Below are 60,948 nucleotides of genomic sequence, written 5' to 3'. Positions count from 1 at the left end.
ATCAAATTTAATCCGAAAAGAAATATTGCAAACTAAATGAAAACTTCAAAATACCTCTAAATATTTATCAAACCCGTATCATTTTTGGTATCCAGTTGGATCATTCTTCAAAAAAATTTAAGATTTTTTTTTATCGTATTTTTTTTTAATGTTGAATAAGCTAGCCCTTGACCACACTCCCACCTGATGTTAAGTGATGATTAAGGGTACGCACTAGCCTAATAAATGCCTATTCACTCTACTCTTGAACAAACCGAAGCCGGCAACTTGTTCCAATTCTTTGCAATACACACAAGGGACGACAAATAAAAGTGAATAATGTTAACAAATAAAACAATATTTATTTCTAACATTTATTTATTCATGTTACAAAGACAATTAACAATTAAATATATTATAATAATTATGACACACATTTTTTTTAAGTTTGCAACACCAAAGTTAAATAGAGGTAAACCAATAAATATTATTTAAGAATGTCTTAGTATATAATGACTACTTAACATTTATTAAGTATAAGCAATAACAATTAAAAAAACAGGATACATTTTTTTTTAATTTTAAGTATTTACAAGTAGACAATGTTAAGTCTGCAACTTCATATGCCAGGAATTGGCAACCTTTTCTTTACTACAAGGCGCAGTGACTCAAAATTAGCACTAAGGTTTATAGGGAGTCAGAGATATCTTTTTTTTATAGCAATACTAAATAACCATATGTTGCCACCCCCTGCTCTTTGTCATAGAGTTAAATTGTCATTTTCTCAAGTCTGTGAATTACTCTGTTCTTCTTTATATTGATCATATCTAATCATATGTTTTAAAAGATATTTCATTTGTGCAAATTTCTTTCTGAGTCTCTTTTTCCCCTGCCACATGAGATTCAACTTTCTTTTCCGCATTTCAGCGAGCTCTTCCAGCCTACGGACTTTACATTTCAGTTGTACAACTTCCTCTGAATCATTTGGGTTTATCACCACTGTGTCAGAGTCGGATATAGTAGGTTCATAGTCTTGACATGCCTAAAATTAAGATGTAATTTGTTTGAACAATTAATATGCAATTTAAGAACAAAAGAGTGACTGTCTTATTGAGATTATCATCATTTATCACGTTAACCATACTTCGGAAAATAATTTATGTTACAACATTCAAACTTTATGGAGACTTTTGGTTAGCTGTGAGAGTATCTCTACTCAAATGAATGCACAGCAGGGTGAAAGTGCAGTTTGTATAATCTTTATGTTCCTTTTTGTAAATTTATGTTCGAACTTACTGATATATTAATAGAAGGTATGGCATCTTGTGAAAGTTTCCGTAATCCACTCTCTGTCAAGTAAAAATCTTTGGCGTCAAAATGTTCAGAGCATACTGTACTTGATGCAGACGACCTCCAGCCTAGTTCGCGATTGACAGCAATTTCCCATTTTTTTTTTCTCACTTTATCCCGCGGAAATCTATAGAAATTAAATTTTTACTAATTACTTAACATTTCAATTATAAAAATTCAATGATTGAAACGTTACTTGTGTATATTACATAAGGAATCAGTACAAAACATAATAAATAAGAATATTGTTAAACATCTTTACCTGTGAAATGTAATTCCGTCCTTATTTTTTGATATTTTCCCCGAACAATTTCTGCACCTAACAACGACACAGCTCACCATTTCCACAGAATTTATTTAACTGTTTATTTTTTTTTAATAAGCATTAATAATTTTGTGAAATCAAATACTTTCATTCTTTTATTTCATTTATTTTGAAATTAAAACACTAAAAGCTAAAACACAGATACAGAACATGACACTATATATTTTTAAGTATTTTGACGTTTCTTTGTATTGATTGGAAAGTTCCGTGGTATAGATTGTTGTGGTTTCGCCATTGTAGATGGGGTCGCGCCTTAACCTGCCGGAACCTGCTATAAAAACATAACATGTAAATGTTTGGACATCTTCTAAAAATGATCTCGCTGATGGTGGATATAAAATAGAAAATCTTTTGAATAACGTATTTAGAGCAGTACTTAACATTGGTTACAAAAGTTTGTAATAAGTCTACTCGATTATTCTAAAGAAGTACCTTTGAATAAAAGTAATGCTCACTATTTATTGGGAAATTAAATCCTTCGCTTTCAAAGTATCTTCGACCTTATTCGCCCCTGACGGTCAGCATTGGAGCGGGATAAGGCATACAAGGTATGTATGCTAACCCTTTGTAATCATAAAACACTAAAATGATATGTGTCCTATGCGTTCAAAATGAATATTATTATACCAAAAAAATAATTACATATCATTTGTCCTCGACAATACTATGATCGACAACTTCATTACTTTTTTATTTCGAGACACCTCTTCGACTCGAATACCACGCCCATATTTCGCCGCCCGTAGCCCGTTTCGACATATCTAAATTATTGGTTTCAAATATCATGCAATACCATTTTAAGAGAAACGCCTGTCGCATTTAGTGATGTCCCTTAAATATTATTTGATCTGTACGTTAATTTTTTTAATCACACTATTTCAATAAGTAGTGCTCAATTCATCTCCTCGCATAACTTAAACACACTGTGGCTAACAATTATCAATTATCATAACTTGGATTAGTTGCAAGTTAAAGGGTAGCGTCTCATTTGGTGTAACCTAAAAAATATGCTTTTATTTTTTATTTTTACTTAATAAATATGCTTATCGCAAATTTTCATATATTGACCATGTTCTTGTCGCCTTACTTCGGAACTCGTTCTTTAATTATCGTAGTCATAATAAAAACTAATTTGCCTGGTTTTGGCTTATTTATGGCAGCATAGTAAAATATCTAGACAACCCTATGGTATATCGCTCTAGAATATATATGAGAAAATTTAAAAATTAAGGAAACATTTAGTATTTCATTCATAATTAAACAGATATTCGTGTAGCTATTAGTCGATATTTCGCCAAATAAGGAGGCTATATAAATAACCAACAAAATATGTCCTCGCTCATTTTTAAACTCTCTATTAAACATCCTATATTAACAAAATGATAGCAAAGTTTCTAGAAAGCTTGGAAGATCCAAAAAAACCTCTTTTTGGTCCGAATTATTGGATGTTAAGGAAAATGGGTCTGATCCTACCTGATAATAAAATAGGAAAAGTCTTGTACATTTTCTTGCATTCTTTTGTCACTTTTTTCGTGTTCACACAATACTTGGAGTTATTTGTCATCAGGTCTAACTTGGATCTAGTGCTAACGAACTTGAAAATATCAATGTTGAGTATCGTTTGCGTCGTCAAAGCCAACACTTTCGTCTTCTGGCAGTGTAAGTGGAAACAGCTCATTGACTATATTACCGAAGCTGATAAATACGAGAGAGATAATAGAGATTCAATTAAAAAAAGAATTATCGCCAAATATACAAAATACTGTCGTAAAGTCGTTTATTTCTATTGGCTTCTGGTTTGTATGACCGTAATTACTGTGACTAATACTCCGCTATTGAAATATTTATCGTCATCGAAATATCGTGACGCTTTGACTAACGGCACGGAATCCTTTCCACACATCTTCAGTTCATGGGTACCGTATGATAAATATACTTCAACGGGTTATTGGTTCACCATTCTGTACCATGCGTTAATGTGTATTTATGGGGGTGGTATTATGGCAGCTTACGATACCAGTGTGATGGTTATCATGGTGTATTTCGGTGGGAAGCTTGATTTACTCCGGGAGCGATGCAGGCAGATTTTTGGAACCAATGGTCTGGGTGTGAGTAATGAAGAAGTAGGAGCGACTATGAAGGAACTTCACAGCATCCATGATCTTTTAATGAAGTAAGATTAAATATAAATCAACTAATTTTCCTTCTCTGCACACTATGCGTAAGTCAATCAAAGGTTATCACCTAACTTCTAATCCAAAGAGTATTTGTTTCAGGAACGCAAAGCTGTTCAACTCTTTACTGTCACCCGTAATGTTCCTCTACGTGATAATGTGCTCATCAGTACTTTGTTTTAGCGCTTTCCAACTAACTGTACGTACATTCTTAAACATTTCAACTTATATTTTTAGTTTTAATAACATTTTTACTTGAGAAGGTTTCTCTCGGGTTAGTTTGGCCTCACTTTCGCAAAATATACAGCAAATGATATGAATTTTAGTGTATATTTCTCTACTCTTTATCTTAGAGTGCTACGAACACAACACAGAAGGTACTTATGGCTGAATATTTGATATTCGGCATCATGCAGCTTTTTCTATTTTGCTGGCACAGCAATGACGTCATCGTAAAGGTAAGTACACATGTATATCGCTTTTTAACTTTAATACTGGCCTAAAAAGCGAAAGGGAAATCCTCAAGCGTTCACTGAGACTGTGCTAAATTAAATTAACAATTGCATCTCTAAACTTTTATGCGGCAAAAGAAAATGGCAGAAAGATGAAAGAGGATTTTTTAAAATGGTTTAAATCCGCAATCAAAGTTTAAATTCTTAGAATTTCCTTCCTATTCTAGAGCGGCAATGTTATGTTGGGTCCATACGAAAGTGAATGGTGGACGGCCGGCCCACGACAACGGAAGAATGTTATCCTCCTTGCTGGTCAATTGAGCCGAGTCCACACGTTTACAGCTGGGCCCTTTACAAACCTTACGCTGTCGACCTTTCTGACGGTATAGTAACCTGATCCTTAAAACTCATCTAAGAAATAGGACTATCCAAAGGTAATCCTTTAAACTAAATTATTTTCTTTTCAGATCCTTAAGGGAGCTTATAGTTACTATACATTGCTTAGAAAATAAAGATACGAATACTACTCCAAGCAGTCTAGTAAAATGGCCGAAAAAGTAGATGTCTGTAGTAAAATAAAGTGTAGAAACAAAAATTCACAGGTTTCTTATTTACATAGCGCCTGTTTCTTTTGTTTAGCAAAACATATCTTATTTAAACATAGTCTAGAGCCTAGCCTGGAGAACATAGGGGAGCTAAAAATTTCAAAAATCGACTATGTGGCAATGACGGGGATATTGATAATCATAAAGATTTTCGCCTCTCACTTCTCTAAATGTAACATGAAACTCACTATTGTGGAAGTGGAGTGGACAGTCTTATGATGGGTTTCTTCTTTTGTTTCACCGGTATAACACCAAATATACTTGATCTATAAAAAAAGCAATGACATTAGTAAGTTCAAGTTGAAAGTGTTCTAAGGGCAGTGGATTATTACAGTTAGACTGAGATAACTTATGGGAAAAAAATACCTCTTTTTGTAGAAAAAATTTATATCTGCAAACACATGCAATAAAAAAGTTTGTATAACAAGTATACTATCAAAAACTTAACATTTGAAAGAAATAATTAATGTAAATTCTTAAATTCTAATAGGAATATCAGATTGTTCAACTTTGCCTCAGACTCAGTCTGTTGTCCGAGAGTAAAAAAAAGTCTGCGTTCGTTTGACATTGTTCCTCTCTAATGGATGGAACGGATATACTTTATTTTTACTTCATTCTATACATTGAAGCTTTTATTAACAGACTTATGAAGCTGTAGGAACTCGAGCCCGAACTTAGATAAACAAATCGCGTGATCGTTTCCGTTTGTGTTTTAATTTGGTGATGGTTCGGATCGGTAAGCTGTAGAAAGTTCAATAAACTTGGGATGACAGGTCTGTATCGAGAAGGCCTGTTGGTGTTAGAAATGTCATTTGAGTTTTCGTATCGGTATTATTTTTAATGAACATTTTTGCCAGTTTTCTTAAGTAATTCAGTTTTTTTATCGCAATTATTATTAATATTGACATGGAAAATCAAAACCCACAAGAAAGAACAGCACCTATACAGTATGTTCGAGGTTCACGTGCATTTCGACAATTCAAAAATCCTCCACAACCTCATATGTGTATACAAGATTCAATAAGGGACACTTCGGAGAAGTTATATATCAATGTTTTGGGATGGCAGAAAATAGCGAATCCAAAACAGTATTCGGATCCTATACCATTATATGGTGGTATGCAGGTATGTAAAATATTCGTAATTAACTTAAAAGAAATTACGCGAAATATTTACGGTGCATAGCTCACTTTACGGTGTAAATAAAACTATTTATAATATTTAATATAAAAACAATCCTTATCTATAAAGAAAAAATAATAATATAAGTGCACTCGGGAGAAAAGTTTTAGAATTTGGTAGAGACAAAACCATTGTTTGTAAAATTTTACCAAATCTGTTAATTTTTTTAACTGTTACCTTCTAAGGAAAATAAATAGTACATCATAATATAGTAACATTTACATCTTACTTATATGATACAGGTGCATCAAGGGTGTGGCCCTAACAGCAACAGACCACCGCTCCTTGTGTTTGCTGTTATGGTAAATCCAGACATCTTGAAAGCTAATGGGAAGAATGCATCTAATCCTACAGTAATTATGATTTTTTTTGTATAAATTTTACTGTGCAGTAAATATACACTACACTACAATATAGACTGGTACAGCCATGAATCACAGGGTGGCATTTGAATACCAAGAACAATATTTTAAGGGACAATCTCAATCAAATCAATGGAATTTTTTTCTTTTCCCTATATTTCCATTTAAAGTTTATTTTATGTCATACCTTAATGATTACAGGACAGAGAAGCTTTGGTCAGCCTTCTTTGCGACTTTGTGGAAGCTATGAATCCTGGACTGATACTTGCTAGGAACCCTGTGATATTGAGGGACAGGGATCTTGCGGGAGAATTAAAAGATGTTTGGCTCGCTGTTCAGAACAAAAGAGAAAGGGAGAAAGGAATGAACCAAGATGTTATGTATAAGGTATAAAATTTAATTTAATTTAAGGACGGACCACAATTTTTGCATGATACAAAACACATCATACAATTTTCAGTGTAGATGTGGGAGTGGGATAGGGCCCAACCCTAGTGTGTGCATTCATCCACCAACAAAGATCCCATCTCACTGACCTTATGTTGTTAACACAAATTACGAGAGGTGTTGAGAACTTGGAATATATCACCTGTTGCCGAGTAAAACATAATTCAAAAAAAGTGATGCTGGCAGAGGGTATTGTGCCGCTAAAAAGAGTAAAACAGACTACATTTCATTTTAAGTGGTAACTGATACAATATTATGAAATTCCAGGTATACGATATTGACGGAATAGGCAGTGATGACATTAATGAAGACGATAAATCAAATTCCAGAAATAATAGGCAGCATGACAATGGATCACCAAATAGAAACCATCAAAACGATAAGAAAAACACAGTTAAATCCTCTAAACAGATTTTGCTTAACGCCGGACAGAAGTCAGAATTCGACTCCGGAATGAACAACTGTCAGCTAAATCAAAATCAATCACACAGAGACAATAAAACAGGCAACACTGACTCTGATACCACATATTGTACACCAGTTTACGGACAAATAGTTTCAAGTAGAGAGAACCACAATCAAATCAATGAAATTCAACAAAAGTTTGCGACTACCGAGCCAACTAAACCTTCAAGCTCATTCAGAAAAGATTGGAACCCAGGTCTCGGGAAGACTGAAGGTTGGAATGAATCAAAACGTAATATAATAAAACATACTGACGATTTAAAAAAGCAAAAGTGTTCAAAAACGGATAAAGCCAACAAACAAGTGAGTAATGGAAAGCATTACGATTTCTTTCCTGTGTTCGACAATAAAGCCAGCGATTTAGAATTGGACAAAGAAACAAATGTGGCAGGGGAATGTTTAAGTAAAAAGATGGATGAAGATAACAATTCTAAAATAATACTAGACCCAATGCAGAAATTAGTTCTGCATTCGACTGATAATATGTGATAATAAAACAAGTGCTCTCAGCTCATTTAGCTCATAATTTTAAAGCTTTTACGAGTTTTGTATGGCCGTTTTCAGATCGGTATGTATTTGCTTATGTTAGTAATTGTATGAATACATTGAACACTTAACCTAGTAGAGACTGACATCTTAGTATGAAATGGAACTTATTTATGACGTAAATAATATTTAGTCAAATTTAGCTAAATTAAATTTAAAACAAAATCTCTGTAATCTGCAAAATACAACTTCAAGAAACATCCAAAATGTATAATAATCCAACATAGCATGTAACTGGGCCTGTAATTATTTAATTCTGATGAAATATTAAAGATGATGTGTAGTCCTCTAGGGTTTAAGTGATCAATGTGAAGCAATGTGTAATGTAAAAGAGTGAATAATTACGACTAGTCAAATTAATCTGGACATAGTTAAAACAATAGAATTATTTTTGAATGTTGGTATTGTAGTGACAAGTCTCACGGGTGGTAATGATGATGGAGAGATAAACTAATATTGACCAAGTTAATCATGTTAAAACTTTTCGATTGTAACTTTGCGAAAGACATATTAAGAGCAATGCCACACGTGGGTTGCGGTGACGGAGTTGTCTGTATGTCTTACATATGAAAATTAAACACCTATAAATGATGCAACAAAATACTGGACTATTGTGTTGCAATTCTGTTGGCGTAACTCCCGTGTGGCATCACTCTAATTGTGTTTTATTTCACGATGTTTAAAATTTAAAGTGTGTTTTTTATGCAAAATAAATTGATGAATTTGTGTGTAGTGTGGATGAATATATTATATATGGTTGTGTATTTTTTCCTAATGTTTTATAGAGAGTCTGTGACCTGATATCGGGTCAGATCTCCTCTCTTTTGCATATGTTGAAAAATGTAGTATTGATAACTTTTGTATATTGCTATATTTTTCATTGTTGCCAATTTTAATTCAAATATAAAACGGATATGTTCATTGCTCATATAAAATTCTAAATTAGTAACAAAATGTTTAGTATTTTAAGAGCTTTGTGTACAATGGCTGCATTCTACAAAAAGGTGCTATTTATTTTATTTATTGTAGTCTCCAGTTTTTTTTTTCTTTTTTAAACATAATTTTACTGTCAATAAAATATAATTTATTAACTAAAAATCAAAACTATTATTACTATGAATGAGTATTAAAACATAACAAAGAATGCAGCCACATTACTGGAATGAGCAACTGTTCAATAATCGTGTTTGTAACGTTTTTAATTTAGATTTTTACTCCGATGTCACCTCAGCAAATTGTCTCAACACTGCCATGAGAGATGCTATAAACCTCATACTCATTTTAATTTTATTATTCTTATAAACATAGACAAGCCAGACATTTATTGGATGTTTGAAATCCAGATTCAGTCCCATGGTCCATGATTTGATAGAATTATGAAGGGAAAGAGGCATGAACTGTATAAATTTTTACTTTTTAAATGATGCATAAATAATGTAACATACGAATCTTATTGGTCTGAATAATATTTCTCGTTCAACAAAGAAAATGATTTATTGAATTTTTAACATTTTTACAAAAAGATTGTGGATCTTGTCTATGTATATTGTAACTAATCATGAAAAAAGTTTTATCTTAATATATGTAACCTATAAAGTGATAGTGTTATAAAATTTTTATAATGTTGAATAAAACCCGAGTCTTTTATATTTCTTTATGTTAATACTCTTTGTGCAATCTTTGTTCTTATTAAAAATATTTGCTAGAGCCACATATTAAAAGAATATGTAATAGACTACTTTAAATAGCAAACCTCGAATAAAAATGGAACAATTCTGAACTATTTTATTGATGTATAAGAGTTTTTAAGTTATTTACAACATTTGTTAAACAATTATTCCGTTAGTATTGCATTTATATTTTAAATAGTGTATATTTTTTGAGGTTATCCTTTTATTTTTAAACTCATGGTATTTTTTAATGAATAGTATTTTTTAAGTTTTAGATTTTACCGGTTTTGTATTCGCTATGATGCCTTTTATGCTATGTTTAATGTTCCTTTGCCGTTTAATACTTTAGTTTTAGACATTTAAGTAGATCTAGTTTGTACAACTTGATTACTTTTCTGTTTAAATTGTTCATATGGAAAAGTTGATGTTAGACCGAATCTTTTATAACTGTTAGTTGTAAATTTAGACAGTCTGTTAAATTTCATACATTGTACTATAAAATGAAAATTAATTATCGGATCTCTTGTTTACAGTATTTAAAATTACATGTAATTTACAAGACTGGTTTCTGTTGTTTTATTGCCAAGAAATAATGAACCATATGCGGTGACCATAATATGTAACTAGTAAAGTTGATTAAGACAGATGAAAAGAAATTTTAAAGTACGAAAATTTCATTAATTGTAAAATTAATTATAAACCCTAACATGATACTATAATTTACGTACAATTTATTATTAGTTGATTCTAGTAAATTTTGCAAGATTGTATCATTTTTATGACTTCAAGTTATAATTTGCATAAACCAGGTGCACTCCTATAAAATGTTTACTTTCAGAGTGGCAAAAAGTTTGTAACTCTAACTTAAAAAAAAAAAAAATTGGATTGCTGTTCCCGCCCTTTTTGATGTCAAAGTCAAAGCTAACGTTAGATCAAAGTCAAACGATTTTCAAGAAAATTACGTCGCATTGTTTTTACGCTTTTAAGAACTAATTGTAGAAAATATACAAACTTTAAACAATATCTATATAAAATTGATTGAAACAGAATCAAAATGTCTGGTCGTAGTGCCGAACGTAAGTAAATTGTGGTACTAATGCAAATTCTTTTTAACGATTTTTAGTATTTTTTAGTATTTTTTCTCCAATTATAAACAAATTAAATTATAACTAAACTGGAGTGTTGTGTTTCTTTTCATAATTTACAAATTATTGCATTGTTGCATTCTCCTTTTAAACTAAATATGTAATCAAGAATTATGGTGAATTAGTTAAATTATCAATAAATATTTCTGTTGTCTTAGATGCCAAAAAGCGCGCTAAATCAAAATCACGAAGCGCTCGTGCTGGTGTTAACTTTCCAGTAGGACGAATACACAGAATTCTTCGTAAGGGAAATTATGCAAAACGGATTGGGTGTGGGTCGGCAGTCTATTTATCAGCAGCATTGGAATATTTAGCAGCTGAAATATTGGAATTAGCTGGAAAAGCGGCAAGTGATAATGGCAAATCAAGGTAAAATTATTTACAGTACAGAACTAGTCTAATAAACAAATTAATTGCACTTATTGCTAGGACAAGCAATTCTAAAGTTTGTTCTGTAAGTAGAGTAATCAAACTAGTATTCATTTTGTTAACATTATATAACATAAAGGAGTTCCATGAATGTGGATTATAATATTTTCATATTATTGTTTTCTAGAATTTTACCGCGTCACATCCTCTTGGCAGTGAAGAATGATGATGAGTTAAACAAAATGTTGGAGGGAGTCACAATATCTCAAGGAGGAGTCTTACCAAGTATCCATCAACAGTTGCTACCGAAGAAAACTGCTAACAAATCAAAATCATCATCGGGCCCTTCACAGGAGTATTGAAAATAAGTAATTTACAGTTTTCTTTTAATTCCATAAAAGCAACCAATGTGATAAAAGTGTTATATCTCTTAAGGCATGTAATTCTTATTTATCACATGTGTTTATATGTGATCGGAATTTAAATTGATATTACTTTGATATTTTAAGTATTGTTTAAATTATTTTTAAATGCCAATTCCACGAAGTTTTTTGAAATATGTTTTGAAATCATGAAATATTTAAAAAAAAATAAAAGGTTATTTGGTAAAAAATATGATGGAAAATGCAGTATAGGCAAAAACCCTGAACACTATGTTTAATAATTTATTAAAATATCTTTCTTTACTCGGATTGGATTCCTACCATTCAAGGGCTACAATATTATATTTTAGGTTTTCAAAAAATAAAAGAACTTTTGACTATCTTTTGTCACTAAAGATCACAAAAGTGCCTTTTATTATAGAACTGTATTTAAAGTTGTTTGAGATTTAAATAGTTATTTAAGAAAATAATTTTGGTACAAAGATTCTGATTTAAATTAATTTGTTTAAACTTTCGTGTGACTTAATTAAGACATTATAATGAAAATATTTCTATATTAGCCATTCCTAATAAGAGTACTTATTGCTTGAAATTCTATTTTTGTACACCAACTAAGGTTCTTCTGCATATGTTACCCTTTTAAAAATATTTAACAGTTTGCAATATCTTGGGTACCCTTAACTGGAACATCTCTAAAAAATATTTTCATCTCTGTTTAAGGAAGGAAAAGAATAAAAGGATAACAAATCTATATTTTTTATATTATACATGTGTTTTGGTAGTTCAAAGATTCAGTGTTAAAGCGATAAGAGTTGAGTGTTTAATAAAATATAATTTTTGAAATAATTTACAGTTTACTTTTATTTTAATCTTTGTAGAACTACTTTTAGTTATTTAGGGTATAACAGTCCCTGAGACTCTCAGGTTTACTTGAGTGTTTGTCAAAATAAAAAAATTATTAAAAGCATAAAACGAATGTTTAAGGGATTGTATGTTTTTATAAGGTCGATTAAAGTGCTATACACTCAGAACCTGGTGGCCCCTAGGCACACATATGTTTAGTGTTGCCTAAGGCCATAAGCATGTCAGAGCATGCGACAAAGCCAATATTAGCCATTTTTTAGGCCCGAGGCCTGAGCCAATACAATACAACTTCAAAATAGTTATAAATGTTGGTATTTTATCAAACAAACTTACAAGTTATATATTTTCTAATATAAAAAATATAAAGAGAAATTCGACTCTATCTGGCAACCATAGTTGCTGTTATCTGTCATTGTCACTGTGTTTTGCACATCCATTGTGTTTGCTTGTCACACTGTTTTATTTTTTAATTTAGTTGTAAAATGTAAAAAGCTCTATATTAAAGATTATTCTATAAGCATATTTAATTTAAGATAAGAAGCATTTTTTATTAAAACAATAACTACGACAGCTTTTATTGCAAAATAGTATTTCTTCACCGGTTATTTTGATTTGAGGTTAACTTCGAATTGTGTTTGTGGCAATATGAATAACAACTGGAATGTAAATAATAGAGACCGTAAAGGATGGGGAGGATATAGGGGAAGGGGTCGGGGAAGGGGAGGGAGAGGCTCTTGGCCGAGAAATGAAAATTTTCGTGATCAACAAACGCCTTATGGAAATCAAAATCGAGGCTTCCGTGGGGGAAGAGGCAACTTTGGCACGCATAAAAAACCTTCCAGAGAAACCCCAGGTAAGAGGCTCTCAGAGGAAGAGATTGGTGTGACAGAATACATGAGTGATCATAAAGGCTTCAATGGAATTATTAAATGTAGGTAAGGTATTCATCTCTTTACACATACGTTTTTTAGGATTTTTATTTCAATTTTAAGTATAACATGATGTGATTGATAGTTTGGACCACTACCATTAGTTTCATACTCATCGCACCAATCCATTTAATATTTATCAAACAAGGCAAATTCTATATTAGGAAGTGACTTATTTTATTTATCTACATTTTAAAAAAAACTTGAAATCTTCCAGACTATCTATGCCAAATTTCAGAAAGATCTATCCAGCCATTCTGGAGATACTTTCAAACGAACATCCATCCATGCATCTATCCATCTAAACATTTGCATTTATAATATTAGTAAGATTAAAATTGCAGATATTCAGACTTTCAAGTATCTGAGATAAATGAGAGTGGAGAGATAGCAAAGCTCACAGATATGTCACCACCGGAGCCACCTACGGAGGAGATCATTGATGAGGATGAGGACTTGTTGCTGTCTAAATATAACCTAGAGATATTGCCTTTGGAGACTTGGGATCGTATTAACAGTCTCATTGTTAATCCACCAACAGATAAGAATGTTGAAGTGAGTTTTTTTGGCAACGGAAACCTATGATTACTAGAAAAATAGAAAGATGGATATAAATGTCTATTATATATTATTTCAGGTTGATGTGACGGGTATGTCCAAAGAGGAACGGACAAAAATACATGATTCAGTGAAGAAGGCATTTGGACCCAGCCTAGTTAGTAGTACCGTTACTATTGATGATAAAAAGATTGTAAGATTTGAAAAATTTAAAAAAGGAGGTGAGTTTCCACTAAAATTAGATACAATAACTTAAAATAAGTTTCACATTATGACAACTGATAATATATAAACTCCTTAGCACTTATTGCTTACGATTACTAAGTATATCCTATAGTTACTGGTATTTTTTTTTTCAGTGCGTAGAGACAACAGAGTGAAATGGGTATGGCCAGGGGAATATGTTCACTTTGTTCTACACAAAGAGAACTGCGACACAATGGAAGCTGCTATAAGGATTGCTGAGAGATTGAAATTGAAGTAGGTGTGAATTCCCATACAATGCTTTTACAACATTTTTATACAAGACTAGTTGTAGCCCGTGACTCCCTCTGCCCGGAATTAATAAAAAAGAGTAACCTATGTGTTCTTCCAGACTATGTGCTACATCTGTGCCAAATTTTATCAATATCTATTGTCCTGGAGATACCTTCAAACAAACATCCATCCATCCATCTGAACATTCGCATTTATAATATTAGCAAGATAAATTTGACTGTGTTAAGAATCATTCAGATTTTATTTTGCAAACCTGTGTTCAAAGTACATAATAACATTTCCAGCATAAAACCATCAATGCTAGGCTACGCTGGTACAAAGGATCGTCGTGCTAAGACAACGCAATGGTTTAGTCTCCGCAAAGTGGACCCGAGGAAGATAGTAGCGGCAACTAAAGATTTACGCGATTTGTACGTCGGAAACTTTACCTTCAAAAACTATAACTTAAGACTCGGCATGCTCAAGGGTAACAGGTATGTATTTATTTATAATATATTTTGCATTTAACAAATGATCCTATATGGGTTTGTTTTTTTTAGAGGAAAAGGACCCTAAAAATAGTGAATTTCACTTTTTTTAAATGATAATACAACAAAGTAAATTTTAAAAAACCTGCTAAGCTTCCTTTAATTCGTGGTAATAGATTTTGTTCTATAAATTAACATTTATTGCAAAACTACTCTTTTCGGAAATAACGGAAACAAACCGATGTCCCTATGTGTTATTCAATGCACATGGATTTAACTGTTCCAATTAAGGGTCTCTTCACATAGACCACATCACATCTTTATAAGTAAAATTAAACCTAATTAAATCTTGTGTCAATTGTATAAAGTCTTATTTTATTTACGGTAATAAATCTAATCTGTGGTCAGTCCTGTGTGTGTGGGCCCTAATAACTACTGTACTTTCTACTATCGTTCAGGTTCCGTATAGCGTTGCGGAACGTGACAGCATCAGACGAGGTGATAGATGAAGCGTGTGAGAGACTGCGCAAGCACGGCTTCATCAACTACTTCGGTCTGCAGCGCTTCGGCACACGAGTCGACATGCCTACATATGAGATTGGACGGAAACTGCTGCAGAGTAACTTCAGAGAGGTCAGTATGCAATATTAAAAAGCATAAATACTCTGTGTTATGAACTTTAAAAATATTCATTTTATATTTTAATATGCTGTCTATGTAAAATAATATAAATGTGTCATATTACATAGAACCTTTAAAATGTTTTGTAAATCCTACTAATATTATAAATGCGAATGTTTAGATAGATCGATGTTTGTTTGTTTGAAGGTCTATAAGCTAATTTTTAAGTTTTTTCTGTATTTCACGCGGATGTAGTCGCGTGCGACAGCTAGTAATAAAATAATTCATTTTTGGCCATAAAAGTATGAAACAAAAAAAAACAAATTTGTATATTGATCTATTGATATTTATTTAACAAACATATCTAAACATCTTATGATACCGTAAATATTTTAATTTAAAAAAAAAAACTTCTCTTTCAAAATTATATTTTATCTCCCTTCAAATTAATAAAGATTAGCGTTTTCTCAACAATTTTAGTTAGTATTTCTTAATAATCATGTATATATATATATGTTTATATTTGTTTGTTAGGCAGTAAACTCTATACTACAAGACAGAGCGAGTTCGCGTAGTATGGCGCGCGCAGCCGCGGGTGAGGCGCGGCTAGAACGCGCAATCAATAACAACCCTCGAGATCTCATCGGAGCGCTCGACCAGGTCAGTTGAACCACCAACACGTACATATACCTAGATGTAAGAGCTCTATTAATTTTGGACATTATTCAACACATTGGTTTTCTATATTATAAAGAGGAAAGATTTGATTGTTTGCACTGAAAAGGCTTCGAAATTACTGAACCGATTTAACAAATTCTTTCACTATTGGGAATCTGCACCATCCCCAGTTGCTATAGGTTACATATATATTTTTTAATTTCGTTATCTTTTTTAATTCAGGCAATAGATATGTTACTGATAAAATTCACCACCGTCAATCATATTGTTAAAACTGCTCTTAAATGTAAAACTGAGGATAGTATACATACAGAACCCTGAAAAAACATGAGAGTGTAAAGTCGTTTTTATGAGGGATAGGAATAAGGGAATATCTTATTCCTGTTTATTTAATTAAAAAAACAACTGAAATGGGTTAAACTTGAAGGGGAGAAGGAAGGAGAGGGAAATCTTAAAAAAAAAAACCTTTTTTTAAATCAATTTATTAAAATGGCATACATTAACACAGTTGCCGCGTAACCAGCGTATGATGTATCTCCACTCATATCAATCTCTGGTGTGGAACCGCTGCGTGTCGCGTCGTCTGCATCTGCTCGGACACCAGCCTGTTGTCGGAGACATCGTGCCCCTGCACAACCTGCAGCACAACGGTACGTATACACCGCCTTTTTTATATCATAAGGCGGCAAACGAGCAGCCACCTGATATCACTAAAATAGCAAAGTGACCATTGCCCATAGACATATGCAATTGCATATACGTTGCCTACCTTTAATCGACAGAGGAGAGGATGCACAGAAAGAAAATATTCTTCCTTCCCATGCAACCTCATATCCGGAAAGTTCAATTCCACTTCCCATTCTTTCCTTATAAGAAAAAAGGGTGAAAGAGGACTAAGTTAGGCCTCCGGGACGCACACTCATCAGACGAAACGCGGAATAGCTTCCACTTTACGCCTGTCTTCTGTGTGGTCGTGGTATTTCACCGGGCGAGCCGGGACAATTAGTGCGAAAATGTTAATGTGGACTACCGCTGTTAAACGGTTACTAAGGGAAGCCTTTAGGGTAGATTTGCTGTAAAAAATCTACACTGACTACCATATTTAGTCTTGAAATTGCCAATATGAGAATTATTTAGTGTATTTTAGTGAGGAATTGCACTAGAAACTGGTCAAGCAACTCTTAGTGTCCTAACGTAACTAAACAACTATTTAAATAACATTAAAAACATCTTTTTTGGTTATTAATTTTACAAATTTTGACAGAAGTAGAAGACGATGATGAGTCAGACGACGAAAAGGACACAACAGACGAGAGCGACTATTCTGTACAAGACACAGAAAACAATTCTGTACAAGATACGGGAGACAATTCTGTACAAGATACAGAAAACAAGGAATGTAAGGATAAAAGTAAAGAACAAGAGAAGAATGCACCAAAACCAAAGGTTCCTGTTAAAATTCTTAATGAAGAAGACATAGCGAGTGGTCGCTACAGTATATTTGATATAGTGATGCCAATTCCCGGACACAATGTGGAATATCCTCCAAACATGAAGGAATATTACAAAGAACTAGTCGAAAAGGATAATTTAAAGTTGGAAATGACACATAAAAACAAGTAAGATTTTACATTTTATTATTTTATGATCAGACTAGTTACTGCCTTCCGTCCTCGCAACGTTAAAAAATCCTTAATAAGTAGCCTCTATGCTCTTCCAGACTGTATTCTAGATGTGTGCCAAATTTCATCCATCAATCCATCCATCTATCTATCTATCCATCCATCCATCCATCCGTCCCTCCGTCCATCTAAACTTACAGTAATATTAGTAAGATTAAATCGATAGAAAAATTTATACTAACTGTATTTAAGTTAACCGTATTTTGTGAATTGTCAGGGCATATTCCCTGTCAGGGGCTTACCGTCACATAGCAGTGCGGCCTGAAGAGCTGGAGTGGTGCACCGTCAGGTACAACGAGCCCTTCTGTGACCTGCAGCTGTCGGACCTGCAGGAACTTCACCAGTACACCGACACTGGCATTGTTCAAGGTCAGCCAAATTTTTATGTGTTCTTATAGACTATGTTCTATATCTATACCAAATTTCATCAACATGCATGCAGCTGTTCTGGAGGTACCTTTTAACATCCATCCATCCAAACAATCGCATTTATAATAGTACTAAGATAAGACTTATTCTCAGTTTACAATATTCCAGTACAGAGATAAAATCCAGAGATGAATTGCACCTACACAGTAATGCACAGTGTATGAGTGTGTTTACAGTTTTCCAGTTTCTAACGCTGGATTCGTTCGCCTGACTGGATCGATGTAAATTAGGTATTATAAAATGAGTAGAAGTCGTTATTTTTTAAATTTTATAAATAATGTTAATTTTTAATATTTACTTATATTATTTACATATACTATTTTCAGATGGTAAATTCAAGGCATGCTTGTTGACTATAACATTGCCTGTGAGTTCGTATGCCACTATGGCATTAAGAGAATTACTCAAAGTTGACACCTCCAATGACAATCAAGCTCAACAGAATAACTACTTCAAGAGTAAGACAGAAGATAACTATGACACAGAAGAGAAAAAAGAAGATGGTGAAAGTGACGATAAACAGGATAAAAATAATTCATCACAATATAATGAAAACATTGAAAGTAATGATAATAGAGGTGAAAAGAGGAAAAATGAAGATGAGTCAGAAGTAGATGTAAAGAAGAATAAAGAAGATAATCTTGACAATGTAATATAAATATCATTGTGATTTTATTTATGTGTTTTTATTTTTACATTTACTTTAAGAATAAGTTTGACTAAACTAAAAAAAAAGAAAATATTACATATCCAAGTACTTACACTAATTTATATAACTGTACTTTTACAACAAATCAACAAAAATACATTTTTTAGTACATAAAATTATATACATTTAAATTACTATTTAAATATCTCAAATTTCACGTAACAGAGAAATAAATAACATAAAATCCAAATAATTTGAATACAAATATAAAAACTTCAAATAAAATATCAAATTATGAATACCGAAAAGTAATACTTTTACGTAAATCTGCCATACAAAATGGCCAATTCCCGCCAACGTCAAATATTTGTCCGCCATCTTGTTCCAAGACACGTTTAGCGGTGTGTGTCGCGACGTGTGCTCGCAGTTCACCCGGCGTAGGGAACGAGCGGGGACACCATGGGCATTTGTGTGGTTTATTCTAGAAGGAAAAAATTCGTGGTAAAAACCGCAATAGGTCAAAATAGGTTTAAAACATATTATTATCTATGTTTTGTTAAAGATACTTTATACAGAGATTTTTCGTTCAGAATCCAATGGTAAGAGTCAAACAATTGCGTAAAACGGGACAAAAAAAAACGAAACTTAAAAAGTCTACACTATTGTGCAAAGATTTTTGTTTGAGAGATTTTTATTAAATTATTAAATAAGGTAAAAGTTCTCTTGAGTAAAATTTAGCTGGCAAAGTATGTCGGTTTTGTTTTGCTTGGCTTAAAGTTATTCCAACTCTAAGGCCAAGCTTCCGCCCAAGTGCGTCATGCGCCTTTCTTTTATCACTGGATATCATCTCTCCGAATTTGAAAAGTTTAAAAAGCAACAGAACTTACTTTAGTATGTGTCATTCGGTGGTAGTAAAGGTTTGAACTGGCTGTGAAACATTTACCGCACTCTGGACATTTGTGGGGTTTCTCGCCTACGAACATATGAAAGAAAATATACGATGTTTTTGTTGTAAAAAAGACTTATAAAAGTTAAAGAGAACTTTTATAAGTCTTTTTTTTTAGCACTAAATACAGGCAATTATTAACAAACGAGTCAAAGCTTCTTAGAAGACAAGATATACTCCGAGATATTCCATAGACCTAAAGTTATTTTTTTTAACGATAGGTATTGAAGCCGTCTGCCTTTTCCAAGCTTTTGATCCGTCCATTAAACGCCGTATAACCTATCACTACATAAAAATATTGTAATGCTGGATCCAATTGGTCCTCTTACCCGTGTGTATCCTCCTGTGGGTGTTGAGAGAGCTGGATGTGCTGAATCCTTTGCTACAGACAGCGCACACGTGTGGTTTCTCACCTATAACGAAAGCTTCTAGTTATTTCACCAGTAGTGACTTCATAAAATACACTAACCGGCATTTGTTTTGGGACGTCCCGAACAAAAACACTGTTCTGGCCGATGAAGTGCCAACTCAATCGCCTGGTAAATCTACTAGGCACTTTTGTTGATGAGTTTACTTTGCGTACAGAGTAACTAAAGTTATTCCAGTTTTAGTTGTGGATAACATCTTTTTATGAAAGTATCAAAGTATTCAATATACCTTATTATCTTGGCTCAATGAATACAGAGTCGAAGTAAGAAATGTAGAAACACACACAGAACACTCAGAAACATGCATAATTGTCTATGGTTCTCCGTACTTGATGATGATTTCAGCAATTAACTTTTTTTAATTAACTTTAGCATCTGTCAATGAAACGCGAAAGAATCCATGTAATCGGGGGGACAATGACAGAGAGGCTTATGGTAGGTTTGACAGATGCCATACTTTTCCGATTTCCTTTTTAATATCTGTCGCCTGACTTACCGGTATGTGTCCGCATATGTCTCTTCAGCAAGGAAGGTCTATCAAATGTCTTCAAACAGACTTGACAAGGTAACACATTCTTAACATTTGTATTCTTCCGTGGAAGGCTATCACTAACGGAGTTCGATCTTTCGTAAAGATTTACCAAATGGTTATTCAAACCAGCCAGGAACTTTGATTCTACAAGATTTAATAATTTATTTTTATTACTTTTCATTGACAAATCTAAAGGTTCCACTTGGATTTCCATTATCTAAACGTAATTTACGTGTGAAATGGTTTTGGAGTTTGAACTAGATTTTTTAAGAACTTCTTTTTTTTTTGAGTTGGGGTAAAGAAGATTTTCTTCCGAATTTCCATATTTAACTGGGGTTAAATCGTAACAGATATCGTTTAAATAGTGTGGGGGTTTTGTCGGTGGAGTTTGCGGACAATGTCGCGGGGCGGCAGCGGTTGTTGCTCGTTTGCTTTGTGGTCACACGACAATAGCTTTTTAGATCATCGACCACTAATCGACGTGATTTGACAGTTTTTTTTGCTTGCTACACGGATATTAGAAAAAAATGTACGATTTAGAAAGAATAATTTTAATACTACTTTCAGGATTGCTAGATTCAAAAATCTTCTTTGTACATCGAAAGTGGTTAGCTTATAGTCACTAAACACACTGTATGTACGTCCCTAATGTAAAGGGCTTCTTTGCAACAGTATAAAGCGACTTGTACAGAACATGAGAGATGTATTAGAAGATTCTAGAATTGTGAAGCTTGCGAATAAACTTGTACTCAAAGGTATTAAAATCTTCTGTGGATTCGAAGACAAAAAGTTTTAAGCGTGGCTTTAAGTATAGCGAAAATTGTCGTATCCAATTTTTCTAACTTCCAAGTAATGTATTGAAGCAAACGTAATCGCTTATAGAGGTGACGCGGCACTTGGAGTTGTATGGGGTTGTATGGCGCGCGCCACCGTCACAGCCCGCATTATCTATGATACAATATAAGCAATAAATTTCCGATTGAACACATTATTATGATGTTTATTCGAGAAAATACTGTCATATCATTATCCTTTTATCGTGGTTGCGGGTTTAGTAATCAAGTTCCAGATCTTTTTTCAAATCGTTGCGGCAACAATTTATTTTCTTAAATGCGTTTTTATTTATAAAAGATCGCTCGTTATCCATTGAGGTACGCTGAAGTTTTCAATTTTGGAAAATCTGGCTTTTTTTCAATGACATCTATGGATATACAGTGTCTTAGTTGCTTATTTGGTAAAGTAAATACATGACCCGCAGTGGGCCAGCTTGGTTGACTATGGCCTAGTCACCCCTAATTTAGGGTAGGTTTCGACGTCCTTCAGTGGGGATGTATAGTGAGCTAATGATGACGAAATACATAATAGGAGGCAAATAATAAAAATCTCATTGAGATAAGGCAGTGGTCTCCAAAAGGTTTGACTCAATTGAAAGAAATGTGAATTTTATTTAGACTTGGATTTAAAAATAACAGTGGTAACAGTGGTTTTCAACAGTGGTGGAAAGGATGAGAAGTGGAAGTGGACTTTCCGGATGAGAGGATGCATGGAAAAGGAAAATATTTTCTTTCTGTGCATCCTCTCCTCCGTCGATTAGGTAGGCAACGCATATGCAATTGCGTATATCTATGGGCAACGGTCACTTCGCTATTTCAGCGATTTCATATGGCCGCTCGCTCGTTTGCCACCTTATGATATAAAAAAAAATTCTTTGGACTTGAAAAAGTATGTAACAATGTTACATTCTTGTTTATTTAATTGAAAGTGTTTGTATGCGGTATCATTCTGTGTTTTCACGTAGTTGATTATAGTAATGGAAGCTTGCTTGTACAATAGGTGTCCCAAATGACATAGCCTCAGTCTTTTGTTAACGTAAAACATTGTGTGTTTGTTTACCTCCAGAAAACCTATACAAATAATATTGTCGACTCTTTCATTTGCAAGTAAAATAAGAGGGATAGAAGTATGGTTTCGTACAGGTGGTCTAGCAGTAAAAACGGTTTAATGTTCAAGATGCAATAGTTTTGCTTATAATATTTTTGACATTCCGGCACTTTAATATCTCTAATAATTGTACTATTTGCATTAATCGGCAAATGATTTGTTGTTTCAATAAAGATTAAGATACTTGTTCTACAAAAATATAGTGACATTTTTAAAGTTGGCAACATTAAGCATTTTCAAGCAACCCCGGGCCCGATGAAAAAAGTCTTATTCAAATTTCGACGTCTTATTCAAATGTCGCGAGTAAATCCGCTCTGCTGCTCAACTTGTTAAAAGCGTCTTGTTTAACTTAGACCCCCCTTCACCCCCTCTTCCTACCTCCTACAAGTTTATTTAGTTCTATTGTCGACAAAATAAAACTTTTAGAACAAAGAAAGGAAAGAAAATTGGTTGTTTTGATATGATAATTAAGGGCCAGTGTAAACACAAGGATTCTATTGAAGTCTTAATATTGCTGTGTAGTCTCTGAGCTGTATTTGTTCGAGACGAAGTCAAAGGAAAGGAAAATATTGTGAGAAATACATAATTGTTTACAAAACCTAGACAAGTTGTCTATGGCGCCCCCCTCTTTACCATGCCTGAGGGAATGGGAGGTATAAATAGCGTAAGAGATTTATTTTTTACAAAAAAATCGATAACTTTGCAGTATTCACGGAAAATTGCGGAACATACTTTGAGCTTAGACGATCGCTATTGACGTATTTTATCTCCACAAAGCTTTTCATCCTTGCATTAATAATAGCCCTGTGTAGTAAAGAAATATAGGGAATATAATAAATTCATGTATTTTTAATTGAAGTATTTGTTTATTTCTACATTATTAGTTTTATATTTATTAACAGAAAAAATAAAAGCGTAATCGTATTTATCGTCAGTATAATGATTCGAATTTCTTACAATAACATTTCTGACAACATATTTGTCGAACGAAATTACCAGCAAAACAAGTCGAGATCGATCGATGAGTTAGATTTCACTAAAAGCGAACGCATCTTCAACAAGAAATAAAAAGCTATCGGAATATTTGTTGAAAATTACGCGCAGCATCGACCGGCCCGGGCCGCTGTTGCATAAATGCATTACGCTGAAGATAGGCGGTAGGCGCCGCGCACTATTCGTTCGGTCCAAGACAAAAGCGATAAACGTAAAGTATACGACTTTATTAATATCAAAGATTTCAAGTGAATTCTATTTGGCATTATCTAAATAAACTAGCAGCTTCTTAAGAGCCTTTTATACCTTTCTTTATTTAATCTGATCGATATAAGCCAATTCAAATTGTTACGATCCTACATACAAAGAAAGTGGGTTAAATTCTGCAATAACGATAAACAAAGGTGTTAAAGTAATATAACTATTTTTAGACATTATTTGTTATAATCGTTTAGATTCAGGTCTTTTATTATCAAGTCAATTGTCAGATTGATTAGTGAGTGGACATAAGCGTTGATATTTTAATAAGGGTAGTGTTGCGACGATACACCGGCAGTGTCGAAATTTCTTCCTTACACTATATAAGTAGATAGGAATTTGTAACTCTAGTTTAACCGTAATCAGTTAAAATATGATTGAAGAGTTAATTTACCATTGGCCTACTTATTTTTTGACCTGACACAAACTTACGCTCTATTAAACTCTATTTCACCTCCTTAATACAGTTTCGATACATAAGTATAGTCTGTTTTTCGCTTCTGTTTATAAATTGTGCGGTTGTTCGTCGTAAATTTATTCTTAATAAAGCGTTCCGAGGCCGTTCGGATGTATTTTTTTGATATCGCTTTGAGGATGAACCTGGCAATAGAGGGCTGTATTCTTTAGGGATTTAACTTGTGTAGCGTAGCTGTTGAATTGCGTCTTATTGCGATTTAGGAAGCTCATTTAAGGGTCAATTTGCGACCGATATTGACTACCATTTACTTTTGTGAACTGTTCTAACATTTCTAATACTGCCTTGGATATGGCAGGGATCATAAACACATTCATTATTGTTGACACTCTAGAGCTGTCTATTGCTAGATTTCTTTCTATAGGAATTATTTGACATATCGCTACCAAGTCATTCATGATTACTTAGCGCACTTCTTTATATGAAATGATGAGCAGATTTCTTCAAAAGAGAGATTTATTTCAATAGCTACACAATACAGCTTAAAACCATTATTTAGTTACAAATAAAATAAATTAAATTCAAGAAACTAGGTTATAAACCAAGGTAAGTACAAACAACATGATTAAAGGATGAAAAAAGCGATAAAGTGCATTTTAAATACTTAGAAATTAATGTTGTTTATTTCAACAGTTTTATTTTTTTGGATTAATAAAAATCATGAAAATGAAGCGATTAGAAACAGGCATTATCACGGCAGTATTTTTGAGAGGATTGATGCTGGCTAAGATAGGAATATTGTATTCCAAATGATGATGAAAAAATATAAAACTGAGACATAAAATAAACAGACACCGAAGGACCAAACCTGAATAAAATCACCTTGGGATTTTACATTTAAATATTCTCATCATTTGACTATTTTACTACAGAGTTGGATTAAATATTTAAATGCTGGATTTAAATATATTGCATCGTGGAACGCGGATGTACTAAGTGCACTCAGTGCATCCAACAAAGAAAGTCCATTAGCGTGGAGAACGTCGAAATAATTCACAGTCTCTGAAACTTATTCAAAGTTGTAAGTCCACAAACATGGAGCAGGCTGTGTGGGCGTGGCGTTAGTGTAGGCGTGGCTTATGACTGGGCGGAGTTTAGTAGTCTAGAAATTAGGTCGAGTGTGTCCTTATCGTTTCGATTTATTCCCGTTTTAATTAGATATAACTTAATGGAATTGCTCGAGTTTTTGCGGAAACTTTTATCTTTTGCTTTGAAAGCAAGTAATATTGTTTGCGTTAGTTTTATGTTGTGGGTGTGTTTAATTTAATTAAGACAAAGTAATTGTTAACTAACCTATACCAATATTTATAGCAACCGCAAAATTTCTTCACCGTTTGTTCTTTCCAGGAGTCAGGGATTTCCTCTAGAGTACTACATTTTCTAATGATTAGTCCAACTAATAATATTATGCATTTAACATATTTGTAAAAGCGTCGTGGCTTAGGGGTTAAGCACTTCACTTGCAATCTGCAGGTCCTGATTTCAAATTCCGTATGTACCAATATATTTTTCGATTTTCGATTTACATTTCAATCTTACGGTGAAGGAAAATCGTGATGCAACCTGCAAATATCGGCAAAGAAATTCAAATATATGTGTGAAGTCAATCTACCCGCACTGGACCAGCGTGGCTGACTAAGGCCTAGTCAACCCTAAATTAGTGTATGCTCCGATCTCCTCAGTGGGGATGTATAGTGAGCCGATGATGATATTTGTAAAACAATATCGGTATATTACAAAGCCTTTGGATTCGATAAACAAATGTATTGAAATTACTTAATTTTGATATGCGCATAGATAAAAAGTCGTAGGTCTATGTATCAATATAATAAAAGAATATAGGGATTATTTTTTTTAATCTATCAAAGCGTATATGTTTTTAAACGAGCAAAGAATATACGATGTTATTTTGTTGAGGGAGAGGCCTCGTACGCGGTAATTCTTTCAATTTGATCATGTTTATTTAAATGGGTTTTATTTTACACACTGTGTAGCGTCGTAGACGTTTTAATATGTACCAAGACACTGTTATTATCTTGTCAGAAATACTGTTTCCAATATCACACGTCATCTTTGTGTTAGTTACTAATAATATAATAAGTATGAGTTAAGAAACAAGATGTAAATATGTGTTAGCAGATACACGAATCGTCGTATTAAAAATTACGTAAATTATCTAGCATTAGAAAGTGAAATTTTCACAATTCTACATTTGTCTAAAGGTTTTCTAAAGTATGAAAAATTTTATGTGCATGTTAGACATTTTGTAACTTGACCACTGATTACTTATGAAGTTCGATTCTTATTCAACCCCCGAAATATTACAGAGGTACATTCAGTCTAAGTTTTTATGTTATTATTAACGTAAGTAAAGTGCAATGGAAACAGTTTCGTTATAGCGTCGCGTTAGATTTTTTCCAATTTCGCGGCGGCGACGCGTCGGGAAAATCCTCTTTTGATTTATTTTTTAATTCACCGTCTCATTTCAATTTATGAAAGCGGGAGGCTTCGGCCGCCATTTGTACCTGTCGAGTGGCGTTACTATGCTAATGTACGTTTGTTATCTCACTTAGATTGCTTACAGATGTATTAAGTTATTCGATGAAAGAAATTGATGCGAATAAACTTTTTAATTTTAACAACTAAAATGTATGTAGTATTTCTTACAAAAGATATTGAAATTTAAAATACTATAATGGCGAACTCAGTCTTTAAAATATATTTATATTTTTAGATATTATTTATTAGAATCCTTTGGAGCGAATAGCGCGCTTTCATTACAAAGTCGTGTCATAATGAGTAGTGAAGGGACACAAACGTCTAAAATTTAGTAAGGCTAGTTTAGTTTAGTTTAGCTAGTTGCGCCAGTACACCGGCGCAGGGTTATCTTCGTTCCAATATGTATGTTTTAGTTTGCTGTAAACATTTGTTTTATTTAATTTTAGTTAAAATAAAATGGTTTTAAAAGATTTATTATCCTTTAAAGCTATGAAAGTTTTTCATAGAAAAATATAGGTGGGAGTTTGGAGGAACGGTCGCAAGATGGCGCTCGTGAAAAGCGCAAAGTAACAGATGATCCTCATTTAAATATCTGCGAGGGACATTGGGGAGGCGTTTAGAACTTTCCTCTGTATAAACACAACGTGTAATTTTTTTATTAAAATGTTATTTTTTAAAGTTTCATGCAATTTTTTTTAAATTATAGAATTTTTCTTACGTATCAGTAATTTCAATTTATTGGAAAAGTATTCTGAAATCACTAAATTTGTGGTTATTCAACTCGAGGCTACAGTTACTTATTATCGTAGAACAGTGTAACAAAAAGCTTGGTCTGATGACTGACTCGAGACAAAAGGAAATTGTCAATGATCAAATTAGTAGCAATAAACAAAACTGCCAAATATTTCGCGTGTTTTGCCATTTTGTGCAATCTTCATCACTTGAGTTGTTAAATATATTCTAATCTATCTATATGTATATAAAAATCAATTGCTGTTCGTTAGTCTCGCTAAAACTTGAGAACGACTCAACGGTTTTATCTTGTCTTAGTCTTGTTCGTGAAGGTCTAGGGAAGGTTTGAAAGGAAAAATTCGAATAATTACCGGAAAAACCCTATAATGCTTTTTTTGTAATCCAGCGCAGACGTAGTCGCGGGCGACAGCTAGTCTACAATAAAATTAGGACTGTGTAAATAAAAAAAAACATTTTTTTATTTCAAAACGTAATGTAATAAGTTTAAAACTTAACATATTCATGTCTAAATATGAAGAACTAATAAAATATGTTAAAAAAAAACATCTGTACTATAACTGACTGGCAACAAAAACATAAAACTTATTTGGCAAGTGTACTCGTCACTAAATAATGGATTTTAATTTATTATCGCTATAAGACTCTAAACTAAGTAATGGAAAAGTTTATGGTTTTGTATAACATAATCTACTATCTATTTTAACTCTATGTCCTTTTGGATTTCAATCTGAAACAAAAAAAAATATATTAAAAAGCTTTTTCATATATCAAAAGGTGGCAAACGAGCGAGAGGCTACTTGAAATCTCTGAAATAGCGAAGCGACTGTTGCCCATAGACCTATAAAATTGCATATGCGCTGCCTACCTTTAATCGACGGAGGAGGGTCGCACTGAAAGAAAATATTTTCCCTTCCCATGCATCCTCTCATCCGGAAAGTCCACTTCCACTTCCCATACTTTTCCCTTTCCTTTCCCCTATAAGAAAAAGGCTGGGAAGGGAAAAAGGACTAAAATTAGGCCTTCGGGACGCACACTCATCAAAACGCGGAATTGCTTCCACTTCACGCCTGTCTTTTATGTGGTCGTGGTATTTCACCGGGCGAGCCAGGCCAATTCGTGCGAAGACGTTAAAGTGGGCTCTACCAATGTTAAAGGTAAAAAAGGTAGAAATATTGCATGTTCAACAAACACGAGCATATTAAAAACACAAGCAATACGAACAAAGGAACATATAGATGACAGTACACAGCATTCACTAAACAAGTTTTAGATATAAAGATTCTATACAAATTTAGATGACAAACTAGGTGAAGCAAGATCTTTTAAACCCATTAAGCAAATTTGTAAATGGAACGTGAATTTAACTAAGTTATTTTTAATCAGAAGACTTGTTTTGAAAATGACGTTCGAAGCTTTCAATAGGCGACCACTAGTAAAATTTTACTACCAAGCTGTACATTATTTAAAATGAATATTGAATTGTTTTTAACGTACCTTATATAATAAACTTGAGTAAAGGATGTTGCTGAATTTGATATAGGACTATTGTTTCGTCCAACCATCGTAATTTGTTGGTACACTGCAAAGAGAAAACAATAGTTATATTAATACATCCAAAATAATATGATACTGTAATTACCAGTGACTGTTTTGTACTTGTGAATCAATCTTATTAATATTATAAATGCGAATGCCTCTGCGGATGGATGGATGTTTGTTTAAATGTATGAATTTGTGGGTTGGTGTTATAAATGTGTTGAATTTGTGAGATTGTAAGATTACCTCAACAACAGTGGTCATAGCAGGGCGCTGTGACTGCGTGCGGCTCGCGGGGAGCGGGGGCAGTGGCGCTGCGGGCTCCGGCGGTGCTACCACTGGACTCTGCCGCCGGGCACTCGGGACTGCAACAACAAAATACAAAGTTTAATAACTTTAAATATCTTTTAATTATTATAATTTCTATTTAAATTGATACATTCGGTACACTCATCTGTTTTATAAGATGCATTAAAAAGGAATGTCGTGGACTTCTTTAATGCAGGTTTACTTAGTTAAGGAGCAAAGGCTATACTTTTATTCAGAATAAGCTGATGCACGTACCATTAGTGTACTTATATAAAAGTTTAGATGTTAAAAAAAAATACTCACAGCCCGGCGGCAGAGCCTCGTAGGCTCAGAAACTGAGTCACTGTAAAATAAGAAAAATACCTTCAAAATGAGATGTTTTTACCTTCTAAACATATTTGGAACATAATATAAATTTTATAAAAGTTAGGTTATGAAAGGTTTAACGTTATTATTATTCAAAACGGAAGATAAAAAAATTGAACTGTGAATTTACTTCTACCTACATTCACGATACAACGATGTTTGACCTACCTTTATATGTTAAACATAAATCACCAAATTTAATATAAATTTATGGAACGTAATTAAAGGTGGATTTAAAAGGAATAATATTTAAAAGTGCCCCTAATCGTCTATATTTTAAACGCCAATTGTAAAACAGTTACACGGGACAATAATTAAAAAAATCAATTAAGAATTTACAAACTATTCGGACTAAATATTAAAATTATTAACTACATTATTATTGCGGAAAGTACATAAGAAAATAGATTAAGAAAATGCTAGATGGTATAATAGATAAAAATAAGGTACTCACGCGTGCACTCAAATTGCCGAAAGCGTGTGGCGCGTGCGCATCTGCCAATTTATACCGAGATGACGATTGACATAAAGAAGTACGTAACGTCGTTAACTTACAGAATATTTATGTGGTCTTCTTTAATGGATCACTACTTTTGAAGTAATCACATGCGATATATTTCCTGAAATTTTGTAGATATTTTAACTACCTACTTTTCTCAGTACAATTATTAATTATCAAAAAAAAAATTCTAGGTTTAGTAATGTTTAACCGAGTTTTAACTCCCCTGAAGAAGAATCACCGACGGATGGGTTCAAAACTAGTTACGTCACCGGATAACTGGATATGTTAACTAGATGTCTTAGCAGTTCTTAATTAGTTTGTTTGGATACTATTTAATTAAAAAAGCAACTTTTAATTTTATTGAACAAAAATCCAAATTGACAAAAAAATCGCCGAATCAAAGGTTTAAGACGATAGTTGGATATTAAAGTCAATTGACTACTTTAACTTTTGTCAGTCCTTAATTAATAAAGGAACGAAATAATATTTCAATGTTAAAATTTAAAAATCAAACAATAATAATGCTAACAGTAATAATATTCTACATTTTAAACCGAAGCAAAACTCTGAAATAAGAAATATTTAATGCACAGAATAAAATTTTCAGTTAAGTTCTTTTTCATATTAATATTAAAGGCATGTCAGGTAGGTGCGTAGAAGTATCTAGAATTTATGTTTATACCTTACTTGCATTATATCAAAAGAAATTTTTGTCATTGTACCTCCGTTTGAACGTCAAGTTCACTTGACTTTACGTGCGAAAAAAAAACTTTTCATCTATAAGTTCTCCTTTGAGAATTTATTAATGAAAAGTTTTTTTTTCTATATTTTTGTTTCTCCTGACATATTACAATTCATTTTATTATGAAAATAAAAGGACTACCAGAAATAAGAACCACATTTTTTATTTTATAAATTCTGATATCGAATGATGTAAATGGACATAAAATAGAATAAGATATCCTACAAGCTTTTAAAAACAAAATTGGAACAAAGTATGTCGTTATTAATTTTTTTTTATAAAAATATTAGCAGATTTTTTGGAAATTTACTAATATTTCTTTTACCATTCCAACTAAGCTCTAGGCTTGTGCTAGGATATGGTTTACGACAATAGTCGAATGGCGGGATTCGTACCCCCGACCTTGTGGTCGGAAATCCGTATCCTTAACCATTAGGCTATTGACGCTTTATAAATTAAGACAAAAGTTTAATCTACCATTACCTAACTAAACTAAACCTCTATCTAACTACAACCTAAGCCTATCTAACACACAAAGCAATAGTTATTTTACAGCCAAGTAAATAAAGGAATAGTTGAATGTAAAAAGTAGAATTGCTATTAACTCTCCTTCTTGTGGAGACGTTTAGTGCCAATAAAGATACACCCAACGCATAAAAACTTGAGAGTCCTCCACCGACCTACACATACTAGCATTGTAGCGTATAGCTTAGTTCGCCATCTTGTGATGTCTACGATAAATTCAATAATTCTGGCATCCTTCCCACAGGATTGTCCACCCACCACCCGCTTGGAAAATATTATATAACCAGAGGAAAATGTCCAAATGGGCGGAGCTACTGGGCGTGTTTAAACCACGCCTTTCGAAGTGGGAGGGAGGGGTTTAACGATTTCGATTTATGTGGGGGCATAAATTGTTTCTTAGAACGCTCTCCGGTCAGTAAATCGCTGTGATGTCCACTTCAATTAAGTGCCATATCTCGAATCGCAAACGTAATATGTCTCATGCTATGTTTTATATTTATACTTAAACTGAAAGTATAGAAATGGTTTTTAACTTTATAAAAGCTATAACTTCGTATTTATTTCGTAAGCAAAAAGTTTTTATACGGAAATATAACTTAATAAAACAGATGAATTCGATTCAAACTTGTTCTTTAGTATTGATTTACTTATTAGGAGTTTATACAATTAAGACAATTTGGTAACAAGAGTCTTGTAACGCTAAGTTAAAGTCAAAACAATATTTAACCAAAAATATTTAAAACATAACTATTTTTTATATGTACATACTTATTTCTATAATATATATAGTCTTAAATCTCTGATATAAAATAAAATTAAAAAAAAACGAATAATTAACTAAAATATGTTATTAAAAGGAGTCCCTTTAGGCAAGGTCCCGAAGATACTGGCAGCGTTCCCCCTCTGTACAGCTAAACTAATTCTTTGACCGAGGTAGCTGCCAGCTCTTCGGTCCCCTGTGATGTCGATTAATTTTTTGGAAATGTCCTTAAAAAGTCTTAAAGCGCTAGGACCTCACGGGCCAAGGGTCTCGACGCCGAATGGGACAAAATGATAACAATTTTTTCCTAAGTATTTTTGTAAACCCAAGCATCCTCAGTATAATGAAAAGTTTCACAATCTAATCAATAGCTTAGAAACGTATACATAGAACGGAGTTTTGTTTGTTTTCGATGATTAATTTTATACAAAACAAGTGGGAACTATTATAAAGTAACATATCTCACTAGTCTTTTAGGAAATAGATGTTGCAATGACTACATACCGATCTCACTGAGAATTCTAGATATCCAATGCCCATAAGAAGTACTTTGTAATTAAGTTCAGTAAACGCAAGAAAACGTGCACATTTTATAAATAACTGAACTGATTCTTATATGGTAATCTAACGAGATTGATTTATGACGACATTAATTGTAATCAAGATAATTAAAAAAAAGTTTCAATTAATTTCGTAGATTTCTTAAAAGAAACTAATGATACTATAAAATTGCGATGTTAGATTTATGTATTACTAGTTGTAGACAGTGACTCCGTCCGCGCGGAATTAAAAATTAAAACTTAATAAGTCTATGTGTTCTTCCAGACTATGATATTCAGCACGGATGTAGAATTTCATCACAATCAGGAGATACCTTCTAACAAACATGCATAAATCCATCCATGTAAACAATCTCATTAAGAATACTAATAATACATAAGCTATTAATCTTTTTTTAATATCGCGTAGACGGAGTCACACGCGACAAGTTAAGAATAAAATGTACATTGAAATTATTGAAAGATTTTCTATATAACGTTATTTAAAAAATAAAGTTAATTAAAACAAATAACAATATAAAAATGAATGTTAAATGAATTAGTTAACGAGCGAGTTTCGAGTACCGCTAACCAGAAACGAGGCCCAAACAAATGCTAATTCTCTTACAACTAAACATTTTTTCGGTGCCATTATCAACAAATGGACGTACACTTTGAGCCAATAAAAATGTGTTAAAACATTAATAAAATTTATCTCTAAATGTTTAATTTTTTAAGGAAAACAAAAGCTTTATAAATTCATTTAACAGTTTTTAAAATCTTTTTTAAATACTTTCTCGGTATGTGAAAATTACGCCAAATTAGTTTCACTTCGTAAGTAACATATCCTATGAAAGTAGTGCAGTTTTCTAATAATAATGGAACATGAATAAAATTGTTTTGACACTTTTAAAGTAAATAATTATTTTGCGTTTTAATTTTCAGTTTTTTTTGGTACTAAGTATACTTCATTTGTTTTCGTAGACCCTCGCATCTGGCGTTACATGAACTTTACAAAACACAATACAAAAAAAAGGAAATTCAGGAAACGAGGAAAAAGGACTCCGGTTCGTCCCTCCCGAGCGCTGTTCATTGTTTCGTACGGAGGACATATTTTATTTACTAAGTGGCTACTTTGAATAAAAACGCTGTTTCCTGAGGCCCGTACCGTTAAAAAGTACAAAATGCTAAAGTAGCGTAAATGTTGGCTAGATTTATGCCCTTTATCTCTGAGATAACTTATCTGTTTACTGAATTTACTTACTACAAATTGTTCTCGGTTCGTTTTTGTTTTGATTCCGTTTCGCGGCATTGTATTGTAATATATGTTGAGTATTCGATAATAATATAAACAATAGCATCTTCATGAAAGTTAAATATAAGCAAATAAAATGTTTTACCTTCAGCCGTATATAGTAAAAAGTATTTCCACTAAAATTCTAGGCTATACTTTACCTAGTTTTATTTTAGTTGCTTTTTATAGACCTTTAAGCTATAAAAAGCAACTAAAGTTATACTTTTTAGTTTGGTGAAAATATATGTACAGCCACTGTTCTGGTCTAGAAAAACCTTTGAGATCTTTTCTTGTTAAATCGTTTTATGTTTCGTATTTGATTTTAAAAATAATTCAAGATACATCACTTCCTCAAAACTTACGTCGCTTTTTCGTTAAAATCAATTATTACAGTACACTGATGTATCCTTATCTTAGTGGAAACACAATACACGCGACAAAATATCTCTTACTTACTATAAATAATTTTAATCTACAGTCATGTTCAAGATGATTAATTCATCACCATTTACGTAAGGTCTGCACAGCAACGCCTGTTTGTTCAGACTGGTAATATTTGGAATTGGCCGGTGAAGGGTCAGGTATGGGATGAAATGCGCGGTGTTATTATGGAGCCTCACCGCTACCGACGGCCGCGGAGCGAGATCACGATCTGTTAGCACGTTGTGGTCCAAATTATGAAGCGAAGCTACTTCGATTGTGAATGCGATTGAACTAATACTTAATAAACCTTTTCAAAACGAACTACTTACTCTAGAGAGAAATAATAATGATTGGAGAGGTGTTCTGAAACCATTGAAGCGTTATTATAGCAGATTAGGTTAAACAATAAAAGAAACGTTCAGTTTAGTTGATGGACGTGATAAGTGATGTGTACGAATGTTTAGGCGACGCGTCAATTTATGTGAAAACGCAAACAGAAATCGCATGTTTACCTAAATTGTTATTTTCTGTTCCCAAAGTGATTTAAAGAGACCGGTTTCCTGATTATTAGTATGAGAATCTTAAACCATCATGTTAACGTCAGTAAAGAATATGATGAGAAGAATGTCACGCACAGTACGAGTGGAAGGTTAAACTGTTATGTTTAAGCTTGGAACCTAAATCTGAGCTTACGTTTATTGGTTATTGTTGTGACTTGCACCGCAGCCTGAAGCTCCCGATAATCGTTCGCTGAGCAAACAAACTCGCGCTGACGATGCGCACGAGTTTTGCAAACAATCGATCTTTATATAGTATGTTCTAAATTATTATAATCATTTAATATATTTTCGAAACCTTTATTTTGTTGCAAAATTTTTATTTTGTTGTTTAGTTTTTCTTCTTTTGTTCCATTAAACTCGTTTTTATCTAAACCTATAGCCGTTAAGGTGGATTAGCAAATAAGTAGATTGTAACGTCATAACCTAGGAATAGTCTCATTGTTATTTGGATATGGTGACATTTAATTGATATCTTGCGTTATTGATACGACATTAAGTTAAAATAATAACTAAGTGTTCATTATATCTTCTTATAGACTTGTCTATTTCAAGTTTTAACTCAATTTCTCATTCATATTGAAATTATTTGCTTTATTTAAATCTTTATGAATGACATGGATTTGATTTTTATTATATTAGAACACGCTGTATGCAATGCACCGTGGGAGAGAGGCGGCATGGCCCGGCGTGGCTGGGCGCGGACGCCTCAGGCCAGACCGGGCATTACGCGCCGCAGACACCGCTCGTGATCTTACCTACACCACGTAAACTATACCATGTCACAACTCTTATACAATATAAGGTGGCAAAAATGATATATTCCTACGGCTGAAGAGAACTAAACAGCAAAAAAACGCTGCTTTATCAACAAGAAAATGATGCTTTCTGGTGCATACTTCACGGGATATTTCTTCAAGTAGATAATAATGATGGCAAGTTGCGTTAGTAAAAGCAAAACGACGTAAGAAAGTAAGAATTCATCTTGTTCTACGCTAAAGCAGACAACTGGTTCTTTAAGAACTTATTGTGTCAGTATTCGTATAATGTCAATTTGGTATGGGAACTAGACGACGCCGGAGTCATTAAGCTTTTGGAACCGACTACACGGAGTAGGGCATCTAAGAGAGCTGGCAAATGCAATATTAAGTTCTAATTTAATGAAAATTTAAGTGAATTTTATGACACATAATTAAACGAACTTTAAAATGTAATATAACGCTTACGACTTCATACATTGCTTGCTTCAAACAGGTTCGTTTCATTGTAAACTTCAACCGTTACCTAAGTCAGATTATTAATGCCAGTTTTACTTTGCATATTCATAATTACAAAACATTGTATGAATATCATTGCGTTCAACAGACAAATCGACAAACTTTTTTGATGCATCAATTTCACGCTTAGTTTATAATTCAGGAATACATGAAGAATATTGGAAACGACTGTGCATAATACTGCTTGTGTAATTCCTTACTAAAAATTATTCTAAAGTTTTAAGTTAATGTAAAGCGTTATCGAAGTTACAAAAAGAGAAACAATAGAACATTTTAGGACAAGTGAAAAGGGAGAGGAATTTCAAACTATAACTTACTAGTTGTCGCCCACGACTCTGTCCGCGAAGAATTATATAAAACTTAATAAGTAGCCTATGTGTTCTTCTAGACTATAATCTACATGTGTGCCAAATTTCACAAACATCCTTTGAGCCGTTCCGAAGATACCTTCAAACAAACATACATCCACCTAAACTTTCGCATTTATAATATTAGTAAGATTTACCCAATAATTTCAAATATTAGACGGACTATTTAAGAAGAATGTTTATATTTAAATATGTTTAAATACTGTTTGTATAAATCTTACTAATATTATAAATGCGAATGTTTGGATGGATGGATGTTTGTTTGAAGATATCTCCATAACGGCTGCATAGATCGATCTGAAATTTGGTATAAATGTAGAACATAGTCAGGAAGAACACATAGGCTACTATTAAATAAGTTTTTTTAAATTCAGAACGGACGGTGTCACGGGCAACAGCTAGCATATATTGTATAAAATCACATTGTTTAGCGAAAACAAAGGTTTCATGGTAATTTTAATCTCACATATAAATTGTTATTTTTACCGACTGTTTTGTTTCATAAATTTCATTTGATTTATTTTATGGTCATACCACAAGTTGCATTAATAAATACTTTTTGTAGAAAAGAATGCAATAAATCTTTCAGCTAAAGTTTTATTCTTTAAATTAAATGTTACAGTTGAGTTATATAGATTAATATATAGCACAGCTAATCCTATGTGGATGTTAATAAAGTTGGAGTGTCTGTATGTATAACAAAAAACATTTCGTGAACATGGTATTGAAATTTTGACTGTTTGTCTGTCTTTTTATCCTCAAATCTGTTTTTTTATCTCCGACAGATGAGTAAATTTTTACGGGACTTGGACTAGAAGGTAGTTAATGTATGCGTCAGTAACTTGACTACTTTTTATTTTTTTAATTTTGCGCTGACGAAGCTGTAAGTGATGGCTAGTTAATCCAAAGTACTTATTATTTCGAGCGTCGGTGGCCCGGGGGTCAAGCACTTGACTGGCAATCTGCAGGTCCTGGGTTCGAATCTCGCCATGTACCAATGTGTTTTTCGATTTCCGATTTACATATGTACATTTATCTGACGTTCTTACGGCGAAGGAAAACATCGTGATGCAACCTGCACATATCTGAGAAGAAAGATATGTGTGAAGTCAACCAACACGCATTTGGGCAGCGTGGTTGTCTATGGTCAAATCACCCTCAACTTAGGGTAGGCTTCGAGTTGTTCCCCTCGGTGGGGACGTATAGTGAGCTGATGATGATGACTTGTTATTTCGCCTTTTTAATCGTTTCGGCACTCTTTCTGTTTAGGCATCGTTATGTAAGACCTTTATTTCATATGCAAAAATTGTCAAATAAACGTTATCGGTCCATTGTGCCTAAGAATTGTTAGTTACTGGAAAAGAGTGCCTATGACATGATTATTTATTTCGCCTTATGTACTCACCTAATTGATTTTAAATTTAGATTGAATATGTATATTTGTGAGTTGCAACGAAAATAAATCCGTATTTTTACGTATGTATTAATTCAGAATCAAGGCTGCGTACACCTGGGATTGGATAACCCATCGTGACCTGACATGGACTAACTGGTTTACAATTCAGTCAGAAAAATTGAAACATTTGAAATTGAATCTTAAACCATCGTGATAAGGTTCGCGATTGTATAGGATATGTAAATTTAAATTTGTCAAATATTGGAAGCTGACATATCCAAATGTAGGGTGGCGACGCACTATAGCGGAAAATCACGTGTCAAGAGCGAATTCGCACCTCCACTCGTCGTCATTCGTCGCTGAAATGGGAATTTTTGAGCTGGAGTGCCCTGATGGTCGCGACAGTTTTTTAATATAGACGTGCTAACTTCCGATAACGTTTTCATATGTACCTCACATTATTCTACTAGTTCAAAATATGCTAAAAATATATTACAGTAAAAGAATAAAATAGGAATAGATATAAATATTAAGTACTGAAAGATGTCACGGCACAACACAAAGTTATAGATATTTTAAACTCATAACTTACTAAAACTAATGTCAGAAAACGTAACCGTTTCAGTAATCGTGCTGCAGAAATATATTTGTTAAAAAATAACAATCAAAATTGTCTATTTGATACTAGATTCCATGTGAAGAAAGTTGGATAATGGTTTTATCAACAGCACGAAAATTTACAAGAAATAAATGCCTTCGATATAAAAGTATATAAAGGTCTAATTAACCTAGTCTAGCTAAGACTGTCCAAGCAGATTAACTAAATAAAAATTATAAATAATTTAATCCGTTTATATGAAATAAATACTTAAGAACTTAAAAAATGTCTTGTTCGAAACTAAACACTACTACAATAACATAATGCAAATAGGTACGTGGATGTCTAAAATAACAGAAGATACGACGGCAAAAACATTACGTTAAAACATTAAAAAAAGGTCTGTCGCAATAAAATGCTTCAATGTTTTGTAAAATGATTAATAAATTTCATGTAAAAATATTCAAAGCGGGGCAGTTCGCGCCGCCATATTATTTCGACAGTCTAATGCGACACGCACGCCGCCTAGCGGTGGCACAATACTCACACATTTGACAGCAACCACAAGATGGCCGCCCGGATTCCCGCCATCGCAGTCGTCTCCGAAGAACACGCTTCATTACACAGAAAACCGCCGCAATGGCCACAATACTAACTTATTTCCATAAATTATAAACTAATTTACATATATTCACTTGTAATTAGCACTCGCAACAACAAAAGTTCAACTCAAGTCACAATAATATCAACAGATAACAACACTAACACCATAGACAACAAACAATAGTAAGGCAATAGAGCACATATCACTAATTAGTTTGTAATTAGCATAACGGAGCTATGTCTCCATCGGCAGCGGCCCGTCGAATGAAAACCTCGACCATGTTGTTACTGAATTTTATACTCCATCCCAGCCAGCAGAGCCTCCAAGTTTGCCTCCTTCAAATTCGTTATGCATACAGCACCAAGGGCTGTTGAATACCGTTCGCGTTTATTTATGAACAGGCAAACTTCTGGTGGCTGGTGGGACGTACGAAACACGATATAGGCTCGCCTCCCCGGACGCCTCCGCAGCCGGCCTCTCGCCCCGACAATGCATGCGATCGCTGAAAAGGGCTTTTTATGTATTCAACTTCACAACTCTGTAGCTCATCTGCAAGTCGTATTATGGACCTAATTAACAAGTTAATATGGGCGATCCGGGGGTGCCGCGTCTGCGCATAGCCGCCGGAACGTGTCAATTTTAATCTCGGTCTGAAACCGTTTGATAAACCGTTAAGGGTAAGAGTTAATTCCAAAATTTGTTATTGTATTTATCTATTGGAAATTTGTTTTAAAAAATTGTATTGCTATAAGAGGAGATCTGGCGAGCACGATTGCGACTTTGCAATGGTAAGAAGCGTTTAGAAATTCCACCCCGCCCGCCACCCCCCATCACAAAGTATAATGATATCGTCGCCGACGTTATTATGGAAGTTGTCATAAATATTTCATAGAGGAGGGCAGTAATGACCGAGTGACCGGCGATCGCCTGAGCAGCGGGCGGGCTTTGCGTCATCAATATTATCTTCCAAATCCGCGAGACGTTTTGTTCAAAATTTATTCGCTTTAAAAACGAAGAACTCGTATATCTGTGAGCGCAAGAAGCGATGATATCGTTCGAGTACCTTTGAAGTTAAAGCGACGATTTGATTTTACAAGTTTTCCTTTTGTAACGAGTATTTAATCTGATGTATAATTCAAAAGCAATTATTGTCATTACGTTCCTATAAGAGCAGCATCCTCGTATCGAGGAAGACAATCTGAGAATCTTCTCTTTTTGTTGTTACGAATTTAATTTTGTATTAATTATCTGGCCTTCTTTCCATCACCAGATAAATGTAGCCAATGGCAGTTGAGCTGTTAATAATGGTAATGAATGAGTTAAGTTTTATTTATAATTCGTATTGAGTTGTTAGTCTTTAAACCACACGGTGATTTAGAATGAAGATATTTAGTTGCCTATATAAAACTTAGGAAATACAAATGTGGTCAGCGTTTATATTCGAACTGCATAATTGGTCTTGTAGAGAATCAATTCATATGTACTATTTTTCTCAAGGTTTTTTAAAAATAATTTCCTCAGCTGAGCGCTGTGTAAAAATTTAAAAGGTGTAAATGCGATAAAACTATAATCTTTAATAATACAGATATCATAAAAACCACGAAATACCCAATTATAGTAGCCGTCGCCTGCGACTCCTTTCGCATGGGATTTCAAAATTGTTAGTAGCCGATTCCCAAACCTACTGAAACCCATATAAAATTCAATTAAAAACTGTCAAAGCGGTTCGAAGCAGTATGCTAACTAACATTGTGACACGAGAATTTTATTATAATTATATAATTTTCGTGGATGTCTGCAAGTCTCCAGGAGGTGCTATGGAGGTAGATAATTACCAAGTCCCGACTGGACACTACGTCCTTTGATCACGCTGCTTTGATCGTCTGCTAATATACTTACGAGCAAACAGGACATAAAAATAGCGCGAATAATAAACAAATTCTACAAATTTATAACTCATGGTGTATAGGTCTTATTAGTTTGGTTGGTTGCAATCATACATTTTGATTCGATTCTTGCTAACCCTAAGGGGTTTAATAAAACAATAAAAACATTAGGTACGTAAACTTACAGTTCAATATCATCCTTCTTCTTCCCTTTAAAACTGATGTAATAGTATGTCTTAGCAAGTGCGACAACAGCGTAAACCCCCACGTACAAATTTCATGTCCACTTTGCTCGTAAGCACACGGCCGTTGAGACGCACCGATCTCCTTTGACAACTCGAAACTTGTTAGACTCCGTATTAAAATTCAAAAACGACTCATGGAACTCTCCCGATTTCTGAAAACATTATTCAGAGGATTTGAATAATGATTTTGTTTAAGTCCCTGCTCACACCTCTCTTAATATATGTGTGAAGATTATAGCAGAGGCGACGCAAACTTCGTAATGTGATTTTTGGTCCGAGATAAATGGTTTCAAAGATAATTCGAAGGACGTTAGAGTAACGTCTCTTTGAGATCTCTTTTTTTACTAGCTTTTTGCGTTTAGGTTAGAAAGAACTTCCTTTACACGTTATTTATTACTTAACTAGCTGTCGCCTGCGAATCCATCCACGCGGAATTAAAAAAATACTTAATTAGTAGCCTATATTCTATGCTACATTTTAGTGAGATCCACGCAGCCGTAGATACCTTCTAACATCCATCCATCCATTCAAACATTCGCGTTTATAATATTAGTACGTTTTGCAATACACTTTTACTTCTCTAGTGACCAACGATATTTTGTGTTATAAAGTAAACAAGAATTACTAATAAACTATCATCGATTGTCGCCGCCATTTTGTTATTTTCCCGCAATTTGGCAAGTTGCTTGTCACGTGTATAAATTGTCTGCATTCAACAGCAGTAAGTGATTCCTCTCAGTTTTAGTCATAAAAATGTTAATGTTGCAAAGCAAATAGCGTCTAATATATGCGAGAGGGGAACGGAATTAGACGGGACGTTGTTTGTGCACGTTTTTACATCTCTAGATGAAGATAAAAGTCGCTAAATTGAATTGCCTACGGAATTGATTTTGTCTCTTAATTGAGCCGAAGTTCTACAAAAGAATTTTATATTTTATCACACTAAAGCTTAGTTTAAAGTACCCTTAGTGACCACTGGATGACTCTAAATGGGACAGTACAGTTTTATATTTTTAAATATGAATTGCTTTTTAGTTTTAAAAGTTGTACTGGGTCGTGTTGTCAATTTCGCAATTGAAATCCTCATATTTAGGTAATTAAATTATGGATATTAAAGTCTTGTTATGAAGAGAATTATCTTCATATTGCAGTCTCAATGAATTATGATTGTAATTAACCGTGAGCTCTACAAGATAAATTATAACACATAAAAGGAAAAAAATAATAAAATCTACCTTTATCAACCCTTGCGTTATCGGAATAGGGCGCAGGTAGCAGGGTGTGAGACAAGGGCTCTTCATCCGATACTTTCCACGTGATTGATGGTAAGGAAAAATGTTGCAGATAAATCAACCGTAACTAAGTTTCCTCAAGCTGTGCCTAACTTAGTTATAATTTATACTGGCTGGTGTTGATTAAAAGTCTACTTTGGTATTTCGTTTGATATTTGTGTACAGTGGGTCAAGCACGAATATTTATGACAATTATTGTATAGTTATGGATAAAATTTGTATTAAAGTTTGTGCAGCGCCCCCTGTCGGGTGCAAATAACACCAAAAATCTCATACTAATTTAAAAATTATTGACGATAACCATACTATCGCGCTTGTCGCAAATATTCTTGCTAGATCCACAGTTTTTGTGTCAATCCAAACCTGAGTTATTTTTATCACACATAGTTTTAAATAAAATTAAATAACGTAAACAAAAGTTCATAATGCTTATACTAATAGATACTTAATATTTTTAATAAAACAATTTTAAACGCAACAATCTCAAACTATTTTGAAGGTCCTGCATAAATTTACAATATTATTAAGTTGTATTTGTGTATTAGAATATAAAACGGGGCGCGGAAATGATGGATTTCCGTCTGAAAATATTACTAAATATTCAAATATGCGTCGCAGGCGGCGAGGCCGAGCTGCGGTGTTTTGTCCAACTGAGATTGTTAGCAATATTTTAGAAATAAATGAACAATTTATAATTGTCCTTTGATTGTTGACAACGACACATAGAATAAAAAAGTCTTTATAGGTGTAAACTTATATTACGTATATAATAAAGTAGTCATAATGTAGGTTTATTGATATTTAAAATGTTTTTTTTTTATTTATGTGCTTGGCAACGTAAAATATAACTTTATCCTATCTCACACAAATATTTTTTTAACTTATTATTGTTATAATTTATGAATGTTCACTTTTCTTCTATTTTTATAAATTTTTGTATTAAGCACAATTTTTTTTATAACTTCCCCCTACGAGCAAGAAAACAAGAGTTTTTGTAAAGCATCTGTGAGACACAGTTTCAGTTCATTTGGCCGCTAAAATGTATATAAAAAGTTAAGAAGCCTCCCCCTCGGTTCTTAAAGAAAAATTTGAATAAAACCTCCCATACCTTACACAATTTTACATATGGTTTTTAAAAGGAGGTAAACAAATTAAATTTGTTATTAAATAGAAGAAACAATAATATTGTACATTTCAAGCGCTATTTGCTGCACTAAGTGTTATTAAGTGGTCATTCAAGGTAGATTCTACACTTATCTACTGTTTATAAGTATGCAAGACTTAGTCTTAAGCAATATTCTTGTTAGCATTAAATGCCTGATTATAAAATTTATGAAAATTCATTAAGAAAGCAAGTGAGGTAATCCGTGTACAGCCAGCTTTATCAAGTTTTGTGAATAATGCGGTTGTTATGGGCGGAATATGCTTCATTTGGCGCGGAAAGTTCCGCGGAACACGACCAAAACGTATTCATATTTTTTTCCGGCTCAACTGCTCGAGACGCGCATTTGAATAAACGCTATGACTGTTGCCACTTTGATTACTGTAATAGAAGTATAACATTGGTAAATGAAAAACGGAAGACAAACAAAAGGTTACAAAAGAAATGATACTATTTGTGATTTAGACGTGTTGTATTAATTGCCATGTAAATAACTAAGCTTAATTTTTTTTTTAACAGAAGGGGGCAAACAAGCAGCAGGAACACCGAGGTATTTAACGACGTTAATGGACAGCAATACCAGAAGAACCGTAGATGCGTTGCCGGCCTTTGAGATGGTGATACGCTCGCTTCTTAAAGGACCCAAAGTCGTAGCGGTTTGGAAATAATGCCGAGAACAGACCATTCCAAAACGCTGCTGTGCGACGCAGGAAGTTACCGCAAACCGCTCGGTTGTGGATTACCAGCCATCGAGATGGTGTGGATGGAACCTAATCCATATTTATCAAACTGGGCCTAACCTTAAAAAACTTAGACCGTGTTTCAAATACATAGCTTAAACATGTCATCGCACGCTTTCAGCAATTACCAGAAATTATCATAATTGAAATATGATTGTGTAAAATTCTGAATTGCGATTTTGACAAAAAGAAAAGTAATTATATCGGCAGCAATTTTGAATAAACATACTTTATTAACCATGTTAACGTCCAATTACTGGCCGGCGGTCAAAGGGTTGAAACACATGTTGAACTAAACAACTAATATGTTGGGCTATTTGATGTGTGTTTAACTTGTCGCCTTTGTCTTCATTTGAGATGTTTGATGGATAGTTTACTATCAAATATGTTTAACGTTTATGGGGCACTGTACTCACAAAGAATACAATTATCAAGGGAAAAACTTAGTCATAAATGTAGAATTTTATAAATAAATATGTTATACAAAACGAGACGACGTTAGTCGCACTATTGAATCGGTACCGGCACCTCGCAAACATTTTTGCAATAAAATTCTCAGTGGGAAATTCAACGTTTTCCAACGTAGCATATTTTGTGTAAAGCCGGCGAAAGGCGGTGAGTATTTATGCCAGACCAAACTTAATTTCGCCCTCGCCGAGACCGCAAAGAAAACTTACCTCAAAATTAATATTTCTTTCATTAAAATCTTGTAATATTTTCGCTGCTGCATGCATAAGTAATGTCTATGAATAAGTAAAGTGCAAAAACTCGAGCGGTCTCCGCGCTGTGCTCGATCGAAGTAGGATATTGTTTCAATTTGATTTAGAAGCCGCGTCTGCCTGTTTGTACCTCGTTTTTGGCTTCCATCTAATTGTGATTGTTTGAGTAAATCTTTGATTTAAAACTTTCTTGATTTAGTTTAATAAACGCGCTGAGTTTGCAGTACTGATTTGATAATAAAGTTTGTAATTTAGTAAATATTTTTCTTCCGAAGCTAACGATTATTTTTAAGTTTTATTATAATGTTTTTCACAAACCTATTTATGGAGTTTTTTTTATTATTTCCTTACGTAAATTGTGACATTAGAAAAAATTCTTTTGAATATTTAATTTAAAAAAAATACAGTGAATCTTTAGTTTCCACTTTACTGTAGTTTTCATAATTGAAAGTCTAAGCGAAATGTTACACTTTTAATTAAATGTATAGTAAAGTAACTCCCAGGGATATATTTGTATCAAAGAGGGGACAAATTCAGATGTATAACACGTCGTCAGACTTTGATCCGTCTCGTCTTTGCCTTTCATATCATATTATAGACAGATTATTGACGTGTTATTGTTGGCTTTTCGGCTTTTAACTGATACTGACGTGAATGTAAATTAGGCTGCAAAACAAATATTTTCTTTCTTAATAGTTTTAGCTACCTCTTACGACTCCGTTCTCACAGAAATAAAAAAAAAAACTTAATTAATAGCGTATATGTTCTTCCAGACTATCTTTTATATAAAATCCTCGTGTCACAATTTTCATTCCCGTACTCCTCCGAAACGGCTTGACCGATTCTCATGAAATTTTGTGAGCATATTGACTAGGTCTGAGAATCGGCCAACATCTATTTTTAATCCCGCGCGGACGGAGTCGCGGGCGACAGCTAGTGTTCTATATAAATGCTAAATTCCAGTGAGATTCATACAGCCGTTCCGAAGACTCCTAATAAACATCCATCAATCCATCCACCAAAACATTAACTAAATTCTAAATAGTTGTCATTTAGAAAAAAAATTACTAATGAACAGACATATAAAATCTAAATAGATATAGAGACATCGCTTTTAGACGATGTTAACTCTTATTACCATGTATTAGGACTCTTTTTCGAATGGCATAGCTATTTAAAAACTTTAATACAATAGTGTTGTGATATTTTTCACGCTCGCGCTCTGTTGCCAGGCTGTGACGAAGTGCCCTCGTGTCGTAAACTATGTGCATAAATTTCCCCAAGAGTCGGGAGACAAGTCAACGCAGCTTTGACGCGCGTCGAGAACCTTTGTATAGTGACATTGTGGAGCGAGATTAATCTAGATAGATGAAAAAAACATCGTTATTTCAACAAAGATATTCTTTTTTTTCTGTAGAATTTAGATTAGGTTTAATATGAATATCTTATGGTGGAGCTAATATGCTTATTAACTATTCTCTAATATTAGAAAATAGAAGAGGGACAATAAATAAATGATATGAGATTTATTTTGTTTCATTCATTCTGAAATAGCAGATCAAAACTATTTTTTCACTTGATAAACAGTCTCTCAATCATCTCTTAAAAATTATATTTTATTAACTCAAGTCAACTGGACTTGTAATCTGCAGGTCCCGTGTTCAAATCCCGCCAAATACCAATCTGTTTTTTGATTTACATATGTACATTTATCTGAAGTTCTTACGGTGAAGAAAGACGTCTTGATATAACCCGCATATGTCTGCGAAGAAATCTAAAAAGATGTGTGAAGCCAACAGCATGGTTGTCTATGCCCTAACTAAATGTAGGCTTGAAGGTGCTTCAGCGGGGATAAGCTGATGATCATGATGATGCCAAATTCGTCTTAAACCATTATACGTTTATGACGCACTTGAATAAGAATTTTATTTCTTTTTAAATATGAAACATGTTTATAAAAATGGAGTTTTTCAGCACATCTTTTCCTGAAAAAAGTTTTTCAAATAATCGTAAATACACTTTATGGCGTGTGTAGTGATGGAAGTGTATCGAGACAAGTTAAAAAAGAATATTTTTAAGGTTCTGTACCTCATAGGAAAAAAACGGAACCCTTATAGGATCACTTTGTTGTCTGTCTGTGTCCCTTTTTTTCAAATGGAAACTTAAAAAGTAAATAAATTAAAACGAACAATTATACTTAGAAATTCTTCATTTATTTGTTTTTTTACAAATACATAAACTAAGGTTACTTAAATCAATATTTGGTGCATGTTAAATTTATCATTTAAATATCATCCCTCAGTAATCAATAACAGTTATAAAAAAATGATAGTAACAAGTTGCTTAAACGTTTGGAATTTTAAAAATAACCTAACAAATAGACATTATCGATATTAGAAGCGAAGTACATCACTATCAGTAACGGGTTTAAGAACACATCAAATTTAACTTTTGGGCCGCTTTTATAGCGTGAGAAAAAAGACCAGGTGAGGGTTAGACGGGCCGATATTAAAATGTTTCATGTAAATTTCAGCCATTTCGCGAGATATATTTCAGGAGGTACTGTGTCTGTCTGAATTTGGTATTCATGGACGGCTCGCAGTTTAATATTGGGGTTAAATATGCTTCTTACTAGAGTACTTTATTTTCATTTAAAAGAAATGTCCAAAGTGATTTCAAAAGGAAGTAAAAGCATTGTTTTTACAATCAAATAAACCTCAGAATGGTAAATATGAAAACTGAATAGATTAGATGCATTTAAGGCACACACGACACGACATGCTGATCATCGCATATCTTACTAATATTATAAATACGAAAGTTTAGATGAATGGATGTTTGTTAGAGGGTATCTCCAAAACGGCTCACCGGATCTGGGTGAAATCAAGCATAGTCTTGGAAGAACATATAGGCGACTTATTAAGAGTTTTTCTCGCGAACGAATCCGCAGGCAAGAACATAAACAATTAAATGTTATTAAGTTTTGTTTACTTGCAATAGTAACCAATGACTAATAATATAAATAAAAATCATATCAAAAGAGAGTAAACTAAAGTTAAGAAGATTGCGTTGTATATTAAAACAGTTAATTCTTACCCTTTACTAAAGTTATAAGAAGAAATAATATTTATGTTAATAAAACCTGAAGGCGGTAAGTATGAAAATGAGTTTACGGAAGGGATTAATAGATGTGTTTTTTGATAAAATTCCGCGGTTAATGAAAGTCTCAAGGGTCGTCCCTTAGACTACACAGGGTCGTATTCAATTTGAAGACAAAAATAATTTAATACAGTGAGTTTATATCATCATTGTAATTTTATTATTATGAAACAAATGAAAGTCGTGAATGAAAGGACTGTGTCTAAGATTTTTTTTATATTACTCAAAGGTACCATAGAATACAGGAAATAACTTGGCAACGAGTGACGTGTGTATGGAATAGAGAAATGTTATATTGCTTATTTGTGGTATTTTATAAGAGTCTTCATTAACAAGATAAGCAGTCATTTAAATGAATTTTTAGGTTATTGATATTACAAATCAACGATTACATGTCTAGTATACATGTTAGGACAATTTTAAAATTATCTGTTGATTTAAGTATGTTCCATTATTGTGTTTATTTAAAGTTATTAATAAATTATGAAATTCCGTCCCTGTGCGATATAAGCCGTTGAGCGGCCCCTCTGTTTGTTTTGATTGTATTAATTAAAAGTGGGATCCCTCAAGTTCCGGCAAGATTAACACCTCTCTTTTCTTTCATTAAGAGAACACTCCATATTCATGTAGCCGCCCGACATCTTTCAACTTTGTTCAGAATTATCTACAGGTGCTTATATTGTTTACTAAGGATATTGAGTTTAGAAAACTTATTTAAAAAATGACTTTCCAAATCAACAATGTTCCAAGTCATCGTACGTTATATCATAAATGTGAAAGTTTGGATCGATGTTTGTTCCCACGTATGCCCAAAGCGGCTTAACAGATCTTGATGATATTTGGGTCAGATGTAGAACATAACCTGGAACAACACATAGGCTAGTTACTATTTTTTTTAATTCCTTGACGACGATGCTGCGGTCAAAAGATACTTAAGAAAGCTACAAGTAATAATGACATTTTTTTCAATTTAAGTACTACATTTATGCATGGTATAGTACCAGATTTGACAAAAGAAAATATCAGCAAAGAATTATTTACTTCGTAAACTATCATAACAATCAATAAAAGTGTGTATCTTTTTGTATCGCTTAATCAAATTCACTCGCACCTACGAATAAAATGATAATTTAGCGAAACGCGCACCAAACAGAATTACCATAACGCAGTATACGGCGTGAATATAAGGTACCCATTTAATTGGATACAAAAGATGTGTAATAAGGCTTTATTGCGGACCCAATGGGGTTTATATCTTCATCCTGTTTTAGATATTATGTGGGTAGATTGAATGAAACCGCCGAGCGTATTTGGATTTGCATATCAATTTGTAATATTTGTGGACAGATTTTGTTTTAGATTAAAAGGACATAAAGGACATAAAGGATTCCGACCCTGTATTTTGTATAATTCTTTTTTCCAACGACTCTGTGTTTATTAATAAAAAAAACTGTCGCATAAAGATAGTTAAATTGCTAACGAAGTTAGTGTAGTAGTAGGGAACTACTTTTATAAAATGTTACCACTAAAAAGTTTTTAGTTTGATTGCTGTAACTTACAATTAAATTAAAAAGGTTAATGATTTTGGTTTATATTTGTCTAGGGGTAAAAAATAATATCTTTTTTTCTTTCGTTCTTTTCTCAGCTATGAGATGCCCACTGCTAGGCATAGGCCTCCCCTAAAGATCGCCACGATGACCTGTCTTGTGCCACCCGCATCCAGGACGGTCCCGCAACCTTCACCAGGTCATCGGCCCATTAATATCTTATTCATACAAAATAGAATACGCTTATTTGTTCTTGAATATTGTTTAAAAATAACAAAGGAACAAAGTAGTTCATTAAGTATTTAGAAAAAAGATCATTTGATATCGAAAGACAAAGAAACATCACAGCTGTCAACGTTTGACGGACGCCTCCCGTCAAACTGAGGGAAAAGGTCGCTGGCGTTTTTTTTAATCTGTCGCAAAAATCGCAAGCTCGATCGTCGGACGGACGTCTTCTATTTTTACATCCGCCCTTTATTTTCGCAAGGTAAGAAATAAAAAGGAGCCCACTTTAGCGTAGGAATATCACTCAATGCTCGGGATATTTCTCAAAGCTTTCTCCCGCGTCCCGTTTTTATCCTACTTGACTCCTAATGTGGTGAATTCATACATGAACAATTGTGCCGCGGAGTGTTCTCCAGCCGGGGGATGGGGGAACCGGGGAGACACGGGGGAGGGGAGGGAGACCGAGTCGTATTTTCTTTCTTTTAACATTGTGCTTGAGGGAGGCGTCCGCTACAGTTTCCTCCTTTATTCCAGGGTTACCGCATTAAGTGGAGGGGAATATGTATGAAGGCTTATTTTCAGGTGGTTATTTGCTTCAGACGATTGTGAGTGTGTTCACAAAGATTACATTCGTTGAATTAGGTTAAGGGAATGTTAGTCTTTAAATCTACACTAATTATCTCCGATACTTCAGCACGAAGTTTGGAAATGATTCCTTTTTATGTAAGTTGAAAGACTGTAATTAAAGGATTAGTTAGTTGTTCTATTAGCAATATGATAAGGAAAAATTCTACAACAAACAAATAAGTTCTCAAATTATTAATTTAATAGATTTGTAATTGGAAATAAAATAGATTGAGAAAGTTTTATCACACCGACTCGATAACTTACTGCAAGTAATTAACAGAATTCAATAGATGAGATCTATTTTTGTAGCAAAAATAACAAAGAAACTAAGTATTTAATTAATGATTTGGGTTATTTGATATCAAAAGACAAAGAAACATCTGTCAACGTTTGACAGACTCCTCCAGTCAAACTAAGGGTTTTTAGTGGTTTTGTGAATTTACGGGGTGTTAAATTTTATCAAAGCTGCAATGAAAAATGAAATAATCCAAATAGAACCTTTGTGGCGGCCCTATTTCTTAAGACAGAAAAGCTAGTATATAGGATGAATGCCAGCGCCCGCCCCGCGTCTGTCCGCCACTTTATATACTTTTATCGGATAATACATAGCTTTATTGAGGAAGTAAATACGTGAACTAAACTCAGATATTGTCTTTATGTATTAGACTTTCTTAATATCTAAAGATGTACGTCTTATTTGTCTGCAAATTTATATAATACAATCTTCTATTGTTAAGTTACATATTTGGTGTACATACATACATACATTTAGCTAGGACTATGTACCTATTATTATGAAAATAACTTTTACTTTAAAAGGTACAGATTATATTATATATTACAAAATTGTTTATTATCATTATACTATAGCAAAGACAAAAATAATTATTTTTTTTCATGTGAAATTGTTACGTAAACAATACTGCAAGTAACTGATTCACAGAGCACTTTATCTCTAGTATCTTTTAGTGTTATTGAACGGGGAAATGTTTCCAGTAGATTTGCTACGATAAAGTTAATGAAGAAGACAGTGTGTGACCCGAGAGCCTAGCGGTGAGCAATTACATTAATGTGGTGGTGGCAATATAAAAGAGGAATAATATGGTTGGAGTTTGCGATTTTCGTGAGGTCAACGCATCTCAATGAGACCGCGTCCCTCCGCCGGGTTACTGACTTGAAGTATAACGTGGTAACTGAGATTTTATAGTTCATTTAACTGTCGATGAAGTTATTTTAAAGTAATAATTAACGTACTTCTTAACTTACAAATTTCATTTACTTAGTCGCACTCACTTAAATTAGCCTTATAAGAATATTATCTTAGTCTTATAAGAAAAGGATGGGAAGGGAAAGGAAATTTGATGGAGGAGGGGACGCATAGGAAAGGGAAGTATTCTATTTCAATGCGTCTCCTCCATCCATTAAAGGTCATCAGCAACGTAAAGCGACTTTACTGCGACTTCAGGTAGCCCTTGCTCTTTTGCCTCCTTGTAATATAAAAAAAACCTGTTCCACTCACTTCTGTGCCTATAACCTTTATTTATAAGCGTAGAGAGCCGCTGCATTATAAAAGGCAATCTGCAATTGTTTTTATGTCCAGTAACGATTATTGATTAATAGAGACGGATATTTTCTTTTTTATTACTGTTAATAATAATAGTCAGTTTAGTGAGATGACCAGTTACTAAGTTTTACAGTAACAGCGTGATGTTTTCAGCGAAAGAGAGTTGTGCTGTCGAGTCGAGTCGAGTCGGTAAGCTGAAGGTATCTAAGTGGCATGAATAATCATGGAAAAACCACGGACTTTCATTAGAGCGGCTGCCGTGTCGCGGTCGACCATTTTATTTGTGTACCCGCTTGTTCGCTCCTGTACTTTACTTCGTTTTAAAGACGGCCCTCTTCTGGAATAAATCTTTTTTAATTGTACCAAAAACTGTGTATAATAAAATAAAATAAACTTAACGAATAATACTGAAAAATAGTCCTAGGACACTTAGTTGTATATATTTATAACTTTGGTGTTCATGGATCTGAGTAATCTGAGAGAAACTAGTCTTATTAAGTCAGAGTAAGTTTCTAAAGGTATCTACCATCTCTCTGTGTCTCTCAATATTCTGATTATCAATTATTAAAGTCAATAGAACTTTTTTAACTCATACACGAATAAAATCATCATAAACATTAGTTACTAGCGGTCGCCCGCTACTCTCCGAAGCGACTCCTTCCGCGCGTAATTGAAAAATATATAATTAGTACTCTGTGCGTTCTTCCAGACTATGTTCTATACGTATGCCAAATTTCATCGAGATCTGTTCAGCCGTCAAACAAACATCTATATAAACATCTATTCATCTATCTAACCATTTGATAAATATTCCGGCATCATAACTATATCCAGGGAAATTGTTCCCAGACACAGATCTGTATTCCATGTCTCCTCTAATTTGGAGTAAAGTGTTTGTCAAACTATTGCCACGATTCGACAATCGGTGACTGTTAGATATCGCTGATATTCAAATGGCGTGGAATAAAGGACAAGTGGCAAAAAGCTCGCGCCCCTCATTACCATACTATGTTGCGAATTTTGAGGAAACTGACAAGATTGATGATATTTTTTTGGATATGGTATCCTTAGTAAAATAAATCAAAGATAAGCTGTTACTTAATATCCATGTAAATAAAATTGTCAGTGCCGGTAGTCAATTCTAGACTTCTTGACCTTCCCTTCATTTTCAAATAAGGATAGGGGATTTTCTGTACCTCCCTTTCTCTGTCTATTAAAAGTAACATCACAACTATTTAACTCTTGTAGACGTTTTTGGACAGTTGTTCTTAGCAATAAAGGGTAGTCGCTTTCTCGTTTACTTACTTCTAGGATAAAAAATTACGATGACTGTAAAAGATTGTAGAAATGCTTTGAAATGCCTCATCCATTTTCTTCTAACTTATGAGTTCCTTACATCGTTGTAGGTGGACAGTAAAAAGCATCTTCGCGTCTGCCGCGGACGGGCCACTTGTCATAAGTAACTCGGTGATAAATCGACTGCCTCCAGTCTGTTACTTATTGTCCCCTTATGTACACAACTACGAAGATATTCCATCATTACTACGAAACACATTCATTGGAAATTCAACCTTCACAAGGCAGTAATAGAGTTGAATATGTTCTGATTGTAGATGAAAATTCTGGTATGTTATGAAAGTTCAGGGGAGATTGTAGCAGGTCGGGTAATGGTCGTCGTTATGATAAATTTGTGATTTAATTACGTCTGTTCGGGCACACACTAAAATTTTATGGTAACATTTAAGTTTTTTATTTGAGTCATATTTTTGTTATTGATTTAGGTAAAGTATCGCCAATTGAAAAATTCTATTTCAAAACTTGTAACGAAGTGATCCGACAGAGAACCAAAGTTACCGAAATAGTTCACCGCATTAGCACGCTGAAGTGGCAATGGGCCGGCCATATAACCCGAAGAACCGATAACCCTTGGAGTAGACGAGTTCTTGAGTGGAGACCACGGGTCGGCAAACGTAGCGTAGGACGTCCTCAGACTCGGTGGAGCGATGATCTTGGTGGCAGCTGGCAAGAGCTGGATGAGAGTGGCCGAGGATCGTGCTCAGTGGCGTGCCATGGGGGAGAGTTATGTCCAGCAGCGGACTAGTACAGGCTGATGATGATGATGATGAAGCTCGTTTGGCACAATAATTATCAGAATTCAAGCATTTTAATAAAATATTTCAATGTACATTTTTAGTCACAGAGCCGTTTGTAAATTGAGCAAGTAAGGTAATGCGTTCGTTTGATTGTTTTATTAATTTCCATAATTATATCACTAGAAATACTTCTAACTTACTACAAATAACAAAAATAAGTTTATTCATAATAAGAATATTTTTAAACATAAACCGAAAAGCTGCTAAGATTGTCAATTTGAATAACGCTATTATAATAAAAGTTAAGTGTCAGCGTAACAAAATGCGATATTAATAGAAATAAAACAAATGTAGCGGAATCTCCGAACCACTGCACCGATCATTCCTCACGGTGCTTGAAACCATCAATCTTGAGTTTGCTACGCATTCATCCAGTTCCGCCGCCGGCCGCTAGGTGGCGCTGATCTCATTTATTATGCATACTGATGACCCCCGTTAATGAAGCAGCTACGTTACGCTACGTTTTCTTAACGAAATTTTGGCAACAGCCGGCCCGAGATTGCGGGAAAGAATGGCTTGATAAAGCGACTGACTACCGGAATGGGTTTTGGCTGAGGGAAATGTGCCCAACACTTTGCACTTTCTTTTCTAAATAATTTTGTGATACTGCTAGAATTCCTTTAAGTACAAGCTCAATAAATGTCTATCGCTTAGTTATTAAACGGATCTTCTCCTTAACATAACATCGTTAAGGTCCAAAGTATGTAAATAAAAAACCCTTTAGACCTAATTTCCATAGTTTGTCACACCATCTAGTGGGGGATTTCACAAAGCTACATACTTAAACGTAATAATGTCTTTGAACTTTTATCTAATACTAGCTGTCGCCGCGACTCCGTCCGCGTGGATATTAAAAAAAACTTAAATAGTGTAGCCCACCCATTTATCTAACCACATGACATCCATCAAAACATTCGCATTTATAATATTAGTAAGTTAAATAAAAAACAGCTCTTCAAGGCATGAATTCAAAAAAAATAAAATAATAAAAGGAATAAATAGTATCCTTTGTCCGTCTCCTGGCTCTAAGCTACCTCCTCACCAATTTTCAGCCATATCGGTAAAGCCGTTCTTGAGTTATAAATAGTATAGTATAAATAATAGTAACTAACACGACTTTCTTATATATATATATATATATATATATATATAAGTTTTTGTCAGTTCTATTGGAAAATATATTATGTATTATTATTAAATAAGTTCAAACATTTTTATGTATAAATATTTTATGATTAAACGAAACGATTCGAAAATGGAAGTTATTTTTGTAACATAAAACGTATCTCTTTGTTTATTCCGTATAAAAATGTAAATAAATACATCGTATGCGATCGCGCGAGAGGCCCTTTGACGGACGCCGGAAAATATTGCCAAGGAAAACATATCGGACGGTGGACGACTGCCGGTTTAAAAAATACAAGACCTCTCATACTGGTTCCGTATTAAAATATTTTCTTTCATTTATGGATATTTCTCAATGATTTTTATTGTTGACATTTTTTGCTATTCTGAACTGAGTGTATATAGTGTTCTCTTTCCTTCTACTTACATTTTTCATCTTTCATCTCTTTCTTGTAACGAAATATGAAATAGTTAAACCGTGAATTTAAATGTCTTATTCATAATTATTATCATTCTAAAGATAACGATAACGCTATATGTACAGTTGAATAATATTTTTTTACAAATATTGTGGAACTCTGAAATAAAAAACACAGGTGCGTCTCCCCGAGGGAAATCGGTTCGATGATCAAAGCTGCTTTGTACACAGACACTTCGTAAGTTGTTAATGACAAAATGATTTGGTGTGTTATTTAAACATTTTATATCATAAATAACCTTAGTATTATTATTAGTATGTATTGTTTTGCAATTGTTTTAGTTTCAACTCAGTAAAAGAACTTGATGGATTGTTTTTAACTAATTTAAATATGAATTATTATTAAAATCGAGCTTATTTCACTTGCCAAATAGACTTTTTAGCTATCGCCCGGGATTTTGTTCGCTTAATTAGTAATGTGTTCTTCCAGACTATGTTCTACATCTATGACGAATTTCAGCGACATCTATGTAGCCGTTGTGGAGAGCTTCAAACAAACATCTATCCATCCATTCATACATCTAAACATTAAGATTTCTAAGTACTATTCCAGGGTATCATGACAATACAAAAACTTAATGACCGGCGAGCATATCGCCTTTCCCCCATTTCTAGCAAATCATCCTCACAACCGCACACAACATCCATTACAACTTCTATTCAATAAACAAAAAGAGAGAAATATCTTTGGGAAGTCAATAAGTGATAAATTACAATCGGCCGGCCGCGGCCCGATCCATCTTGTTTCCAAATTAGACAGAAACACTCTCTCCCCAACTTTATATGCACCCTGGACCTTGTCCAGGGAAAGGAAAATAAAGGAGAATTTATAGATTCGAACGGCCCGTTATGTTTTATTGTTATAGCCCGCTTTTATTTTATCTCCGTCCGTTTCTTTGGATACTGGTTATTGATTATGTTAAGACTGTTATTGCTTTTATCACATATATATATTTTTTGGAATGTTCCTTTGTTAAGTCTGAGTTTGTGTTCTGAATTTCAATATATTTCATGGAATATGATTGAAAAAGTGTTCTTTATAGCCGACATAAGACAGTCTTAATAAGGAATTTTATGTTAAACCTACATAAGTTCTTAATGGTTGCCTTACAATTTTCTAAGTAACATTTTCCCCTCAAGTATAAGATAAAGAAGTCGAGTTCAAGTAACCGCTGCTAACGAGGAGGCTGCAACTAATTACTTTCCGCAAATTAACATGCGCGGGAACTGAACCCCGGCCCTCGGTCGTCGCGCCCCAAACTCCCAGCCCAACGTAAGACGTTTTAATCCTATTTCTTATCATTCGTGCTAATGTCTTCGAATTTGCATGATTTCTACTTCTTACAAAAATATATAAATATATACATATTTTAACAATGTCTTTATGGAGTAATTTATTTTATGATTGTTTTATGAATGAATATGAATTTATTGCAGAGTTTTCGCTGCTAAAATAAAAACAAAACATTTTTCAATCAGTTTTATTTGAAAAAGTATGTTCAAAAAAAAAAAAGAAAAATTCAAAAAAATATGTTCTTAAATGATGTCATTGCTTGATTCCAAATTCTTTCCAAACATTCGCTTTGACAAAAATACGTAGAATTATATTTAGAAAGCGATATCGCAAATAAGAATTAAAGAGATTAAAGGAAAAAGCTCTCTTGATTCAGAATCAAAGGGTATGCTAATTCAGAGGGAGTCTTGATATGTTAATAAGGGCGCCCTCTGTTGGTGAGAGGATCAAGCAGTCGTTTTGTTTTGTTTAAAGTGAACGCTGAAAGAATCGGGAATAGATGTAAGTAAAATAACGTCTTAATATTTTTTTTACGTCTTTACAAAGTTAAATCTCCATCATTCATATATTCCAAGAGTCTTTTTCTGTAATTAATCGATCAGTTATTGCAAATTAAAATATTAAACGTAGTACTCTTAATTAGTGTTTAAAAATAACCAAAGAAACAAAATCTTATATTAATAATTGTTAGTTCGTTTCCTATGTAACAGAGAAATAAGGAGGAATATTTTTTTTTTAGAGTAGCACTTGAAATCGTCCTAATTTATCCTCATCTCGTCAACTTTTTAAATTGGCTGCCAGACGTTCCCTTTTAGCAATTTTTAATTTTGAATATATTAATGTAATTTTTTAAAAGTTTTTGTTTGTAAATCCATTGGCGGTTTCATTTTGGATAATATTTGGGGTTCCTTCCTTGATTTATTGAAAATACTGAAATTATACTTTTTAAAGAATTCTTATAGTAAACGAACTCGTTAACTTAGCGTCTATATTACTAAATTAGCTTAATTAAGCTACATTATTCTTAGAAGTATGGAGATATTTATTTATTGAAGATGATATTATAAATTGAAAACCTTCATAATTCATTTCACCCTAATGTTTATTTCGTATAGAACACCATACATACATGTTTATAAAAATATACGATCACTATAAAATAATTTTTAACTTAGTTTTTTTTTTACTTCGTTTTTTGCTTTTCTTCAAAAAAGAAATCTTGCCATAATAAGGGTTAATTGCTAGGCTTAATATAGATTTATCAAACCTAATTGGTAAATACTAATTGTGGTATAATATTTTGAGACCAAAATCCTCCAGATGATATGTTTTATTGAGAGATTTTGGTTTCAGAAATCAACGGTAAGGCATATGTCAGAGTCAGAGAGTTAAAAATTTCAGTACGAGAATCGAAAAGACATGTACTATGTAAAAGATAAAAATTAACCCGATAAGAATAATAAATTATAAAAATTGATACGGAACTGAAGAATAATATATATGATATGAGTAATATTTTTTTTAATTTAGCATTTATTAATTCTCATCTTGATGCTTCGATAATATATTCTGTGTTTTGCGACCAAATTGAAAAGTTTGTGGAGTGTCCGTACTGAGATTGAATGCGGTACTTGTCCATATTTAAATAAGAGGGGCCCATCAACTGCTAATTCGGGAAGTTTGTAATTGAGGTTTTTTTGTTCAAATTCATTTTTACGCATATATTTTGTTATAAATACACAACAAACAACCTTTGGTCAGATCCTTTACGCATATATTTTATAAAATAAGCTTTGAAAATTTTTTTTTTTCAAGTTTGTTTTTTTTTTTCAAAAATGTTTGTAAAAAAATATTATTTTTTATTTATTTTGGTAAAATCTAGGGTACGTTTGATAAAAATCCAATGACAATTTAGCGGTTTTGAATCGATGAAAGTGATTGAAGCCAATCTAGACTTTGTTTCTTGTTAATCAATCAATATCATAATTGAATTATAGGTTTCGTTTGCTTACTTCTTTATACTGACACGGGGAAGCCTGGCGGTTTTTTTTTTGTTGAAAAAAATTGTTATCGTCCCACATCGACGATTGTTTCCGATAAGCGAACGCACGGATCGACGGCAGCGCATAAATTTGCATGTATTTCATAACCAGTGAACGGGGGAATAAAATTAGACGCACATGGGTCGCTTTTAAAACCGTTGTTTTTACTTTTTTTTCCCTACTATTTTGGTTTCCAACGGCCGAGCTGGGAAGCGGGAACAGCCGGCTGGGTCTTGGATGAGGGCAAGGAAATTGCCTTGATCAATTTTGTTTTGATGATCGTAAGGAGTTCGTATAATTGGTTAAATATTTTCTAAAATGTTAAGTTTAATTTGTTCTCAAATTTTTATTGTTATAAATCCTTTTTTCCTATTAAATATATTAACGTTTCGCTGAGTAAAGTAATAAACAATAAGTTTAAAGTCGAACAGAATATAAATATTATTTTTCTTATAACTTTATTTTTTTTTTAGTTTTTTCAGTACATCTCAAAGTTACTAGCGTTATTTATGATAACCATGTGCGTCTTCTATCATAATTTTAAAACATATGGAAAATGATAAAAACTGCTGTTAAATGAGATTTATTTCAAACAATTTTTATCGACTGAAGTGTTCTCTTTTCAAGAAATTTAAAAAGTGTTAAAAATAAGTGTAATTTCCTTTTTAAAACATTTTCCATTCTAAATGTTGCTATCCGACAATAGATGGCGCTCTGTACATGATAAGTAAAAAGTGTTTCCAAATTTAAATTCAGTCTTAATTTTTGTCGGTTTTAATAATTTTTGTTTATTTATGAAATATTCCTATTGGAATTGAAATATTGAAAATATTTTTTATTGTCAAATAAAACTTAAACTTGTCATTAACATTTCAGACATTATCTACTTATAAATTTAGATTGGTTTGGACTTAAAAATTGTTCTAAAATCCGTTTGTCTTTAACAAAGCATAACTTGCTACGAAGAAAAAAAAGAAATAAATTAAACTAATCGTTAGATATACTATACAGGATGTTACATTTTCCTACGTCACCCATACAAATTACTCCGATACTTAACCAGCGATTAAGTGTGCAAACGTTAATGTTTTCACTTAAATATAAAAACATATTTGTTTCTTCCACTCATTAATCTTATTTGCAATTAGCATAAAAACAATTTCTGCTCTAACACGCATCACCAACACCAACATCGCATGTCGGATTAAACTCGAGCCGTCTAAATATTGTAAACATAATA

The 60,948-nt window shown here is 33.3% G+C and overlaps 4 protein-coding genes and 2 long non-coding RNA genes across 7 annotated transcripts; 3 read left to right on the top strand and 3 right to left on the bottom strand.

Annotated features, from left to right (window-relative positions):
- Window positions 1-415: 415 nt before the first annotated feature.
- Window positions 416-1,823, bottom strand: LOC106125178 (THAP domain-containing protein 1). Its single transcript, XM_013322279.1, has 3 exons — window positions 1,592-1,823; window positions 1,276-1,456; window positions 416-1,021 (listed from the first exon to the last, which is right to left on the bottom strand). Exons 1-3 carry the CDS (start codon window positions 1,669-1,671, stop codon window positions 764-766), a joined length of 519 nt encoding a protein of 172 aa, XP_013177733.1. The 5' UTR covers window positions 1,672-1,823; the 3' UTR covers window positions 416-763.
- A 1,210-nt stretch (window positions 1,824-3,033) lies between these two features.
- Or-29 (olfactory receptor 29) lies at window positions 3,034-7,867 on the top strand. Its single transcript, XM_013322146.1, is given in 9 exon segments — window positions 3,034-3,827; window positions 3,931-4,027; window positions 4,182-4,286; window positions 4,508-4,588; window positions 5,753-6,010; window positions 6,310-6,420; window positions 6,631-6,816; window positions 7,144-7,823; window positions 7,825-7,867. Coding segments are annotated over 9 exon segments (2,355 nt in total).
- A 2,582-nt stretch (window positions 7,868-10,449) lies between these two features.
- On the top strand, window positions 10,450-11,607 carry H2ax-l (histone H2AX-like protein). Its single transcript, XM_013322615.1, has 3 exons — window positions 10,450-10,633; window positions 10,861-11,071; window positions 11,259-11,607. The coding sequence occupies exons 1-3, from the start codon at window positions 10,612-10,614 to the stop codon at window positions 11,431-11,433; spliced, it is 408 nt and encodes a 135-aa protein (XP_013178069.1). The 5' UTR covers window positions 10,450-10,611; the 3' UTR covers window positions 11,434-11,607.
- A 1,197-nt stretch (window positions 11,608-12,804) lies between these two features.
- On the top strand, window positions 12,805-18,855 carry LOC106125512 (pseudouridine synthase 7). 2 transcript variants are annotated; one of them, XM_013322747.1, is made up of 11 exons: window positions 12,805-13,253; window positions 13,592-13,802; window positions 13,885-14,026; window positions 14,165-14,285; window positions 14,588-14,776; window positions 15,229-15,403; window positions 15,926-16,051; window positions 16,578-16,719; window positions 17,337-17,688; window positions 17,969-18,120; window positions 18,507-18,855. In XM_013322747.1, the coding sequence occupies exons 1-11, from the start codon at window positions 12,964-12,966 to the stop codon at window positions 18,836-18,838; spliced, it is 2,232 nt and encodes a 743-aa protein (XP_013178201.1). In that variant the 5' UTR covers window positions 12,805-12,963; the 3' UTR covers window positions 18,839-18,855. The 2 variants fall into 2 exon arrangements, with proteins under 2 accessions (XP_013178201.1, XP_013178200.1); XM_013322746.1 differs by having other exon boundaries at window positions 12,806-13,253; window positions 17,334-17,688.
- A 328-nt stretch (window positions 18,856-19,183) lies between these two features.
- On the bottom strand, window positions 19,184-20,784 carry LOC106125245 (uncharacterized). Its single transcript, XR_001228257.1, has 3 exons — window positions 20,105-20,784; window positions 19,717-19,802; window positions 19,184-19,310 (listed from the first exon to the last, which is right to left on the bottom strand). It is a non-coding gene; the product is annotated as an uncharacterized LOC106125245 (long non-coding RNA).
- A 7,546-nt stretch (window positions 20,785-28,330) lies between these two features.
- Window positions 28,331-30,373, bottom strand: LOC106125233 (uncharacterized). The gene is made up of 5 exons (XR_001228256.1): window positions 30,320-30,373; window positions 29,803-29,842; window positions 29,437-29,555; window positions 29,149-29,233; window positions 28,331-28,381 (listed from the first exon to the last, which is right to left on the bottom strand). It is a non-coding gene; the product is annotated as an uncharacterized LOC106125233 (long non-coding RNA).
- Window positions 30,374-60,948: the final 30,575 nt, after the last annotated feature.

Source organism: Papilio xuthus, unplaced genomic scaffold (assembly GCF_000836235.2).
Source record: "Papilio xuthus unplaced genomic scaffold, Pxut_1.1 DF825928.1, whole genome shotgun sequence".
NCBI lineage: Eukaryota > Metazoa > Arthropoda > Insecta > Lepidoptera > Papilionidae > Papilio > Papilio xuthus.
Note: the sequence above shows the minus strand (reverse complement) of the source record. Positions and strands in the feature narration are given on the sequence as shown.

Coding starts and splice junctions, on each gene's coding strand:
- LOC106125512 (XM_013322746.1), top strand. CDS start 12,964: ATGAATAACAACTGGAATGTAAATAATAGAGACCGTAAAGGATGGGGA. Junction 14,777..15,228: donor GGCATGCTCAAGGGTAACAG/GTATGTATTTAT, acceptor ACTATCGTTCAG/GTTCCGTATAGCGTTGCGGA. Junction 15,404..15,925: donor TGCAGAGTAACTTCAGAGAG/GTCAGTATGCAA, acceptor TTTGTTTGTTAG/GCAGTAAACTCTATACTACA.
- LOC106125178 (XM_013322279.1), bottom strand. CDS start 1,671: ATGGTGAGCTGTGTCGTTGTTAGGTGCAGAAATTGTTCGGGGAAAATA. Junction 1,457..1,591: donor GACGGAATTACATTTCACAG/GTAAAGATGTTT, acceptor TAATTTCTATAG/ATTTCCGCGGGATAAAGTGA. Junction 1,022..1,275: donor TACCTTCTATTAATATATCA/GTAAGTTCGAAC, acceptor TCTTAATTTTAG/GCATGTCAAGACTATGAACC.
- H2ax-l (XM_013322615.1), top strand. CDS start 10,612: ATGTCTGGTCGTAGTGCCGAAC. Junction 10,634..10,860: donor GTCTGGTCGTAGTGCCGAAC/GTAAGTAAATTG, acceptor CTGTTGTCTTAG/ATGCCAAAAAGCGCGCTAAA. Junction 11,072..11,258: donor AGTGATAATGGCAAATCAAG/GTAAAATTATTT, acceptor ATTGTTTTCTAG/AATTTTACCGCGTCACATCC.